The sequence below is a fragment of the Centroberyx gerrardi genome, chromosome 13, assembly GCF_048128805.1.
Source record: "Centroberyx gerrardi isolate f3 chromosome 13, fCenGer3.hap1.cur.20231027, whole genome shotgun sequence".
Taxonomy (NCBI): domain Eukaryota; kingdom Metazoa; phylum Chordata; class Actinopteri; order Beryciformes; family Berycidae; genus Centroberyx; species Centroberyx gerrardi.
The window spans coordinates 3,952,588-4,024,492 of NC_136009.1; the positions used below are offsets into that span (position 1 = coordinate 3,952,588).

Consider the following 71,905-nt stretch of genomic DNA (forward strand, 5'->3'; position numbering starts at 1 on the left):
GAACAGGACGTTTTGACGTTTACAGATTCTTACAGTACCCTCTGGCGGTCCTCAGCTCTTGGCAACAATGGCTGAGAATAGCTGATTGTATTTAAAAATTTCCTATGTAAGGTAGGTAAATAACTAAAGTAACTAATTACTATTAATAACTATTACATACTTTAACAAAAGCCTGATTCAACTAAATACATCTTTATTCAATAAAAAATAAGGCTATTTAAACACTGTCAAGTAAATTCAAGTCATTAGGGCAAGTGGGTAAAATTGGTTTTGAAACTTGTGTGTACTAATTATTAGCACAAAGAGAAATAATAAAAGTAAGGGCAGGAATTAATCAAAACAAGGGAATGATATGGATCTTGTGCATTCCAATTGATCAAAATAAGGATACGAGGTAAATGTCATAAATTGTGGCATCAACATAGCCTGCTTTTGACTCCTGCGGTCACTCCTGTGCTTTGTACGCCTTTATTAAAAAAACATTGCAACAAGTTGCAGGGTTTTATTTTGAAAATCTAAACCGGAAGTACAGTTTTGTTTCATCGTGGCTGACTTGGCTGGTAAGGCAGAGATGGGAGTGGGAGAGTCTGCCAACACACATCAGTGGAGCGACTCTGGCAGCCGTGGCGGCCGCCTCTCACCCTCCCACGTTCCGCTTTTTTAACCGACAGCCCACCGCCGATGCGACCAGCGGCCATCACTCATCACCCTGTCGGTCCGTTAAGCCTGCGCCGAGGGCTTCCCCTATAACGTTACTTCCCCGCTTCTGAAAACATTTCGTTCACTCTGGACTTCAAAACAAACCACCGAGTAGTACTTTTTACCCTCCGTTTCTGAATGACGGGCGGCCGGTTCGACTTTGACGATGGCGGCACGTACTGCGGAGGCTGGGAGGACGGCAAAGCCCACGGCCACGGCCTCTGCACCGGACCCAAGGGCCAGGGCGAGTACGCGGGGTCGTGGTCCAACGGCTTCGAGGTGGTCGGCGTCTACACCTGGCCCAGCGGGAACGTCTACCAGGGCTACTGGGCGCAGGGGAAACGTCACGGGCTCGGCGTGGAAACCAAGGGGAGGTGGATTTACCGGGGAGAGTGGACTCACGGGTTTAAGGGCCGGTACGGAGTGCGACAGAGCCTGAACACACCGGCCAGGTACGAGGGCACCTGGAGCAACGGTCTGCAGGACGGATACGGCGTCGAGACGTATGGGGATGGAGGTGAGAGAGACGTAAAGAAAGAGAGAGGGAGAGAGACTGATGTAATGGGTGTTGAATGTTTTTTTTTTATATATATAACTAAATGTTCTCAATTTTGTGAGTTATCATAGATACAACAAATATTATCTAGTATTGAATCATATACCATAAACACTGCACATTGAATTAACATGCATTTAATTTATATTGGTGATTATGTACTATAATAGTTCATGTTTTCAGACCAAATATTTATCATCTCAGTATAGTTTAATATAAACTGTTGTTTTGACAGTTTGTATACTGCTTTGGCAATATAGTTTCTGATAAACAGTAGGGATGGGATGATACGATTTGATACACGATATGAGGTTCACGATTCGATACAACCACAATACAATGTAACAATTAAAACTTCAATGACAACAAAGTATGACTGTGCAGAATTATGTTTATTTCTGAGCCACACATTTTTTAGCAATGGCATTACTGACTTGACACCAGGCACCAGCTCTGATTCTATCATCTTTAGGAGCAACTATGTCACTGAAATTGGTTAAGTTAGACTTTTATAAGGTAGCAGACACCCTTTCAAGTTGTCTGGTAGAAGTTTAGGGTTGGAGAATTTGTTTGTGAATGTGTGGCAGCCAGGGGCGGAGCTAGACTCTCAGCACAGAGGGGGCGGAGCATTCTCGAGGGGCCCTTCTGATAAAGTCATTTTAAAATTCACAACTGTAAAATAGCTGATCTATCCTATCCTATCCTATCCATAAACACAAATTGTCACTAATTGAGCCAAGCAAGCCAATGTCTAAGAAAACATACAGTGAAGCCAGAGCCACTTTGTCAGACAAGCTTGTTCTGAAGAACAAAAAAAGAAAACAGGTTGCCAGTCGCGTTCAAATGTTTCAGCACCGAGGCAGTTCAGCACCACAGCGACACCACCACACACACAGCTGTCTATCGGCGGTGGTGCTGAACGCCGACAGGCCAGGTGCACTGCCTCAGTACCATGTCTTTCTTACACGGGAATAACATAAACATAAAATAGACACAGCGGTCTACAACACTATACTAGGGCTGCACGATTCTGGATAAAATGACAATCTTGATTTTCTTGCTTAGAATTGAGATCACGATTGTCTCTCACGGTTCTTAAGCAAAACCATTTTTATTATACATTTTTACTGCACTCTTTTTGCCTGATACAGACAGAAACAACAAAAAATATAATATTGACTGTAATGGGACTGTCACATCAACTTTGTGAGTCAAATGGGCTTCACACAGAGTACACACACAATGTATAGATTAAATTCCAATGAAATTTAAATTGAATTAACGGTATTAAACTTCTCCAATCTCCAGCTGGTTTATCCTGCCGTCCATAGGCTACATTACATTCTGCGCACACTGACTGCACAGTACAGCATTAAGTAGGCTATAGCCTTAATTACGAGTCTTTGGAAATTTACCTGGCTTCCTGAATCTTTTTTTCGGGTTGCGGATCGGTTTCGGGTCGTTGTTTTATGTGTATGAAAATGGGTCGGGCGGATACATGTGTCAGATCGGGTGGTCGCGGGTTGAAAAAAACCTGACCCGCGCATCACTAACAGTACATAACTTGTAATCTGCTGCCCTACAAACGTTAACGGTAGGTAGCATCATTACCTTGTGGTATTTAAGTAACGTTAGTGGAATTAGGTAGTTTAATTGATAACCGTATGACAATGCATTGAATTGAGTTCAAAACACGCGCTGTCGGCCTGTCAAAGATATGCGCTTGTTTTTTAACAGACATTTAGGAATGAGGTTGCATAGAGGTATGAATTGAGCCGCTCAGTAGGGGGGCCCGACTGAGTGTGGGCCCTGGGGCGGTCGCCCCCTCTGCCCCCGCGGTCGCTCCGCTTATGGTGGCAGCCCAACAAAAATGACAAGCAAAGGAAATTTCAGTAGTGTCTTACACTGACTGACCTGATCCCAGGCACTGGTGTTCTCATTCTGCAGCTTTGAGGAATCATTTTGTCACAGCTATAAATGGGCATTTCATTTTTGCAATTTTTTTTGTTGGTGTTGTTTCATCAGGAAACACCACACACTATAATCCTTCTAGTATCTATTAAACAGCTGGTTTCACTCCATATTTAATGTAATGATATCACTATTTTGATACAATTTTATTGTCCTCTACACTACACCTTTTGTACTTCTTATTTTGTACTTCTCGTATTAATCTAGCGAACTCTTGCTGGCTTTGCACAGTTCAAGCACAGCCATGTGATGAATGAAAACTTCAGGGACATGTTCATCAAGTTTGAAAATGAAATCTTCCTCTTGTTCTTTCTCTCTCCTCCTTCTTCTTGTTTGTGTCTTCTTTTTGATCCTCCTTCTCCCACAATCATCTTCTTCTTCCTCATTCTTGTTCTTCTAGTAGTACTAGTAGTAGTAGTAGTCATAGCAGTAACAGTAGCTGTAGTTGTAGTGGCAGTAGTAGTAGTATTTGTAGTGATAGAAGTAGAAGAAGCAGTAATCATGACTGAAAATAGAAACTGTGGCCAGCAGTAGTAGTAGTAGTAGTAGTAGTGTTGGTAGTAGTAGAAGTACTAGTAGTAGTGGTAGTAGTAGATGAAGTAGAAGAGGTAGAAGTCCACCTAAAGCTTGGTATAAAAATCAAAATGGCACAAGACTTATGACTGCTGCATTGATCACTGTTAACACTGTAGCCTTCTGTCCTTTGTTTCTTCAATATGATTACAGTATTTTTACAGTAACAGAACAGTAATAGTACAGTAATCAGATTACTGTAATCCCATTACGTCTGATTTACTACTCCTCAATCCTGCCTGTTAGTCTTTTGCAAAAACCTAGTATGGAAATAATTTTTCAGTAGTAGTAGGGGGTTCTTAAATATTTTCACTAGGGGACCCAAATGTGTAGTCTCATACCGTAGTCTCATACCCAACAGAAGCTGTGCATAAACATAATATTTAACTAGAGGACAATGTGAAAGCAGAAAGTCCATATTTTGATTTTCAAAATTCCCCTCAAATAAAAGAATTGCATTTTACATGCAATTCACGTAGTTTTCAAAAGTAAATGTATAATATGTTCCGTAACATCGTGGCAGTTCAGTTCTTAGTTCAGTGCATTAACCTCTAAATTAAGGTTGTTAGTGGTTTATTTATACAGCTGTGATGGTGTCTTCTCAAACATGGCTGAACTCAGTTGATTTTATGAACGAATACATGTTTTGTGTGTAAATCATTTGACTTAAAATTTTAAGTAGTCACTGCAGAAGTCAGATCAATGTAGTTGGGGTAGAGTAAGTCGAATATTTTATTAGTAAAAGTGCCTCAAAAGCACTTTTACTTTGCATCCAATAATGCATCTTCAATATATATGATTGGTAATTATGGTATATTTAACACCTTTGTGAGCATATTATATATATATATATATAACAACAGAGCCCACTACTGTGATTTTCAATTGACTGTGGGTCCAACGTTTTAGAACATAATTTCGCCATAAAGTCATATCGTGAAAAGTTTGCGTTCGTTTGGGTTGATGTTGAACTTGGCCACCACTTGCATGTCACTGGTCGTTAAATACTAACTGGGATGCTTTTACTCCCGTGCATTTCAGAGCAAATATCTTCCTTTTTATTTCACTACATATGACAACTGTAGCTATTAGGGAAATAGTTGCATAAAAAACGTATAATATATAGTTATAAATTCATGAGAATGCAGCAATTTCTGAGCTAGCTAACCCTCACTGCATGGACAGGGGGCCTCTCTCTCTCTCTCTCTCTCTCTCTCTCTCTCTCTCTCTCCCGTCTTTAGCCCTGTTCCTTGATAATGCAAGGAGTAATTGAAGTATTGAAATTACTTTGTCATGTTATTGCTTAACTAATGCCACGGTATGTGAAAACTTAAAATCTATTTTAGACTTTTACGTTTTTTTGAAAATTTTCTTGGACCTCAATGGGCTACGTTCCATGAACTTATTGCCCATGAAACCAAGTCCAAATTCATTAAACCTGCAATAAGCGATAAGATATCAGACCTTATAACCAATCCTGAAACTAATGTGTGCTATGTGGAGATTTCATTGAGACATAATGATATAAACCAATATCCATACGTGGGGGCCAGCTGTGTTGCTGTTTTACCTCTTTTCTAAAGCTTGTTGTCAAATTCCCGGGCCATTCAGTAGCTTTCCACCAGCTTGTCTCCTCCCTCGCTGTTTAAAAGCGGTGCTCTCTCCCTCCCATTCCTGAAAATGTTCTCATAATAGTGGAATTGATGAAGCGAGGGAGTAAACTTGTTAAACTAGCAAACTTGCTACCTACCTCTTCACTTGTTATTGTGACACACGTAACCTTCAGCGGGAGAAAGTTCTGGCAAAGCGAGACTAACCGGCGACTTCTCCGTCGGTACGGTCAGCTTAGCTATTTGCCTTTATGCACTGTGATTTGCAGTGTTTGTACTTCATAGGCAAATTTGGGTTTGGGGTTTAATTACTCTTTAATAATCAGTGTCCTGGACAAGTCAGCTGAGCTGAGTGTGATATAGCAATGTGGTAAAGAGAAAGTGACAATTTGGGCGACAGTTTATTTGGAGCCTTAATATTTTCAGCACGTCACAGTGGCCCACAGTGGTTTCATATTGTCACCAAATCGCACAGTAATGTGGAAACAAGAAGAACACATATCGGATCATAAATTAGACTTATTTGTGTGATCAATCAATGGGCTATAGACCTTTTTCACAGCAGCCATTTTGACGTGTCATGCAGGTAAACACAGGTGTATCTAATAACATTAATGATGGTCCCATTCCATTTAGGTGTTCCAGTGCCAGGGCCTGGTATTGTGCATGCTGGCTCATTGGAATGGCACTGGAACACCTAAATGGAATGGAACCATCATTGATGTTATTAGTTACACCTGTGTTTACCTGCTATGACATGTCAAAATGGTGGCGCATTTCTATCCTTCTTCATTCTCTGTTTTCATATTTTGACTCTCTGGCCTAGATTAACTATAGGTTTGCACAGGGAAGAGCGAGCTATATCACCAAAATGGCCAAATCAGAATGTCATGGGCTTCACTAACCATATGTAATGACTGGAAAGCTGGTAATAGCACTGATCAGATACTAAAGCCTCTTTGTGCTTGTCGTGGTCATGCATATGTAAATTATTTAGGCTATAAATCGCATTGTTTTGCCGTATTTATTTTATATGGAAATTATTGTAATCCATATAAGATCCTTTGAAAGGTCGTGTAAAGATTATCTATCATTGCTCTCAGACTGATCTTATTTAGGTTTGGCATCATGTAGTTCCTAGGGCGCTGCAATTATTAAAGGGGCTTTAGGGCCAAGGGTACCAGCTTTGGTGGATTATTTCGAGACTTTTTTGTGCCACAACTTGATTAGCATAACTTTCTTAATGAATAAGATGAATACTCTGCACTGTTAGCTCAAGCAACTGAGGCACAAAACTGCACAGTTCGCAATCTCCCAGTGCAATCTTTATGAATCTGGACCTCCGTCTGTATTTGTTTGTAAAATGTTGAATAAAAAAGATACTGACTATATTCATGGTACATTTCCAACTAGGTTCTGTTTCGATTCTTCAACAAATTCACAAATAATTTAAGGAACCACTAGAATAAAAGCTACTGAACTCATTTCGGAGAGAGTCCTTTTCTCTTCTTTTTTCCCCCTGCCATTTTTTCCAGTGTTTAGTCCAGGGTCTTCTCTGGAGAGGGCTTATTTCACATAGCAAGATAGCTGTTGGAGTTATGTTTGGCCGGCCAGCAGACTTCCCAGTGTCTCAAGTTACTTCCATCTTTTAAAATAGCACATTCTCCCTCCAGCTGAAGCTGTCAGGGCCACTGCCTGTGCTCTCCTAACCAGGGCATGGAGCTAACTGTTTTATCACCTAACAACGCTGGCTATTGCTTTCAGAATCACAACGGATTCATTTCCTAGCTGTCAAAATACCTTTTTAGAATTGAATTGACTGAACAAGGTGTGGTTAGGGTTAGGGTGAGCTCCTAAGATCATCAAGCTCTAGAGTTCGATGCCTTGCTCCTAAACCTGATGGAACCCGATGGGCTAAAGTTCTCACTTTTGGGTTCAGGCGGACAAAACGCTAAGCTCTGTTTGGGTTCATATGGAGTTTTTGGGGGCCTAGGTTCGTTAGGGCTCAAATTTTCTGAGAGCACAGTCTATAAAATGCTTGGACTTTGAAACCATTATGAAAGCATAGGGGCCTTATGTGGGGAGACCAGTGATCCATCTTTGGTCACGACCCAAAGCTTTAGTAGCACTGCTCTAGAGTGTCTGTTATTTCTCAACTCACCAAGCACTGACAATAAACTGCTGCTAATAGTTGAAAACCATATTGCATGAAACGCAACTTTTCAGAAATTGAGACATTTTTATTTCCAGACTGACAACCATGCATTTTTACAGTGAGTTTGTTAATAGGTTTCATGCGCCTTGAAACTTGCCCGGCACATAAATCACAATGCATCAAGTTCAAGTCAAAGATAAATGGATTTACTTGGTTTTCACACAAAAGGAGTGACATGTAGACTTTTATTACATATATACAGTTAAATAAATGTGACTATGGCTACCTCCCAACTCTTTTCTAGTTTTGGCTGACCCCACTCTCTTACAGATTAAATGCAAAGGCTTTTACAATTTCTCCAATCAAGTTGGAGAATCCTTCAGTCATAGCCATACAGTATAAAACTGAAAAAGTCTATAGATAGAGTACTTGGTGCTTTCTCTAGATTTTGTTTTTTGTAGGGTGGGGGATAGGATAAGGCTAATTTTAGTTCTGGACCCATGGTTTACTCCTTGTCCTATATACCTAGTATCAGTTTCAGAATCTGTTGCAGTTTAAAAATCACTTCTATTTGGATACAGTACTTCATAATATAGGTAGGCTATAACACAGTAGGCAATTCTACTGTAGTTGCCCTATATTTGTTTTTTGTGGAGTTAACAATATGCCCAGAGGGCAAATTTTTGTACTGACTACCCAGATAAAACTATTTACTTTTAAGTATAGCAGGGCAGTCCATTGTCCTGTTGTACCCATGACATCACGGGTTCCTTGTAATTAATCCATGAAAGCAGAACAACAGTCTGACATATGTTTTGGTTATAGCTGTGCTCACTGCGATCCAACATACCACTTCTTTTTTCCAGAATCCAATGTTTACATATACTGACTAGGCTAACTGTTCTGTTCCTGCAGCTCATCGGAGCTATTCAGAACCCAAAGAATAATTTCAAAAATGTGTGGCTGTCAATCTAAAAAAAACAAAAAAACTAGGCTGTTTTTCCTGAAGAGTTTACTTTTTGGAGACACAAGTATTCTCCCTCCAACATCATCAAGACGACTGTTGCACATAGATGACCTAAACTTCTTCTAGTAACTCATTTGAATAAGGTGGAGGGAAATTGAAGCCGTGTGAGGAGCTATCGCATATGACATATGCTTTTTCTGTCATTTATTTATTTATTTGGGAATAAATGTGCAGTATATTTGAGAGAACTGAAACATAGTACCTCTTCTTTCAGCAGCCACCCCAGGTGTAGAATTAAAGACAAGATTAAAAAACACATTTTAAAGGAAAAGTTCCAAAAATTTTAGTTGTAGTTTTCTTCTCAAGCACAGAAATTGCTGTTTTGCATATGGTGCTCTGTTCTGATTAAAACTTAAATCTTGTTGCCTTTTGTCATCCATCCAGTTTATCAGTCTACCAATCATGCATCAGTGCATCAACCATGCATCATACATACTGCACATATCTTCCATCTATTCTTCTATCCAATGACTTGTTCGCTCAATCATTCAGTAACTCTATTATAGCATCCTGCGTCCTCATCTCCATATCCTTCTTCTCCTCTCCCACTTTTAATTCCTTAATTTATTCCTCTCTTAACTCACTGCCTCTCTTCTCTTTCCTTCCCTCTGTTCTCGCTGTAGGTACGTACCAGGGCCAGTGGACTGGTGGGATGCGCCACGGCTACGGCGTCCGTCAGAGCGTCCCGTACGGTATGGCTACCGTCATCCGCTCGCCGCTCCGAACCTCCCTGGCCTCCCTCCGCAGTGAGCAGAGCAACGGCACGGTGCTGCACGACAGCCTGTCCGACAGCCCCGCCGGCACCCGCGGCGGCTTCGTGCTCAACTTCCACTCGGACGGCGAAGGTTCCGAGAAGAAGAAGGGCCTTTTCCGCCGCGGCTCCCTCTTCGGCAGCCTCCAGCGGCTGCGTAAGTCCGACTCGCGCTCGTCGATCTCCAGCAAGCGCAGCTCGGCGCGCAGCGACACCACCATGAGCCGCATCAGTTCCAGCGACGCCAACTCCACTATCAGCTTCGGAGACGGCGACGCGGCCGACGACTACCTGCCGCTGGAGGACAACGTGGACGCCACCACCACCGAGTCCTACATGGGCGAGTGGAAGAACGACAAGCGAAGCGGCTTCGGCGTCTCGGAGCGCTCCAACGGCATGAAGTACGAAGGCGAGTGGCTGAACAACAAGCGCCACGGTTACGGCTGCACCATCTTCCCCGACGGCACCAAGGAGGAAGGGAAGTACAAGAACAACGTGCTGGCCCGGGGCATCAAGAAGCAGCTGATCCCGCTGAAGAACACCAAGACCAAACAGAAGGTGGATCGCGCTGTGGAGGGAGCCATCAGGGCGGCAGCCATCGCCAGAACGAAAGTTGAGATTGCCACCTCCAGGTAAAATGGCTCGGTATAAGATGACTTCAGAAACCCACAACTAAATTCACTGTTTTTCCTTTTAACCCGTAACACCTGTCCTTTCCCTACCCCTGAGATAGATACAGCACATTGAAGGTCCAGTTGTTTTTCTCAGCGCAACTAAAAACTGAGGAAGAGTGAATGTGGCTGTAACTTTAAATTGATATTCGATTCCTAAAGACGCCAAGAGTATGACTTCTAAACTCAGATGTAGTTGTCTTTGCAGCACATCTCTTCATATTGCTTCATGCAGCTGAAAGCTGTATGTCAAAGTGTATGTTTACATGAACACAATACTCTGGTTACACCGAACAGTATTTACATGGTTCGAAATGATGTGATTTCCCCAAATCACCTGGATTGACTTAGTTTATTCCATAGTTGGGTTACCCAAAAAAGAATGTGGCACTTTGATGTCAGAACATTTCATCAGATTGCATTGATGATTGTACAGAACACCATAATGCAAGCAGGATTATTCTCAGTGTTGTCATGTTGTCATTTGCATTCAGGCCAACTTCCTCTGTGTGCTTTTTGACACTTTTAAAAAACTGGACACATTTAAAAAACTGAATGGAATCATGATTTTGGCACACCATTCAACGTGCCTTTATTGGATAGTTTGAAGTAGAGAACGACAGGAAAGATTGGGACGGGGGGTGGCATGAGACAAAGGTCCCAGGCCGGATTCGAACCCAGGACGTCGTAGCTACATGGTACGCACCTTAGGCCACAGGATCCACCGGGACGCCCAGTATTGCAGTTTGTAATTATGCAGTTATTAAAATGCAAGCAGTAAATGTGTGTTAAATCGTGAACTTCCCCAGGCGAGATTTAAGGGTTTCAGAGCTGACAGACTGCTTACTCTTTCATAGTATTCCACTTTATTAGAGAGAACCAGGACGGCATGTGACATGTTCTGCATTTGATGCTATAGCATTACAAGAACATGGTGTGAGCGTCAGTTGATGAGTGGCTAACTGGCTTTAATGTAGCCTAAATCATGATTCTCAAATGGTGATGAAGTAACGACATCCTTTAGGCCTTTTTTAAGATTTATTTTACAGCTGCTGGATTAGACAGCACACAGTGGAGAGAAACAGAAAACATGGGAGAGATGAAGGGAATGTCATGCTGTAACACACTGTAGATAGGGCTGAGCCATATGGTTGAAATTAATGTTCATCCCATTGAACCGAATGGTAGCTATATCTACCATGCTTTCTGTTTTGATGTCGAGTGAAAAGCAGAGGTGCATAAAGACAGCAGCCTCCTGGTCTAACATCATCATTCTTTCCTCCGGACCCATCATTTCCAAACTCTTTTAAAATCTTTGCAGACGTTGATGTTCAGACAGTTCACACTGTGGGACAGACAATGAAGACACTATATAAAAACAAAAAAAAATCACCAGAAACTATGCATGATCAAGACTACATTTTATGAAGTTGATACTTTATCCTGGCAAGTATTTTCCAGTTCGCCAACGGTTGTGAAACACTCCTGCCATAACTCTTTCACACTCAGATTCTTCAGTACAACCTTTCCTTTTTTAACGTTATTGTGTAAAAGATGAGTCATGGCATTTGTGAGGACATACAAGAGCAAGCAAACAAAAGCAAAGAAAACATAACTCTGACAGGTTGTGATTAGATAAGATGATTAATTTGAACCAGGTAATAAGTATGGACAAGTCGATGTTTGGCAGAGTCAGGGCAGGCAGCAAATCTGACCTCATCATGAACTGATGGGTTGCAACAGACATCAGATTGCATGTCATGAAACGTATTAAGCATAAAAATGATTCAATTAAAGGACAAGTTTGGCGATTTTGGACCTATATATAATTTGTCTCTTACATACTTGTAGTACTTGGACCCACAGACATTATTGACTCCAGAGTCAGCTGTCGGTAGAAATGGCGAGTTCTGTTGCCTCTTGCTGCTAACAATGAGTCCAAGTGGGGTTTGTCAAAATATCTCCAAAAAAGCCAGTTTGTGAAAACTATATGGTGACCAACTGACGTATTTATATTCACAACCCAGAAAGCAGCAGCACCAGTTCCACTCAGTGGATCGTCTTCTACCAAACTCTACTGTTTACAATCTGACCTGACCGTCCAAAACTAGATCACGCCACCAATAACGCACTTTCACCTCACAGCAGTCTGTGCTGCAGCAGAGAAAAATAGTTCTGTAATTTCCTGATTAGTGAAAGTGTGTATAATGGCAGAACTGTGTCATGTTTACTCTCAACTCCCCCGTGGAGCCGACAAATGGCTTTTTTGGAGATATTTTGACAAACCCCATTTGGACTTATTGTTAGCAGCAAGAGGCCTAGCAACAGGAGCTCACAGTTTCAACTGACAGCTGATTCAGGAGTCAATATTGTCTGCAGGTCCAGGTTCTACAGGTATGTAAGAGACAAATTATACACAGGTCTAAAATCAACAAACGTATCCTTTAAAGACATGAAAATGGACATGGAACATGGAGTAATGAGGTTTTCCCATGGGAGCAGCAATATGACACGAGTACCTACCTTACACAACTCACAATAGCTCTCAGTGTCCGAAATTAACTTTTTGGCTCACCTGTCAAGGGCTGGCAAACTGAAGAGTTTACCTGCCAACAATCATTTTTACCGGCCAAAATAATGAATATGCATTTTTCATAGAAATATGTCACCCCTATCTGTTTTCAGTGCTATTTCATCTATAGAATCAGGTACTATATGTGAAGCATTTAATAAAGAGACAAGACCAGATTTAGAGTTTGAATTTAAAACTTCTATAATGGATCAAGTTGGTAATTCATCAAATTCTGTACCCTGATAGCTCCTTTATTATTATAATGCATCCCTATTCATTACCCTCATTATCTATTATGCAATGAGGAACCACTAATTAGCATGCTCTTTACCCCAGCTTCTACTGGTTGATGAATTTTAACAATGCCGTCTTTGGTTTTTTGATGAGTGGGGGTTTAATGAAAAATACACTAGCGGGGATGACACATTCACACACACACACACACACACACACACACACACAGTATGCATGAGCACAAACAGACAGTGATCACAACACACAGAGGTGCACATGCAGATCGACACACACGCACTCAAATATACACAGAGCACATGGAGATACACAGACATGTATGAATGCACACACACACACTAATCCATGCCAGAGTGGGCTGGTGGTAGAATGTAGGAAATGGGAGCTGGAGTCTTTGAAGGTTGCAGTGTGGCCATAGCTGACAAGCGCTGGTAAGAGCTCAGGAACGTGTGGAAGGGTTTCGGCTTGCGTCACTTTTCCCGTCATCTGGGTGAAGCCGGCGAGGGAGGGAAGAGGAGAAGGGAGAGGGAGCGAAGTGAGAAAACAGAAAGAGAGAGGGCAAGAGAAGGAGGATGAGAGTGAGTGAGTGGGTTGGAGAGAGAAAACAAACCGAGCAGATTCTTGGCCGGATTGCAGGTTTGTGTGTGCGCGTGTGTGTGTGTGCGAGTGTGTGGGTGTGTGCCTGTGTGCGTGCACATGAGTACATGCGTTGGCTTACCTGTGTGTGTATGTGCGTGTGCATGTGTGCGTGTGTCAGAAGTAGGCCCTGCCTAAATAAGGCCAGGCAAGAGGAGGCTTATCAACAGCTGACAAGAATACTGTCTCACACAGTCCCTCTAGCTCCAGCCACACACACACACGCACACACACACTCACAAGGGTGCTTCATCTGGTATTCCACTCGGTCAGTCTGGCAGAACGGTCTGAACTTTATGACAAAGCTGTCCTTTTAACTAGCGAGTTCTCAGGCTTTTTTTTTTTAAATTTCTGTCGGTGTTCTTGCTTGATGGCTGATTGATTTCACTTTTACTTTGAGCAAACATAAGTATACATGTCAAATATCCATGCACATGCACATCTGAACCCAGAGGATAACACATGAAAGTATGAGAAACGGTTATTTCCACTGAGGGCTTTGTGACAATTTGGCTCGGGTAACAAAACCACAAACCCGACGTTTAGATCTGGTGAAGTGACTGAAAGTGGTAATCCTCGAGATTCTCACTGTTTTTATTTTGTCTCCATCTTTGGTGCTAAGCGGTCATTGCTGTGGTGTTTTTACAGAACTAGGGATTATTACTATTGGTGAGCTAGCTGAAAGCCATCACACCTATGTTGTATTTCTTGATTTCTTGATTTATTTATTCTTCCACCCAAAACCTTGGACTCGCACAATTTGAATATACTTTAAGATATTGTTGGACGCAATTGTTGATCCTGGAGACATGAAACTTTGCACACACATCCAGCTGTTCTTGTTCTACAAATTTGCCTATTGGACCATCAAGGTCTGCCATATTACATGTTCTAACATGTTTAATTTTTTGAAAAACAGTTTTTTATAGTAGGCTTCTTCAATTTTTGACCTATTGACACCAATAAGGGTACGCAGTTTCAGAGGACCGAGATAGACAAATTGACGAAACGGATGACTTGGCTGTATTTAACAAATGAAGTTGCTAGCATTTGTGGCCCATGTGTCCAGTTGGTCAACTTAGCTGTTAGTTAGTTAGTTAGTTAGTTAGTTAGTTAGCTGTTGTTGAGTGATAGTTGGCTTCATGCTAACACTTTAGCATACACTATGTTGAATGTTAGTAGCAAGTGGGCAACACTAGGGGTGAGTTTTGAAGCCAATGCAGAAATGGCAGCAGTGGCAGTTTTTCTAATGGCTCCAAAACCCGGCCCAACTCCATGCAAGTCAATGGACCACAACCCAACTTCTCGCTAAAAATATAAAGTCAATACATTTTTTCCACAAGAGGTTATGGTCTCGATAAGCCACCGCAGTAATGATACCTCTTATTGATCATTAAGACTATTTAACAGCTGGGTGCTTCTGGAGTACTTGTGCAACAACCTTTTTAACCTTTTTGGTGTGCTGTCAGTCACAAATAATGATGTGATTTGATTTGAAATTATTAATTATTATTAATTACAGATGAATGATTTTGGTGTCTGTGTTCTCATCACTTAGCAGCTCAGGTGCCCAATGGGACAATCTACCAAAAACTCACTGTATTTCTTTAAGTGGGGTTTGTGGTGTGTTTTTGCAGGACGTCCCATGCCCGGGCCAAAGGAGAGGCTGCAGACCAGGCTGCCCAGTCAGCTAGTCAGGATTCAGACATTGCCAGAGCCGTGGCCAGAGAGCTCTCCCCAGGCTTCCACCAGCCAGGTACAGTAACACCAGGAGCAATACAACACAATAGAATAGAGTTCAATACAATGCAATAGAAAAGAGATAGAAAAATCCACCAGCTAGATATGAATAGAACAGAGAAAAAGACGTATAGAAAAAAACAGTAGTAAAGATAGTAGTAAAGTATTTAACACATAAACATACACATTGATACACATTTACATACATACATGCATGCACAAGCCTACATACATACTTACATACATATATGCAGTGATGTAGTGGTAAATAAAAAGGTCACTGAACTATGACCTCCAGTTGGTGATCATTATAAGACAAACAACCACCCAGAGAAACAAAAATAAAAGTATTAGTTTATGTTAAATTTGCTTTCCTTAAATTCTCACATAACTTACATCAGTTTGATATTACTTTGATATTACTTACTTTGTATGCTATTACTTTACCTCATAAAGTTTTATATCAACCTCAAAAGGAGGTAAACTCTATTCCACAAGTAAAAAGGTGGGCAAACTGGGTTTAGGTGGGTTTATGCTCCACTACAAACCATATAGTCGCATGCAGGTGATCCAGGGTTATACAACATGACCAAAACAAGATACTAGGACAGCAGCCAGGTCCATGTTTCTCTGGATAATACAAACTTGGTATATCAGCAATAGACACTGCAACCAGACCTCTGGCAGCACCAGGGAAGGAGTCAGGGTGCTGGCCTGAGATACCACTTACGAAGGTGGGATGAGGTGGGAGAACTTTGCTCTGGGGAAATATGCAGAAATCAAAGCATCTCTTCAAGGAATAGTTCACTCAAAAATGTATTCTGTGATTATCTACTCTCTCATGTCAGTTGAAAGACAGGTGAAGTTTGTTTGTCCACATAACACACAGGGAGGTTGCCAGCACAACTCTGTAGCAGCCTTCTCCAAAACAACTGAAGTCGTTGGGGACTGGTTCTTTAGAGTTTCAACAACGGCAAAAAAATGACCAGAAAGTTACTCCATACACATACACCTATGCGGAGGAGTGTAAACACGAAAGGGGGGAAGGTTGCACATTCTTGTCAAGCAGAGCATGAACACGCAAGGTCTGAATGTAGCGTGAAGCGTGAATGTTTTTGAAAACAATGTTTGTAGTGAAGATTTGCACTAAATAATGGTGTAATATCTTTTCCACTCACAGTGTGATCATTTAGCTTCAGAAGACTTGGATAATGCTGCATGAGCTGTATGGAGTCATTTAATGGTAATTTTTGCCCTTTTTGGAACTCTAAAGAACCGGTCCCCACTGACTTCAGTTGTTTTGGAGAAGGCTGCTACGGAGTTGTGCTGGCAACCTCCCTGTGTGTTATGTGGACAAACAAACCTCACCTTCACATTCAAATGGCAGCTTCTTCTTCAAGTGGTATTGCCAGAATATTTTATGAGCAAGTTATCTCAAAATAACTCATTGCATATAATTAAGTTCCATCAAATCTAAATCAAATACTAAATAATTTCCATACACTGGAAAGCTTTGGAGAGCTATTTTGTAGAGGTACAAATCTGGAACGCAAGTCCCACTTTCAGGCTGCCCTGATTTAGAGTGTAGAGCCGCTACCTGTGTAGACACCTAATCAGGATGAGGTCGTTTTCTCAGAGGGAGGTAGCAGAGTGGTGGGCTTGAGGTGCTGGTGCTGGTGTCAGTAGTGGGATAGCCTTGCTGTGGAGCCTCATCAGTGACCCTGGGCATGCTGGGCATGCCTGGAAGCCTTTAACAGGTATCATAAACCGAGCGAGGGGCTGACGCGTGGCTTTGAAACTCCACTGAGGTCGGACAAATGCCTCCACTGTGAAATCACGGAGGCAGATACAGGCATCCCAATCATGAGCTAACTGACAGTGAATAAAATCTTAAATTATGGCCGAGGCCAAAAGTGACAGGTAGCCAAAGATGATATCAGGTATTCGGGTCAGGTTTAATCATGCTTACTTTAAGTTAATGTCTTATGCCTTAAGGGGCCAGCACAAGCTAAAAATGGATGTGTGTTGAACAACGTTTTTGCCAGGTGGCCACAGAAGCAGGTGGATTCAGAATTTTGCCAACCAATTTAATACCTTGCCATCATAGTTTTTAGAAACTAAAAATAATAAAATGACATTTGAGGAAATTGTCTACAAATTTCTGTCTACATATAAATTGAATCAGTTCAAATTACTTCAACTCCTGTAGGAATAGCAAATTCATTGATGATGATGATGGTGATTGATTGATTAGAATTGCAATTTTAGACTTTGTCGTCTTTAGATTTTGAATGAATAAGTAAAATTTTCAATTCTTGGTGCGAATCCAGTCCAGCTGAACCTGCTTTCAGTGTTCAGTGAGTCAATGCACCACAATATCACAAGCCCCTTTCACACATAGTATAGGCGAGGCCGGATTTTGTGTTTAAGGTACGTCACAGAAGACATCACAAAAATGGAGGAGCTCCTGTGGCCGGGTGCCATTTTTCCCCTACTATTTTTACTGTGCATATCTCGTCCTTTGCCGGTTTTCAAACTTTAAACTCTCCTGCTCCAAACGCTTGCCGTGAGCAAGTCGTAGAATGAAATATGCCACCCCCGAGTCTCCTGTGAGCGTGCTTAAACCGGGAATTTTACGGCTTTTCACATTAGCATCGCAAAGGATGATTCCTGGGAATTTCACTAGGTCTTGAGGGGGGAAATTGCCGGATCAACTGTCTGGAATATCGACTCAAATAGCGACTGACTTTTGGTCATTTCGTGGCCCGGAGGTGTGTGGCGCAACTACGGTGCAGCTGCAAACGAGGTGGCACCTTAAATTAAATTAGCTTGGGAGTAGATGACACATTTGGTTACCGTGTTGCTGGTAGTAGGAGAACCGTTGCCTAATGTAGGAAACGGCTCAATGATATCAGACAAAGAGCCAAACAGAAGTTGGCGTCGAACTGCAAGCACAGTTTGGCTGTGGGAAGGGGGCCATCCACCAGCCAGCCCCTGACATCAGATCATGCAGCCACCTCCACAATCCCCACTCTGTGCGTCACGGCGCATACTGTCAGTCGGATGTTCACACCACAGCCACATGTACAGTATATAGTTAGAATGAAAGATGTATCTGATTTTTTCCAGCTTGAGGGATTTATATGAAAGCCGAATTGGCTAACATAGCCACAAAATGGATTGGTAAGCTTTTGAATAGGATCTGTTCATGCGCACAGAACATGACTGCACCTTGCGGCATGTGATTTTGTTGTCCTTGACAACTACATTGCGCTGCAGTGCTTAAACGTTACTGACACACCCCCTGCTGCGCCTCTCCTCCCACTTGGGCACAGTCAAGTTCATGGTAAGTCACCAAAATACCAAAGGCAAGAAAAAAAACCTGTGTGCTCTTGACACAAATACCACTTCTCCAGCACAGTGCTTAAACTGGGAATCTTACGGCTTTTCACATTAGCATCGCAAAGGATGATTCCCGGGAATTGGCTGGCGAAATTCTGAATCCACCTGCTTCTGTGGCCATCCATGTGCCATCATGAAAATAGAGCCCTCTGTGATGGAGGCAGAATTGTAAATAAAGCAAACGTACTACGGCAAATACAGTGAATTTTTTAGTTTGACCAAAACATGTGAACGGGTCCAGAAGTAGTGTTGGTTTTATATTCTTATGTTATATTACATTACTTGCACTTCCAGTTGGTCACATTTTGTTTGACCCACATGTGTGTACTCTTTTAAATTAATATAGAACAGGGTTAATACAGTATGTCAAACATGTTGGACATCATGACCTAAAAACATTTAATTTCCTGGTGTCCTTTTTCTTTTCCTGCCCATTTATAGTTTCAGAACTCTCATTAGCTATGTTCAATTGGAAATAGTCTGTTTTGTTGCTAGCTTTTTGTTGCTATATTTTGGTTGTTAAATTGCCCTGAAATTCAATTCCAAAGTCATAAATTTGGCTTTCTCAACCCTGCAGATACATTTTAGTAAAATATTGGTGTTCTCTGGATAACGTAATTGATGTATCAGAACAGTTTTTGTATAGTGCTAAGAATAGTAAGAATAGCTGGTGATGGAGCCCAAGTCATGACTAAGGCCCGTGATAGACACAAAAGGGTACAAAGCATGCTCAATTTTTAATCCCTTCAGAACCTGAGAAAGCCTGCGCTTCCATGTTATTCCAGGCCCTGACTACATACGGCAGAAGTATAATGAGCCAGTGGAGGTGAAGGAGGTTCCCGAGGAAGAGAAGAAGGAGAAATCTCCATCGGGGAGCCCTCACTTCTACCGCAAGGGCACAACGCCAAGCCAGTCTCCATCCCAGAGCCCGGCTCCCAGCCCCACTCCCTCTCCCCCCGCAGTGAAGAAGGGCTTTTTCAGCAGTAAGGCCCCCGCCGCAGCCGCTGCCGCCGCCCCAAAGCCCACTGGGGTGAACAAAACCCCCACTCCTGAGAGTTTAACCACAGGTAAGCAACCTGGCTGATTGATGACCTGATGATGAACAAGTATCTCCTAAAACAATCTTTCTGAGGAATAAAAAAAAATGTAGTTTATCATTTTATTATCTGTGGCACAGGCTCATGGTGCATACCAGTATATTGTCCTGCTGTTTTGTCCTTTGCCAATTACATCCTTGAAATAGTGTTTTGAATGTCTTTTCCGACAGCATTCCATCTCAAACAGACAGATTTAAAAGTTAACTAGGGGACTTCTATCTGTCACATGCACGCTTTTCTAAAATGGAGGATTCAAGATTGTTTGGCTGTTTTGTTTCATGTGATTTTACTGCAGTGTAAATGCCTGTATCATCTGCATATGTGTGAATAAGAATGTCATATTTCCAAGTTATATTATTATCAAGGGGAAACATGTATGATGACGATAAAAGACGACCTATTGAGATGTACAGGATCTCTTTCATCTCAGTACTTTCATGCTTCATTCTGACACATCTGTGTTGAGAAGGTTTGGACATGCAATTTTCACGTTATTGTTAAAGACCCCATGAACCAAATGGCTTCCTTACTTCCTTGATTTGAAAAATCTGTGATGGTTTTATTGGTTGGAATTTTAATTTTGCAGCATTTGGTGCAGCATGAGGTCACCATTAAAGATACTCTGTTTTCCAGGAAGTAAAAGTAATGGGAGTTCATTTCATGGGGAGAAGAGAGACCTAAAACTGAACATATGGTTTTGTGGCTTATGATTATTTTTGTTTTCCTCATTTTAGAAAGGTATGCAGACCTAGCCTTCCCTTCTCTTCTTTTTTCTTCTCTTCTCTTCTCCACTGATCTCTCCAATGATCGATTCTTCTATACTGCAGGTATAACAAAGGCAGCATCAAAGCTATCTCTCAGACAGGAAGTGAGGCAGCAGGAGGCTCCTCCAGCTCCCAAACCAGCTGTTGCCCCGACAACCAGCAGTAACTCCAGCAACGGGCAGATCCACTCCCAGTACCACGGTTACTACGTCAAGGCCGAAGTCAAGATCCCGCCGCCGGACGACCCGATCGGCCTGGAGGACGACTTTCACCCGTCAAGCCTCGCGCGCTTGCCGGCACCCGCCAAACAGTTCCACGCACCCACACCTAAAGCCCTGCCGGCCCCCGCCCCTGCACCAGCCCCACCCAAAGAGAGCGCCAAAGCACCAGAGCCTCCCAGGCCAAAGAGGCAGGAATCAAACAAACCAAAGAGCCTCGCAGAAACCAAGAAAGCCAGTATGGAAATCACCACTGATACTGTAGAGGAGGAGTCGGTGAGTATCATCCAGTTAATATATTTATGCTTCTCGGTTGATGCTGCCTTGCATTTCTGTGAGTGCATAGATGTTTCGTTTGTTCAGGTTTTCATTCTAACCAAAGGCTACACCAGGTTTTTTTCACTGATTAACACACCTTTAACCAGAGACGAGGAACTTAACAGTGAAATCACCTGCGGTAGTCTTTGGATGGAATGAAAACCTGCATATTCTCTGCCCTCCTTGGCACATGATTGGAGACCCCTGGTTAACACCAAGCTCTACCCATTGAGCTACACAGGATTAGGAACCTTAACCCTGGCAGTGTTAGTGCTTTGCTCTACCCATTAAACTACATGGGGAATGGAACAGTAATAGTATATTTTCCAAAAATTTTAACAGTTTTGGATATGCTACTACAGAAATCATAAAAAACGTACTTTTAAAGACTGTTGGGAGTAAAAATAATAATGGTATTATATAAATCCACATCCTTCTCTCTATTTTTGCTGTGGAATTAATCAATAAACATAATCATTTCAGCATAATTAAATCCTGTAGCATTGCAATAGTACTAAGTTCTTGTTTCAGCCATAAAATACGAGAACTTTAGTCCCTACCCCTGAGAGTCTTTCTCTGACTACTTATCTATAGGCTTTAGTGCTTCTGACATGAAGAAAAGCTACTTCATACTGTCCCACTACCATGTGAAAATGCATCAGCATAAATCCAACTGCTCCAAGGCTTCTTATTGCCAAACAGTAGGTTGATCAAAGAGCTTTATGTCATATAGTTGATTTATTCCTTCTGTCCACATCTTGGAAATGATGACAATATTTTATCATTGGTGATATAACATTTATACATTCACCTAACATCATCTTTTCTCCTGCTTTCACAGGGCCCTAACTCTATCTTGGTGGCTCTTGTCATGCTGTTGAATGTTGGTCTAGCAATCATTTTTGTTCATTTCCTCACCTGACCAAATCTGAACTCAGGTAAGAATTTACGAAAACTCTGTAGCTCCAAAAAGTGTCTGCTTTTCAGGACTAAAACGGTATTTGCATGCAATTTTTCAGGATATAAATTTTGTTCCACCTCAGGCACCTTCACGAGTACCAGGAACCTTTGGGTGGAGCTAGTAGTGCTTTACAGCGCTGATCGACCAAACAAAAGTTCTCACAGGACAAGCAGATCGACCACCTTTGCTAGTCGGCAACAATCACCATTTTGAAAAAACTACTTGCATACATATCTAATATTCACATAACACTAAAAAACAATGCAAAACAAGATGATGGCTGTTGTCTATTGTTTACAGCGTTGCTTTGCTAGTGACGTGCCCAGCGTTACCGCAGCTTTTTTTGTCACTTCCGGATTCTTGAAGTGTAATGGAAACAGAAATAGGGAACCCATCCTTGGAGCCCCCTATGTCCTGGTTGGTTCTCGCCACAGAAGGTTGCTGTGAAAAGGGTCATTAGTGAATCTGGACCTCTATTACCTGCTCAGGACAAAGACTGTTGCCATAGTTTTAGAGAACTAAGACTCCAGTTGTAAAATCAAGAAAGACATGTACACTTTCGACAAGGAGAGGCTGAATTTGTGGATTCAGAGAAAGCATTTTTGAGCTTTTACACCTAAATGAGCTGTATTTTTGTTACAGTGCTACTAGTTTTAAATAGGAAAATAGACCCATATACCAAGAGAATCACTCTGGATACTGTCTACAAAATCTTTGCTTAATTGTTATTGAACAGCTCCAGAACGTTTCGCCCCATAATATTGTAGATTCTGATCTTTGTAGGCTTATAGGAATAAAATGTGTGCTTCTGTTTTCAGTGTGGCGTTTTCGCTTTAAGATATGAGCATGGTTACAATATGGTCTTTACAAACATAAACCCTGAATGTCATTCAACAGAATTACGGCATTCTGCACCTAACCTCCTAACTGTTTTGACCCTGCAGTGGACTCATCCAAGCTAGTCGCCCGAGCTGCTAATTCTCCGCCAGCCAACCGGCGCCTTTAAAAATGGCGCCAGTCAGAACGGCAGACACAGGCAAAAAGGAGGACTGAAAATAGATGAGTGAAGGAGGAGGAGGAGGAGGAGAAGGAGGAGAAGAACTGGAGGAAAAAACACATATGGGGAGAGAGAGAGAGAGAGAGAGAGAGAGAGAGAGAGAGCAGGGAGAGAAAGATGAGACCTCCGCCACGCCCCCTCCCCGGATGGACTGACTGACTGACTTTGGTGCCTGAGGCCGGCCTGATTGGACTGGCAGTGATTTGTGACTCCACTCAAGAGTGCTGTGAAAGCTGAAGCAAGCAGTCGCTGGTTGGGAACGGGGCGAGCCAAAAAAAAAAAAGAAAAAAAAGAAACATAAATATATGCTGATCCAAGCAGCACCCAGTCAACAGCATTGCTTCTCCAAGTGCCCCTGAGCCCTGACTATGGATACACTATCAGGGGTAGAAGGAAAGGAAGGAGGGCGGAGAGTAGAGAGAGAGAGAGTGTGTGTGTGTGCTTGTATGTGTGTGTGCAAGCTGGCTGGCATCTATATGATAGCGTGTGCTTGTCTGTGTGTGTAGCTATGTTTCCATCCAACTGTCAAGCTAATTTTACTAAAGTCTTTCAAGAATTGATTGGTATTGATTAGTCTTGGAGAAGTTACTGCTTTTTAGTTTCAGCTACTGTAATGTTGGTCATATTCCATACTTTCATCCAAAGACAAAAGAATTTTGTTTGTTTCTAATGTACCAGCTAATGGTCATACAACCACGATGGAAACTTAATACATTGGAGAGACAGAATTTATAGAATTTCTGGAGGTTTTGTTGAAATCTGCTGTTTCTATTCAACTTCTCTAATTCGATACATCATAACTCATAAAAATACTTGGATGGAAACCCAGCTTGTGCGTGCGTTTGTATATCTCGGTGTTTTTACGCTTGTATTTAGGCGTCTGTGTGTGTCTGCTTCTGCTGTGTGTGTGTGTGTGTGTGTGTGTGCGTGTGTGTGGGCGGTGGACTGGATATGTTCAGAGATGCACTTTGAGCTGATGGAAGCCAACAGCTGCCTTACTATTTTACAGAGTGACGTGGTGGTGGGTGAGAAAGGCCTGGGCAGGAATGCGAGGCGGTCGGCCGGTTCTTTCTCCGCCGGGCCCTGGGAGAGTGGCTCTATTTCTATCAGTCTGCCTATCGATCTGTCCATCCAAATCTGTTTTTACCTGTCGCTGTGGGTCTCAGCTCTTGTTGGATGCAGTTTTATACAACACCAGTTGCAGGTTAGACAATCAATATCAGAAGGGGTTTTATTCCAAAATGCAAATATAAAGTTACTTGATGCTCATCGCTCATCGCTCCTCTTTTTATGAATGAATGTAAGATTCTCCTGGACTTGATCGCTGCTTGTATCTGTCTTCATGGACATGAACTATGAACTGTAGGGTTAGGGTTAGCTCTGTTCTGCATTTTTGTTTTAATTTTTTTGTTTTTTTTCTATTTTTAACGTAGGTTTCTAGGTATTTTAAACATCCCTCACTCAGCCTGCTATTATTTCATTATAATTAAGCGTTCTGTTTTTGAGTTTGCTCATGCATCTGGTTGGATTATCTCATTGGATAACCTCTTATACCAATTATGATAGCTGGTATATAGCATTATACCACCATATCCCTTTCACTGTTTTTTTTTTTTTTCCAGTTTACATTAATGTTAGCATTAATAGTTTCTGTGGTAATACTCACAGTATTTTGTTTCTTCATATATAAAGGGATGTTTTTGATTGGTATATGAAGACGTATATACACAGTTTATCCCAAATTAGATCTTAACCAGGATCTCAGTTCTTATTGGGAATATTGTGAGGATGTAAATGCAGTCAGTGACTATTATGAAGGTATTGCAAGGCCAGTACAATATGGATACACACAGCTCATCCCAGAATAGAGCTAAATGGCGATCGGTGCCGCCAGGCAGTTTGTACCATTGCACAGTTTGTTAACGGCACACAGAGGCATATTTGAAAATCAACAAAACTAGCATCATGACTGGTTAATAAAAATATAAAACATGTTAAAAATGCGTGGATTGGGTTAGAATCTACAAGTGGGGGAACGTACCTCCTTGGTCTGGCTTGCCTCACTGTGTGTATCTATAGCTTTGGTCGACCACCGACTGCTCTACTGGTTCCTTTGTGCTGTTACCACTGAACAAAAAGGGCAAAAATTAGAGCATTTTCAAACCTATAGCCTGTTTGCTATAGTTGGTTCCTTTCCAGCATTTACTCCGTGGTTCATTTAACAATTCACATGGCACAATTTAAAGCAAAGCATAATTTATCAACAAAAGTCTTGTGGGAGCAGTTATTTCCATCATTGGTCACAAATTTGGTGTGGGAAAGGAGTTTTCTTCCAGGGTAAGCCAGAAATAACAGCATGTTTAACCCATGATGCATAGAGCGTCCTGTAGTTGGGTGGGATTACAGTCTGATCACGTTCTTGTTCCAAATGAAACTCCAGGGTTGGTTTGGAAACATCCCTCTCAACAAGGTCTCGGTCGGGTTGGCTTGGTCCAAACCCAAGTGTGATTGATATTGTCATATGTCCAAATGAAGCACTGAACTATGGGAGAAACCACTTGTTTCATGTCAAGTGTGGACAGTGCTTGAGACTAAGGAAGCTGTAATGTTCAACACAACCACCTTTGAAATCTTCAGCCAAATAACGCTGTTACCATGTCAACTTAAAGCAGTCTTGACCACCATGCATTCGTGAGTTTATCAAATGAATTGTGGAAAGGTTTCATAAAACCCTTTCTACCCCAAGGGTGGTAGAAATTTCTCAACCCACGGAGAAGCACATAAACCTTCAGGTCAAGTTAAAACATGAAAATCCTCAAAATTGGAGGAATTATGAGGTTTTCACTTGACGGTGCACGCTAAGATGTCAGGTTCCTCAGTCTCCTTCTTCACACCAAAGCTTATCTCCATGACAACATTATCAAACATACCGTGGAAACCATCTCAAGTAGCTACACTCGCCAATGAACATTCAAGAGTGTTGAGTGGAATGGGACATCCAGTCTGTCCTAGGTTCTGTGGTTTATACTGTACAATGACAGAGACACTCTCCCACTGTTGTCTGTCAAATGTGCTCCTATACAACAAGACATGATACAGCAAGTTACAGCACAATACTTACCTTTGATACTTACTTACCTTGATACAAATCTATATTTTGGAATATGCAATATAGGCCTACTAAGGTACAATTATGTCATTGCTCTAATATTTTCACCAGTATATGCAACATTTAGTGCTAACTTATAGAGAACACCCAATGAAAACACAGTGTGTTTAGCTACTGCCTGGACTTGATGTGTGCATCTATTTTTGCTGCGGGTGGGCAATTCACTCGATGCTATTGTGCCAATCAGACTCAATCACAGAAGATTTTTGAACAAATTTCAAATAGTGATTCGACCCAGGTTGTACTCCTCCCAAAGGCAACGCACTCTTTAAGCCTTGTTGGCCATCCTGGGAAAGGTGGGGCTATTCAGAAATAAGGCACATTTCAGTTGTACCATTTTGCTTTGTATATTTTTGTATTTTGCTGTTAATTTAAGCACCGATAAATTATCTGTGAATTACTGCTACGTCAAGGAAGCACTATTTATTTATTGAAGTCTAGCTGGTGGTTTCTCTTATGTTCTCAGTCTCGACACAGTTTCAAAGGAATTCATGTTAGAGCCTTTGTTACACAAAGCTATTATCATGCAGCATAAAGAATTGATAGCCACAGCCGGCTCACCACCGGCCACGCCCATACAATATGCCCACAGCAAATGGTAAACGCCCCAAAACGTCCTCATCATCATTGAAAGACTGCCAATTTCAGGCAAATGGGGGATTTAGGCCGGAACAAACGGACTGATACTGTAGAATATATCCTATTTATATTAATGTCAAAAGTTGCATATTGCAGCTTTAACCAATTAAAGAAATTATTTTGCTTGTAAAGTTTGCTAATTAGATTACTTTATTTTGCACTAAATTAGTTGCAGTTTGTTATATTATGTTATTTAAGACTGGGTGTATTATTTAAAGTGCATCTTGTCAGATATGATTGGTATTTTAATAGATGCTCAACATGATGGCATGATAATTGTTCTGTGTAACAATGGCCTAATGGTTAATTTCCCATCATTGTCCAAGATATGTTACGACAACAAGCCAAAACCTCTATGTATATGTTATTTTGATTTGATTTGATTTTGTATTTTTTTTGAATATCTGTATTCATAGACATTTACAATCAAGTACCTTCACTGCAATTTTAAGAAATCGGTATCTTTGGGTTATCAATTGCAAAGAATTGCTCATTGTTGAGAATGGATATGGGATTCTATTCTGTAGCATATATTTGGTCATTAGGTGTTTTTGAGTTTGTCACATATTTTACACCTAGATTTAATTTGTGCATGGGTTGGATGATGTTAACTGTCACCTTGTTCTGTTGTATTTGATATCCAGTTTTGAAGTCTTTGACTTGGCCAGACAAACCTGTTTTAACTCCCAACGCCAGGAAGGCAAAATCCTTACCTGTCAATGGTAATTTCACTACATTATATAATGTGGAATGCATACTTGAATGAGATGTATCATGATTTAAGGTACTATGAATGTATTTGTAAAAGCCCTCTGCAACTCCCACTGAACTAGGCATATTGCGCTAATCTCTCTTGACAGACTGAATATTATAAACTATTATCATACTGTAAATGGTATCACAAAGGAATTGGGGCTTTGACATCAGTGATTTTATTCTGTGCCTCCAAGCTATAGATTACAGTGTGAGAACGATGATTTAGATTCAGAGAAGCATTTTCCAGATATTACTCAAACAAAACAAAGCAGCCGGTGTCTGAAAGGTGGTTTTAAATGAAGGATTTGGCCTTTTGAAATTGACCACTACTAGCATGCATGATCCCACATTGAATACATTCAGGTATTTGGATGAATGTTTTTAGGAATATGTGAAGATTTAAGTTTACTTCAGAGGAAGGAAAAGGCATTGTCTTAAATATGTTTCAACCCTGATTGCTGGATTTAGCATAATTTATCTTTCATGTATTATTTTGGTGCCTAGTTTATAGCATGCAGATATTGGCTGGTTTTGTGAGTTGTTTAAATTAAATAAGTTTGGATGTCAGAGTAAAGTATATATTGTATAGAGTGTATTCAGACACATTAGTTGGGAGTAACTGTTGACAGTTTGACATGGATTTTCTAGTTTGTGAGAGTTTATTTGCTCATTTCTTTCAGACCCAACAAGGCTGTTCAATGCTTACAGTGCATCATTAGGTTTGTAACTTAAAGGAATAGTTCACCCAAAAATGAAGATTCTGTCATCATCTACTCACCCTCATGCCAGTTTAAACACAGGTGAAGTTTGTCCATATAACACACAGGGAGGTTGCCAGCACAACTCCATAGCAGCCTTCTCCAAAACAACTGAAGTCAGTGGGGACCAGTTCTTCAGAGTTCCAAAAAGACCTATATTTACACCATAATTTAGTGCAAATCTTAACTACAGCTGATTTGCAACAAATAATGGTGTATAGGTCTTTCTATTCACAGTGTGATTGTTTGGCTGTTTTTGTTTTGGAACTCTAAAGAACCGGTCCCCATTGACTTCAGTTGTTTTGGAGAAGGCTGCTACGAAGTTGTGCTGGCAACCTCCCTGTGTGTTATATGGACTAACAAATTTCACCTGTGTTTCATTTGGCATGAGGGTGAGTAGATGATGACAGAATTTTCATTTTTGGGTGAACTATTCCTTTAATTCAAAGCTCCATTTCCTTCTGCTGTTTATAGGGTCCCACTGAAACTCCATCCAAAACCCCACTGACAGACATCTTCTTCATTCCATCATCAGGAATTTAGCGGTATCCAATTTTTGCAGGGAAATAGCTCCCTCTTTCTTCTTAGATAATAACTTGGGTGACTGGCAGTTCTCAGACAAGTAGCATTGGAATCAAAATTTCCAGCAGAAAAAAGTTGGAATGCAGAAGTTTCTGACTAATGAGCTTGGAACTTTGACCCTCATTGTGTTCATGATGTAACTGACATGCAACCTGCAGTTATGTGGCTAGGCTGTACATCTGTAACACCATATTCTGTCTAGATTTCCTACAATAGTGGAAATAGCTCAAAGTATATAACAAACTCAAAACATAGCGTTGTGACTACAACTGCCACCATGTATTTTTTTTAACATGACGTCATCAAAAGATAAGCCAGAGATGTTAAATTTGATCATTTTCATTCCAAAAAAAAGTATTCAGTGTCTTGTCAGATATCAATCAATATTTCAATCAATAGTTAGACCATCATGGGACACTAAAACTCTCCATTGAAACCCAGACTAATGACAAGATTTTTTTTTTTTGTACTTTTTTTTTTTCTTTTACCACTTCCGACTAACAATGTTTTCTACTGACTTAACAATATCACCAGGAAGTGACCTTTAAATGAAAACCGCCCTGCCACAAATGACAGCAAAAAGCCATAGAATGGGAAATGGCCTATAGAGAATGTAAATCAGAGGTGCTTTTTTTTGTTGTTTTTTTTGTTTAGTTTTTTCCCATTGGGAATACTGGAAGTTTTGAGATAAGACGTGGATGTGATGAACAGAGGCTGGGCTTTTGAGCCGACCTAGGGTGGATTATTTGTTGAAATCCTTCTTACTTTAATTCGCTCACATTGTTTGGAGTGGAAGATGAGCAGGGTTTAGGGTTGATAAACCAATAAAAAAACAAAACAAAACAAAACCAATAAACCAATATATCGCTATCAGAATACTTCCCATTGATCATGCACTGGTACAATTTTTGGCACAGCCACTTCTGATTTCATTTGAAGTCATATTTACATGAGAAGTTTTTTGTTTTGTGAAAAGCTAGTGAAATTTTCGAATTAAATTTGGGTTCAGAGAAGACCAACATAATGATTTATGCTAAATAATGGCACAATATAATGTCCGTTAGCCTCTTTGTCACAGTATTCTTTGAAAGTCAGATTTGAAGGATACTTTCCAAGGAAATGTTCACCGTTCATAGTCATGAAAGAAAATCTTCATTGGCAGAAATATCAAACATTGTCAGAATACCACCCACCCGAGCTCATCCCACCCCACCCAACACAATTTGTAGACATTGGTATTGGACCTAAGAAGTCCCATCTTTGTCCACTATAGTGTTCAGTGGAGCAGAGAGAATCTTAACATCAAGCTTTGAAGCTAAGATGCAGGTCTGATCTTGGAGAGGAAACACAGAAAGCGGTCAGAAAAACATAAGAACGTGAGAAGGAGGAAAGAGCAGGAAGAGGGGAAGGATGAGGAGAACAGCAATGGGATGGCTATTTCTTTTTATAAATATTGACATTTTGAGGTGCTTTGAGGAGAACTGTAGGGAAAAAGGTTAAGAGCATCATGAAAATCTAAAAAGGCTAAATTATAATGAGCAGAAATGTACGAATGTTGATCAGTTTTACAGACACAGATGATGCCTGACTATAAGCCTAAAACACAACTTAAAGTCAAATTTTCACTGAAATTTCTCAGTCAACACCATCTCATAAAAATCAGTGAAATGAGAACGAAATCGGAAATGCAAATGATGTGACGATTATGTTCCTCTGCCACAAACCGAAATAGCACGAACTGGACACGCCAATTTCACCTGTTCGTCACGTGAAAAGATTAGCTAATGGTTATGTTTAGGCTAGTAAAACAGCTTCGGTTAACGTAAGGGTTAAGGTTTTGGTCATGGCTAGAGTTATAATGTGAAGATTACGTTCCTCTGCCACAAAACGGAATAGCACGAACTGGACACACTGTTTTTACGTGTTCGTCACGTGAAAAGATTAGCTAACGGTTACGTTTAGGCTAGTAAAACCACTTCGGTTAAGGTTAAGAAACTAAAACAATGTGGTTAAGGTAAAGGTTAAGGTTTAGGTAAGGGTACTTGCTGAAAATAGAAAACTTTACTCCCAGTAGGAAACTTGTCATGAGTGGGGAATTGAACCCGGGTTGTCGGAGTTGAGGGTAAATGTATCCACCCCCCACCCCCACCCTTACTTTCCACCACGCTACTTCAATGTCAAACTACTGCCTGTTTCTAGCCTTGTCTCCTCCATGTAACCTTCTCCTAGCGGGGAAACATATTTCTCTCATATTTCGTGCACAGAGCACGTTATTTGGATTTTATTTCATGGAATTTCATGAGACCAGGCTGTCTCGGTGTAGGACCAGGTTTAAGCAAAGTCTGTGAAACGAGCGTTGACATTTCTTTTTGCTGCAAGTCAAGGTGGAGGCCTTAATCTATGCCTAAGGAACCAGCTCCCATATTTATATTTTTCTTGTCTAAACTGTATTTGTACAGCAATGTAAAAGGCTATTTTCTACTAATAATACCTAATGTGCCATCGATGTTTTTGCCCCCAAAAGGACGAGCTGTTACGGCTGACAGAAAGAATAGTGACAATCTTTTTTTTCTTTTTTTTCTCTCTGTATAGGATTTCTATGTCATTGTACATTGTGTACGGTCTTTAAGGCCTTTTCACAGAGGAAAAGTCTTTTGAAGAGCCTATTTTTCTAAAAATGTTCACCAGTAGAAAGTTGGCTTGTTTGCTAAATGTAACTTTTATCATTTAATAGAATTTGGTAACTTTAATACCAATTCAATGTTCCTTGACTGTTGCTGGTACTAACAATGCACAAATTGTTTTCATAATTCTTTTATGTTCAGACCACAATGGCTGTTGTATTTTTTTTGTTGTTTTTTTTGGCAGTTGTTTCCATGGAGATCAATAAAAAGTGGGTTTACATTTTATCTCCTCTGTTTGTGTCTCCTTTGTCCTCTGCCTCTGTTAGTTTCTCACTGCTTTCTTTTTTTAAATGAGACACTCATTAACAAAAAGCACCGGCTAAACCGCTATCCCTGTGCTAATCGCTACGCTAAAATGTGATTTCCAACTCAATACGTGTATCATTTGCACTGGAAACCACATGTAACCCTTTGAGATCATCGTATTAAAGATTGATTCCTATGCGTGGTGCAGTGAGCCAATGGCAGAGAGGAAAAGAGGGGAATTCCCTGTTGCTTAAGTTGATCTGCCCCACAGCGGCGGCGGCCGTACTATTCCATTAGAGATGCTCTAACTCTGAAGTGTGAAAGTTGGCTGTGGTCTCTGGGATAGCTGCAGTTATCCTACGACCAAAATAGTACCAATGACCGACAGCTGCCGGCCTGCCTGGAGACTGCAGCACAGGACTGAACACTGAAGTTTGGGGGGGGGGGGTGTCTTCAGCACAGAAAGTTCACCTAAATTTATTTTGACGAGGGCCATCGTTTGAAGGAAGCTAGCCTTATGTCTTTCTCATCCCTCACATCAACTTTTTGGGAGTTCCTTCTTCCTCATTAGTGAAGTCCTTTATGAATCACCAGCACTGAAACTTTAGCTGTCTGGCTAACTTTGCTCACTTCCCGTGTAAACAAAACAAGTTCCAAGTCTCACAGAAAGAGAGATCTTCTGCCATTGAAAGTGCGTTCTTTTCGTTTAATTTTGCCAGTCCCCTAAACAAGCCAAGCAGTAGACGTCATTAAAATTAACGAACCATCCAGCCTTAGAGCTGCTACAAGGTCCCATTTTCTCACATTTAGGATAATGGTAATCGCCAGCGATTGCTTCACATATTGGGTGAGGTGACCAATGGGCCAAAAAGTCGGAGTAGTCCTATAAGTGATGATGAGCCTTTAACAACTCAGCTGTAGTTTGTGCACTTTGCAGGGTAAAAAATGCAACAGCAGCCCAGTAGATTTATACCTAATAGCGGGAGTAACCCTGCATTCAAGTGGTGTCGGATTTACGGTCTGAACGAGTTTCCGACAAAGAAGTGGCACATCAACACCTTAATATGTCGGATGATCAAGTCGGAGAAAGCGGGATTGTAGATGCAGCACGATCGGCCGAGTTGTGATGTAATCGGTCTTTCCAACATGGTTGAACAGAGCACAGAGTCGTACATGAATGTAAGAAATTTCATACAGTAAAGCTGAAAATGAAACACAAGTACAAATGTAAAACACATTCTTTGATAACTAGTGTTACGGTGTTCAATTTCCTGTGGTATTTACATTCATAATCCCCTGAAATAGCCGAAGATTGCTTGCTAGCTAGGCTATCGCTAGCTCGATTGCTAATGTTAGCCTAGAAGGCTGGCAATGTGTGTAAACAGTTGAGGAAGCGTTCTCCAATTTTCTGACCATAAAGCATGTGAATGCGAAACTACTAGGAAGGCTGAGTTGTGAGATATTCCTGACTCTGAGAAAAGTACGACCCGACATCACTTGAATGCAAGAGCAGGGCTGGGAGGGACACTTTTCAGGGGTGTTGTGGAGGATAAACCCACCTAAACTCAGTCTGGCCACCATTTTTTGTAGAATATTTATGAAGATAGGGTCTTTTAAGGGGGAAAAACATAATTTCAAACTTTATGAACTACTTTATAAATTGAGTTAGCTCTTAGATTTTTTGAGCCACCAGATGGCCTGAAAATCATACAGTTCTTTATCTGTTTTTTTCTGTAAGCTGCATGCCTTTGTGGTCATTTTATTGAGGTAGACCTTTGTAAGATGCAAAGTACAAATTTGGAAAACTATGAATAAGCAGCATGGGGCCTAACATAACAAGAGTTTCCCTCTGTAATAAACTGTACTCTGTACTGTTTATATTGTTTGGTCTGCTTTGTGACTGGGCTGGAAAATGTCCTTGTCGGTAGGTATGCTGTCAACTGATTCACACTGGCTGAAAGGAAATTAACTGGGTTGAAAGATACTTACAGAAAATAACAATTCAAATAGCAATGAGTTGAGCAATGGGACAATCCACCAAAAAAACTCACTGTATCCCTTAAAGATGCTAAGTGGATGACAGAAAGTTAAAGTACCTGATACTAGCATTAAAACCCAATCAATCAATCATGCTCTATTGGTTACAGTGCGCACTAGTTGCACTGATGCAATTTGGGATTAAGTGCCTTGCTCAATGGCACCTAGACATTTGAGGGGAGAGCGTTACTCGTTCACTTCCCACACCCAGACTTTCCTTGCTCCCCCCCCCCCCCCATAGCATGATTCTGCCGGTTAGTCTGTCATGTCAGGAGGGGATTAGGGTAAACTTAGTCCACACTACACAGTTTGGGAGGTATTTCAGTGTGAGAATCACCAAGGTCAAACGGCGTCAGTTTCAGGCTACCGCCGGCATGCGAACGAGAGACAGTGTCAAACCTCAAACATCTCCCGATGCACACACACTCTCCTATTTCACAGGTCATCACTTCTCCGCCGTGGGATACCACACACGTTTATGTTTGATTTGCTTTTCGCCGGGCAAAGTGCAAGTCGTCCAGTCTGCCAGAGGACACTGGCTCGTCAGCAGAGGAAGCATGCAAAAGGAAGTGAATGCGTGTTGCAAACCAGTGTTCAGCAGGTAGTGGAGGCTCTGCACTTAATGTTTAAAAAATTATGTTGGTGACTATTTGACTGAATTGTATGTGTATGTGTCTTAGATCTCTATTGAAAAAGTGATTTAAATCTAAATGAGAGTAACTGATTAAAGTAACAATCTGCCACATTTTCATATAAATACATTTTTTCATTTTTTTTTCATTGATGGAATCTATAGCAAGTTCATGAAAGCTTTTACATTTGCTGTTCTAAACACCTATGTGGGGGTCCCTGTTTCCTGGTAAAAATCCTTAGCTGCACAGGAAGTGATGCATTTCATGTTTACAGAAGCAACAACAGTTTGGAATCGATAGAAGAAATATAAGAAGCTGTAGTCAACACTGAGTGTCTTTATAATTACAGTATGTTTGGCCGAGAGCAACGAGAGCAAGACACCAAAGCAGTGACTCCAAAGGTGTCGCCAAAATCAAGAAAAACAAGAATCTCGCAGATTATCACTTTTAAGAGTAACTAAACCCCAAACCCAACATCTAATGGTAAAAAGTACTGCCCAGCCATCTGCTATTGGCTGATCTTTGGTGCCAGGTGATGTCACCATGGCACCAAAGACCAAAGATGGCCAGTTCAGTTTTACCATTAGATGTCAGGCTTCACCACAGATTTGGGCTTGGGGTTTAGTTACTATTCAAAAAAAAGGATGGACAATGGACAATGGATTGGTGCTCCTTAAAAAAGCCTACTATCACTCAACATAGTATAAAGTGTTAGCATGGAGCCTACTATCCATAGACTGTAAAAAAATAAATAAAAAAAAGATGGATGTAGTGAGTGACATAATCCATTATCTTCTGAAGGGCCGTTTTGAAGCCTGGAGATTGTGTTTACGGTCGCTGCCATGTTGACAGTTTTTGGAGCCGGAGCAGCCAAAGCGAGGCAAAGGGTGGAGCCAAGCTGGATTAGGCCTATATGCTAATTTGTGTTAGTAGGACAACTATTAAAAAAGTAGAATTACCAAAAAATTAATGGAAAACAGAATCCTTGGAAGACGTGAAATTAGCTACTGAGACCTAGCCTCTTGTGGAAAAAATGTATTGACTTTATATTTTTAGCAAGAAATTGGGGTTGTGGTCCCATTGACTTGCATGGAGTTGGGCCGGGTTTGGAGTCTTTTTGGAGCCGGCCTCTAGCGGACATTTGAAGAAATGCCACCACTTCTGCATTGGCTTCAAAACTCACCTATAGTGTTGCCCGCTTGCAACTAACATTTAACAAAGTGTGCGCTAAAGTGCTAGCATGGAGCCTACTATCACTCAACAGTGTATGATAAAGTGTTAACATGGAGCCTACTATCACTCAACATAGTGTATGCTAAAGTGTTAGCATGGAGCTAGTATCACCCAACATAGTGTATGCTAAAGTGTTAGCATTGAGCCTACGATCACTCAACATAGTGTATGCTAAAGTGTTAGCATGGAGCCTACGATCACTCAACACAGTGTATGCTAAAGTGTTAGCATGGAGCCTACTATCACTCAACACAGTGTATGCTAAAGCACCATAGCTCCTGCTTCACATCGCTAGCTTGTCTGGGAAGCTAAGCAGGTCTGGCTGTGGTTAGTCCTTGGATGGGAGACCAGCTGGTGCTGGAAGTGGTGTTGGAGGACCAGTAGGAGGTGCTCTTCCCTCTGGTCTCATGAATAATATCCCCAATGCCCCAGGGCAGAGACAGGGACTCTGTCCTGTGAGTTTGCACCGTCCATCGGATGAGACGTTAAACCGAGGTCCTGACTCTGTCGTCAATGAAGATCCCATCGGCACTTATCGCAAGAGTAGGGGTGTAACCCCGGTGCCCTAGCAAAATTTCCCCCAAAAAAACAGGCCTTCCTTCCATCATGGCCACCTAATCATCCCTCGTTACCTAATTGGCTCTTTCAGTCCTCTACTCTCCACTGAGATAGCTGATGTGTGGTGAGCGTTCTGGCGCAAAAACTGGCTGCCGTGCATCACCCAGGTGGGTGCTACACACTGGTGGTGGATGAGTTGAGTCCCCCCCCCCCCCCCCGATATGTGAAGCGCTTTGAGTGCCTTGAAAAGCGCTATATAAATGTAATCAATTATTATTATTATTTATTATTAAAGTGTTAGCATGGAGCCTACGATCACTCAACACAGTGTATGCTAAAGTGTTAGCATGGAGCCTGGTGTCACTCAACATAGTTTATGCTTAAGTGTTAGCATGAAGCCTACTATCACTCAACATGTTTGCTAAAGTGTTAGCATGGAGCCTGCTATCATTCAACATAGTGTATGCTAAAGTGTTAGCATGCAGCCTACTATCACTCAACATAGTCTATGCTAAAGTGTTAGCATGCAGCCTACTATCACTCAACATAGTGTATACTAAAGTGCCAATTATCTACCGGGAACACATGGATGTTTTTGTTGTCAAGGTTCTCATCATTTAAGTTGACTAAATTTAAAGATATTGGATATTGTAGAAATACTGTATTAGCTGTTAGCAACTTCAATTAGTCAAACTCTAGTTAATAAAGGCATAAAAAGGTACCTGTGAAATTAGTTGATGACTCATTCTAATGCTAGAAATAAACACTAAAGCTGCAGGTTAAAAGTTGACTTCCTCTGGGTGGAAGTATTCCAACTACTTTGATTTTATCCAGAAAAAAAGGATGAGAAGTTTATGTGGAACTGTATGGATTTTAAACAGGGCTGGAAAAGAGAATTGAGCTCTGTCAATGTTCCCTGGATAAATAAAGGTTAGAAAAAAGCACAAATATACAAAAAGCGCGCACACACACATACAAACCCTGACGCACACTCTTGCCATTAGATCTAGATGGATAGTTCCTCTGGGTCAGGGCTCTGAGGTCAATGCAACCCGAGGCACCTGCTGCCCTGCGTCACCAACGGCAGCACACACACACACACACACATACATATACACACAGCAGACCAAACAATATAAACATAAATGTGGTAGAATTGAAGGGGGAAATTCAGATATGTATGAAATTAGTTTGTGGCAGCAGCAAATATGATGTATATTATATTAATATTAATATGAGGGCGTGCAAAATAACAGCAGCTGATGAAATTAAAATTATTTATAATATTAAAACAAAAAAAAGAAATATATAGTGTTAAAAAAATGTTTTTTTTAAATGTATATATATGCAAACGAGACAAATGAGAGAAATATGAGAATATTAAATAAATTTGAATTTACAGCATATATAAATCTGCAAAATTTATGTATGGTACCAAAGCCAACACAAGCTCTAAACATGTGTGACTTTGCACACACACACACACACACATGCATGAAGGTCATAAAAAATATTGGATGCTGCGTACTACCTTCGAAACACACATACACACATGTAAAGGTTGAAAAAAAAAGTCTAATTTTATTTCTAGCTACCTACAAACTTCAACACACACATACACACACACACCTCGTCTTGCTCCCTCTGAGAAGGGGAGTAATCAGATCTTGAGCTCAAACGGCCCTTAATGAATGACAGCACTGAGCAGCTGATTATGTACCTCCGCCATCCATAATAACTTTATTTATATAGCACTTTTCAAACAGAGAACACAAAGTGCTTCACCAAAATAGATTAACCACCATCCATCCATCCATTTATTCATCTATGTATTTATCCAGCCATTCATCATCCACCTATCCTGTCATCGATCCATCAATCCATCCATCGCCACAAGTCAGGTGCACAAAACGACTTTGTGTGTGTGTGTGTGTGTGTGTGTGTTGGCCTGGGTTTTCCTCCCCTGGCAGATCCTCCCAATCTGAAAATACGCCCCACGTGTCGCCGCTCGCCCAATCACAACACTGCATGAGAGGGATGTTTTGGTTTTTCATAGCCAAGTCTCAGATGATTTAAGATTAAAGGAGCATGACACCCAAAAAACAAAGTTGATTTATCTGTTTTACAGGCAAACTCCTTCGTTTTGAGAGTTTGTTCCTAAGATACCATGAAAAAAGAATATATTTTGCGGACTCAACCGCTGCTAGAAAAGTGATTTTAAAAAGTTGGTTTCAACCTAATTTTGCATTATTTAAAGCTGCACTTGACAAGATTTTTATGTAAAAATACACATAAGAGACAAATTGAAACTTAGGAGTGAAATAGTTTCTTTATTTCTTTATGAATGTAGCCTAATCTTAATCTATTCCCCTCTTTATCTTTTCTTTTCCATTGGAGATATCCCATGCAATAAATCAGTCTATGTCTGTAAAATGGAGCAAGTGGTTTGGCTTGGCTCAGAGTGCACTCTAGTGGCAAAGAGCTTTCCAGACATCCAGCAGTTTCACAGTCCTCATCAGTCAATAGGTTTGGTAGTTTTGATGTTAAATGATATCAGATGAATTGATGCTCCTGGATCACCTACATCAGTGGTTCTCAGCTTGGGGTCCGGGGACCACCAGGGGTCCTTGAGGGGGTTCCAGGGGGTCCCCAGCAATCTGATGAATTGTTCAACTTCACCATTATTTAATTTACAAGACATTAACACAATTACAAGAATGTAGAAAGAATTTTATCATAGTTTCATCAAGCATCATCAAGCGTCATCTCTCTACCTACAATACAGATAGTCATGGAATACTGGACAAAATCATATCTAAAAATAAAAATATTCTCAGATTTGGGTCCAAGAGACAAAATCTCATCAAATGGGGGTCAGTACTAGTGGGATCTGAAAGTTGCAAGATTTTCCATCAGCAAGTACTACCTTTAAAAAAAAACAATACACATATTGGGGTTCCAAAGAAAAAAAAAATATGGCAGGCAAATACAAATCATTTGTTCCTTATAGCCAAGCTAACAGTGCAAAGATGAAGCTTTCTTTTCTATCTTATTACAGCTGTGATGTTCAGCTGAGCCTTTTCCTCCATGATGCTGTCCAAATTGATCACTTCAATGAAGACATCATAAATCCCCTGAAATGAAATAAACACATAATCTGAAAGAAAAAAAAAAAAAGTAAAACATGGAAAAATATAAATATACACTGCCAGTCAAAAGTTTGGACACACCTGATTGAATGTACTCTGTTTTTCATTCTCTTAAAACCATTTTCTATCTAAAGGCTTCTGCTTAAATGCTTGAAATTTGTTTCTACAAATAGTGAAGTTGATCCTATGTATGAATTTCTTTCCAAAGCCTTTGCCTTTCCATCAAGGCAAAGGGCGGCTACTTTAAAAATTCTAAAATAGAAGATAGTTTTGATTTAACACTTTTTTGGTCACTGCATAATTCCATTTGTGTTATTTCATAGTTTTGATGTCTTAACTGTTATTCTAAAATGTGGAAAATAGTAAAAATAAAGAAAAATATGGTGTGTCCAAACTTTTGACAGGCAGTGTAAATATTGTATATTCACCTTCTCAACTACAACTAAACCAATAATGTTATCTATTGCACAGATACAATGCAGGTAAGTCTCAACTGTGTATAGATATAAGTTAGCTGTGCATACAAATATTAGCGCTACACTCACTTTAGGAATCATGTATGGGGTGAGGTTGTGTGTGATGGTGTCATGTAGAGTTTCTGAAACAAAACATAAAGGATGTGCTGTTATCACCACTGGACTGGGAACAAAATTTGATTGACAGGTGATCTGTGGGAAGTGCAGTGCAGAAACAGCACAGCAATGAGCGCTGAGCAACAAAGATGGAGACGAAATTCAAAAAAATCACAGACCTACTGCTCACACAAACCTCCTTTGAGGACGTTACACAGTTTGATATCAGGACAGTAGAAGTTATTCATGATCTTTTCAAACCACTGCCTCTTGTTGTGCCAGAAGGAGGCCTTGAAAGAAATGCGTCTGAACTGGAACGCTGGGACAAAGACAACAAAAGGGACAAAATACAAAGACTAAGAAATGACAACAGATCTCCTGCTACAGCCTACAGAAAGCAACTCATGCAGTATCAGTACCAAGAAACTAAACACTGTGTCATTAGACTTTACATTATCTTAGATAAACAAAATCAAACTGAACCATTCCTTTCCTTAGGTCGAGGATCATGGATTCATTTTTGTTCCACAGCCCCAGAATATTCGGTTTACTGTTATAAACAGGGATAGGCCTCTTTGTGATCAGTTATGAATCTATAAACAGCTCATCACCAAAAAAAATCCTAAAAAAGATATGAACTGGTATATGAAATGCATGCAAGTAAACTAACTCGGTATATAACACAATTGCAGGGTTTCTTCAACAACAAATACAGCATGTATTGTAATTCTCACATGGAATGATGGTGTAGGTGACGGTAAGCATCTTCAACCCATTGAAACAGGTAGTAGAACAAGCTGAGAAATAATAAATTCCACCTGTGAAAGAAATTCAAAAACATTTAATGTGATTGTGAGATGGAAAAATCTAAAAGTAAATCTTAATAGACTTACGATTAATTGCTGTTTTTAGTAGAGGAAAATGATGTAGACCATACGGAATAGAAAATAGCTAGTAAAATCCACTACATATTTTCATCTTGTCCTGGTGAACATTTATTATTGTTTATTTATCAGAGGTGTGACCAAGTCAACTTCACCCAAGTCAGTGTCAAGTCTTGAGTCCCAAGTCTAAATGTAGATTACCAAGCCAAGTCCATGTCATTAATGTCAAGTCTCAAGTCTAAATGTAGAACAGCAAGTCAAGTCAGAACAAATTCAAGTCATCAAAGTACAAGTCCCGAGTCACCAGAACCCAAGTCAAGTCAAGTCTCAAGTCTTCTCTTCATGCATCAAGTCAAGTCTCAAGCAATTAAAACTGACTTGAGTCTGAAGTCCAAGTCATGTGACTCGACTCCCCACCTCTGTTATTTAATAAACCTTCCTTCCTTTCCTATACTCACTGTAGCTGTACCATATTTCCATATTTTCTGAGGAGCATAGAAGCTTTTTCTGTCCAAAAGCAAACACTGGAGTCAGAAGTATATCGGCAAACAGGAGCATTTTTAGAAACATCCTGGGTTACTGAGATGAAGTCTGGTTTTTAAAAAGTAATTTTACACATATTACACTGTGACACCGTACTTCTTCTGAAGCAGTTGAAGTTGGACTACCTCCATTCACACATTAGGAACCACATCTTTCAGGCCAAAACTTCCTCAAAATGTCCATTACTTCTCATTTTGCCCTGTGAACTTCAGTGAGATGTACAGTATGTCAAAATAACAAATGGGAAGTCACATAAAGCACAACTTCTTCTGTAAAGTCAAACTGGGATGTATCTATTTTAGTTAATTTACTGTATGCACAACTGATTTCTTTTAACCTTTGGGTTGTAGATGCCCTGTGAACAGCAGTAGTCTTCTAAAGTGCCAGTCAGAGCATAAGCATCTTGCTCAAGGGCCATGGTAGTTGTGGAGGGAGAGTGAGTGTTTCTCATTCACATCAACTAACCAAATCCAAACTAATATAGTTATCAGTGTTTGTTTAAAAGATATCGAATGATTTGGTTAAAAATAGGCCTGGGCGATACCCAAAATTTAATATCGCGATGCTGTCCGGCCAAAATATGGGGGGGCTTTTTTTTTAATTTTATTTTTTATTCCCTCTAAATGACATCAAATTTCTAGGCTATTAATAATAATAATTCGATACTGCGGAAAATATCGATTTGATATTGATATTATCAAATATCATCCCAAGCCTAGTCAAGAAACGACACAAGATCTTCTCAGGAAACACGACTTTCGGCAGAAAAATAAGTAAACCAGGTTTAATCAATACACAATTTTGTGGGTACAAGCGAAGCACAAATCTGGGCTGAAGGTTGGAGACTCATCAAGTGTAGATAGTTAACGGCATATACAAGAAAGAAGATAAGTCCCAATGTGTGTCTGTCTTAACATTCAAACTGCATACTAATTGTAAGAAAAGTACATTAGATAATACAGATACCACAGAAAATATAGCGATATTTGTGAAATATCACAATATTTTACGTTGTATCGTCTGAGCAACCCCCCGATAATACGGTATATTGCGATATTTTGGCGGGACAGCATCGCGATATTAAATTTTGCTTATCGCCTAAACCCATGGGCATTAGCATTAGCAAACCACAGCTCTCAGGATATCAGTATCGCCGGAACTGAGGAGGCAGGAATTAAAGCTGTACTGGGAAACTTTGCACGTCTGCAGTTTTCAAATGGCAGCGAGGGATAACTGAATATTTGAATATATCTGAATTTGTCTACCGATAATATACTTCCTTGACTTCAACACCAAGAAATCATGAAGGTGGGTCAGTAAACTGCATGCAGACCGCTCAGGTTTACCATCCCGGCCGGTCTGTGATGTTTTATACCAAAGGGACAAGAGAGGAAAAAGATCTAACGTTGGTGAATCCAGCTTTCTCTGGACGGAGTGCTCACTTTTGGATTTCACTCTTAAATTTTGATTTAAGAATAGTGTGGAAATTTCCCACAGATTTCCTACAGACACCGGAATTTAATTTAGGCAGATAGGGTGATCTATAGTCTCTCACTTAGTGGTAATGGGTCATTCTTCTGTTGTAACCCCACTTTATTTGATTTCGGCTGATAAGACGGGTGGATTTTTATATAAAAAATCTTGCCTTGTGCAGCTTCAACACTGAAATACAGGGTGTGGAGATCAGAGAGTCAGGCAGCCCAGGAAGGAAAAGATCTGTGGGCAGAAAGCTTGAGTGAAATGGCCTAGGGCTAGTGAAAGAAGGGAACGGGAATCTGTTAACGCTGATTTGAAAATAGCACTAGAGAGAATAAAAGGTACAGCTGAGAATGAACTAGATAAAATGGAGGATATTATATATGACTACAGAGTAGAAAGGTCTGCAGTCTGCGAAAGGAGGGGGAAGGAAACAAAGCAACTGAACAACTAGTGCAGGAGAGAAGGCTGCTCAAAAATCGATGGAGAAAGACATCTGAGGGCATGTAGAGGATAGAATACCAGCAATCTTCCATTCTACAAAGACCTCTTTAAAATTGTCATATCACTCCTTGCTATGGGGAATGAGTGGCAGTCAGAAATAAACAGAGCAGAAGGTAGAACATCACCCAGAGAAGTTCACAAATAGGGAGAGGTATATGGAGGTTAGGCTTCTTCCAGATATCCCCACCAGTTGAAGAGCCAGAAAACTGTGGATCTTCTGAGTTGGTGTGGTCAGGGAGGCCAGAACCTCCCGTTGGTCCCTCTGGTGGTGTTGTGGGTCTAATTCAACCAAACATCTAGAATGGGAGGAACTAGGAACTAGACATTTGCTGTAATTTAGAAGCAATAAAATAAAATTTAAAAAAAAACAACAACAACTGCCCCCTCCCCCGCGATAATATAGTATATCGCGATATTTTGGCGGGACAGCATCGCGATATTACATCTTGGATATCGCCCAAGCCTAGGAGGAACCCACTTGACTCGGTGACAAATCTACATAGGTGCTCACCCAAAACAGCACAAGGTATAGTTACATCAGATCCTGTATATTGGTAGATGTTACAAGGTTTTAAGTTATGCTTTATAACCTTAACTACTCACAACTTCCAGCAAAATCCAAACTTGATCATTTATGAAAAAGTACTTGTCAATCGGATTTATTTTCCTAGGAATTAATGTTACCAGCTAGTTGTCACTTTTCCTCTCTATAGACAAATTCATACAGTAAATTCACATTTGCTCCTTAAAAAATATTTTCAGAACTGTTGGGGTTCATTCAAATGAGTCAAATCCATACTTCCAGGGAATAGAAAAATATTTTACTTTGAGTCAACTAGGTTTTGGGGTAACCATTTGAAAACCATTGAAGAATTCTCTGAGAGAATAAATTGTTCTATGAAATCACTCTGCTATATTTCAAAATGCATTACACTTTCAGTTTATTGAGCAGTGAGGAAAGATTCATATCAATAGCAACTCATGTTCATGTCTGTTGATAACGTTGCTACAGCTGCTTAGTCAACGCCAATACTGATGATGAGAATTGAATGGTTTGCACACTGTATTCACTTTCTTAAATAAAAAAAATCTAACAAAAATTCGCTTTTTGGTCTATTTTTAGGGTTAGGAATTGGCATAAGGCCTCTGGTGAGGTTAAAGTCAGATTTATAATGAACTTTGGGGAAAATTAGGCTGAGTTCCAGTTTCCAGCCTTTTTGCACCTTGTGTACAGTCATGGGAAAGTTGCAAAAACCAAGTTTGTTGGCTGGTTGCATTTGGTCTTGTTTTATGGGAAAACATGTTGAAAATTGTATCTTACAGTCATAGCAGTTTATTTGCTGTGGTGCGGCCAAATAAATATTGATGGACTATCATTCCATAAACAGCAGAGAGATACAAAAACACAAAGAAAACACACAGAAAACAACTTACATCGACATTTGGATGGAGGACCATAGAGTGTTTCAGGACTAGGGCTGACTTCAGGATTAGGGCTATGAAAATACTTCATCTACATTTTTTCAGATAACCGGTAACCTGCTCCACAGACAAAGATGGGGGTGGGGTAAACCAAGCCTACACAGAAAACTATTTCCAGGCAGTTTTTCAGCTTTTATCGGGTCTCTCCAAGTCGCCCGTATCGAATCTGAACGGCTGATCGTAGCCCATGAGGTGGTTGTAGTCGTGGGGGAACGGGAAAAGCTCCGGGTTCACCAGCAGCCCCGTCTTGCCTGCGTAAAACGTCGTGAACATCTTGCTGACCTCCGGGATCCGCACCTGCTTCTGGTGGAAGACGGTCTTCTTCTCCGTCAGGAGGACGCTGTAGGTGACGGCGGTGTAGGTGTCCCCGTCGGCGTCGTGGTAGAGGCGGACCACGTAGCCCTTGGTGATGAGGTGGAGGAGGACGGGGGTGAGGAAGGTGAAGACGCCGATGATGCCGCAGAAGGCGACCTGCATGGCCGGGCTCTGGATGCCCAGGCCCGTCTGGAAGAGGAGGTAGGGCATCAGACACAGGCTGAAGCCGCTGCTGGTGTAGGAAAACATCTTCACCCCTGAGAGATGAAGGGAGAACAGAAAGTGGTAAAGAAAAACAAACCCAAACTCATTGTTTCTACATACACTGCCCGTTAAAAGTTTGGACCTCAACCCATACATGATTCCTAAAGTGAGTATAGCGCTAATATTTGTATGCACAGCTAACTTATATCTATACACAGTTGAGACTTACCTGCATTGTATCTGTGCAATAGATAACATTATTGGTTTAGTTGTAGTTGAGAAGGTGAATATACAATATACAATATTTACACTGCCTGTCAAAAGTTTGGACACACCACATTTTTCTTTATTTTTACTATTTTCCACATTTTAGAATAACAGTTAAGACATCAAAACTAGGAAATAACACAAATGGAATTATGCAGTGACCAAAAAAGTGTTAAACAAATCAAAACTATCTTCTATTTTAGATTCTTTAAAGTAGCCGCCCTTTGCCTTGATGGAAAGGCAAAGGCTTTGGAAAGAAATTCATACATAGGATCAACTTCACTATTTATATTTGTCTAAGAAACATATTTCAAGCATTAAAACATAAGCCTTTAGATCAAAATGGCTTTAAGATCATGAAAAACATAGTACATTGAATCAAGTGTCCCCAAACTTTTGACTGGCAGGGTACATTGCATTGGTATGCATTAATTAGCCAATATTTCCATGTCAACATACTTGTCTTCACATAGCACATGGATGTTATTAATATGAACTCTATTTCTTAAAGTATTATGGAGCTATCGTTTTTCCTCATTAATATGCAAATGTATGCAGCAAGGTGCTCCAAAATCTAATCAGATCATCTACTCTATAGGAGGAACCTGTGGTGTAAGTGTGAAGTTTCTATGTATTGTTCTGATGTTATAGACACCATGACGACATCATATCCTGTATACCATGTACCATGATGGAGGGACATAAAACAGTTTAGGAAATATACTGTTAACTTTGTTTCTTTAGGCATTTTGTTTCATATAGGCTGTCTACTTCCCTTTATTTTATTTAAATGACAATAAAAAAACATAAATCATCTTTCTCAGTTTACTGAACTGCACCTATATGCTTATAATCTGTATCAGAAGAAAATGAAAGAAAGAAAGAAAGAAAGAGAAAAAGATTCCTTTCAGATCTAGCAAGGGAGTTGGTGGGGAGGTGAAGGTTTTCCTTAAAGTGACGCACCGCGGACAGCGTTGCCGAGGTTGCCGGAGTAAACGAGGTTCCCCTCCTCGGCGTGGAGAGACGTGGAGAGACAGCGGGAGGACGGACACCGGGACTCCGCCTGATCAGACAAATGACACAAAATCACATGACAAAAGCCAGCTTTAGCATGGTTTACCTCACATAAAGTCTTAGTGGGACCACAAATTCAACTATCAAGTGTGGTATGTGTTCTTAGAGAAATAGATTTTATTATTTTTTGTGTGTGTGTGTCCTCAAGGTCTCCATTTCAGAGGCTTTTCCACTGTGACAATAAAATTCTGAGGGAAACACTGAAAACTTGTAATTTTGGGGAATTTTCGGGCAAGAAAACTTAAACAGATTTAAAGATGAGTGACTGAACATGAACACAAAATTTCAGCCACCAGCAGTTTCAATCCAAAAACATTGGTATTGGCCTTCAAAATCCCATCAGTCAAACTTTAGTTGAATATCATTTTGCAAATATGGATGGGATGATCTACTTATCTCATAATACGATTCAATATGCGATATGAGGTTCACGATTCAATACAAATCTGATACAATGTAATACATTTTATTAGAAAAATACAATATATAAAACAGCCTTTGCAAAAGCTACTTCAACAGCTTGGTGCTGTGATAGTAAGTAGATGATATTATAGAGTATATTAGTCTCAAATCAAATCCCAAATCTAAATGTAGATTTCCAAGTCAAGTCCATGTCATTAATGTCAAGTCTCAAGTCTAAATGTAGAACAGCAAGTCAAGTCAAAACAAATCAAGAGTCCAGTATGATTTTAATATCTTAAAGAAAACTAAATATCTAGGACTTTTCAATGCAATATGGTTTTAATAGGATAAAAACTTGGTAAGAGCATCATGAGTTTGATTTCTAGAATCAGTTTCAACTTCAATAAATTCAATCATTCCATACAAATTCAGAAAACAGAATTTAAATTCAGTCGTCTGCTGGAACAAATCTCATCACTTTCAATCTGAGTCATTTACACAAACACAAGATCTTAAGTCAAGACTTTAGAAACCTTTTCAAGTCATCAAAGTACAAGTCAAGTCCCAAGTCACCAGAACCCAAGTCAAGTCAAGTCTTCTCTTCATGCATCAAGTCAAGTCTCGTGCTATTACAATTGTGACTCCAGTCTGACTCGAGTCCAAGTCATGTGACTCAATTATATGCGAGTCTATCTGAAAAAAACAATGTCGTTTCTTCAAAATATGAGGTTTGCATTGAACAGCTTTGCTGTTTTGGTAGATAGATTATTCTACCAGACCTGACAGACCAGCAGGCAATACAGTCGATCCCAGAGAAAGAGAACTTACCGGCTAAAACTAGATTACCCTTACACTACACGTTTACAGTCATTTAGCTAAATATTCTTGTAAACCGTTAACTGCTGGTTTGCCGGCCACTGACACCGAGCTATCATGAAACATACTGCCGTTTTAGGAGTTAAGGAAAAAGAAAATGTCGGTTCAGAGTTAAATACCTTGCTAGTCAGGCTGAGAAACGACCTTCTGACAACATGCAGCCTCTGTTGGTTCACTGTCGCTCCCCTGAAACAAGCCACAGAAAACGGCTTTCGATGCCGCGCGGCTGTAATGTGGATGTTATTAAACGACTGGGAGACAATGCAAGGACGTATTCTGCGTATAATAGTTAGAGGAAACATTGTGAATGAGGGGGCGACCCTAACAACCCAACAAACTCATGGACAAACTGGAAAACAATCACTTCCGCGTCCTCTTCTTCGTTACGTGAATTTACTGCAGGGGAGATATTTATCAGGCGCTCTGCTGCCCTCTGCAGGTAAGGAATAGCTAAAGCAACTCATATAATAAGCTACTAACTTCAATTTTATATTTTTTTCAGCTATATTAGGCTTAACATTACATTACCATGCGGATTACCACCTACTTCTGAATCTTATAGTATAGTACTAGTGACTAATGCATCAGTGGAATTATGCTTATGCTGCTGTTTTGAGTGAAGATGATGGGACACAAAAAATTATGCAAAATACACTCAAATTAAAATGTCGTAAGAGGATACTCTCACTGTGCCAGGGCAAAAGAGCGGGGACCCCACCCCCCCACCCCCATCCCCCTTTGGTCCCTGTCTGTGCACCTTATATAGACTTAGCCTATATTTAGACTGGCCCTAAACAGGTTGCTGTTCCTAATAACAGCCCTTCACACACAATCAGACGTGTCAATTCACTAAACTGGCAAAGCCATTGCATCTTATATCATTTACCAGCAAAACCTCCAAAAATGGCTATATAAATAGACAGAATCTCTAGTGACAAAGTGGAGGAATGACGGAATGATGAGGAATGATAAAAACTACAAGAACGAATTTGTACTCACTTGGGCCAAGGCATGGCAAGTGATGGCCATGCACACAATAGCAGGGTCTCCACTTATCCAGCAGATGGCAGCACACTACTACAGAACAGGTGAATTAGAGTTCTTACCACTGATGCAGCTTGACCCAAACAATAAATTGGTGTTGTATTTGTTAGACGGTCAAAACTAAGAGCAACTAAACTTACTGCAACTATTGTGTGAACTTGTCTCACATCTCTGGTGGGTTCACACACACAGATGTACACACATAATATGAGATGACACTTTATTGATGGGGGATTTGGCAATATGGACTGGTTTACATGGTGATTCGTCGAGAAGCATTGAGATAATAACAATACGAAGAAGAGGAGGAGGAAGAAGAATACACTTTGTATCGTGCTTTTTTAAAACAGAGTTTACAAAGGGCTGTAACACCCAATTCAAGGCAAACAACATACTTGGAAAATAAATGAAAGCAAGTAATAACAAGAAGACAGCACCAGATAGAAAAGAATAGAGGGTAAGAACAAACAATAGGATAAAAAGCATTTCATAAAAGCAAGCCTATAAAAAGAAGTTTAAGAAGTGATTTCAAAAATGATAGTGGTTTTGATCGATCCAAAAACAAAAGCCCGCTCATCTTTAGCCTTAATGGGCTAAAAGGTGTAGAGCCAGACATAACCATGCTTTAATAATGATTAGCAAAATCTTAAAATCAATTGTAAATCTAACAGGTAACCAGTGATGAGATGAGAGAATTGGACTGATGTGGTTTGATTACTACAAAATAAAAGCGGGTTAATTTTTGGAAATGGTTCTCAAGTGAAGGAAGCAAGACTGCACCACTCTCTTTACTTGTTCAGTTTTGTTGTTTGTTGTTTGAGTTGCTGGATTTCAGCGGTAGGTAGGGGAGGGCGGGGTAAGACGAGCTAGTGGGTAAGTTGAGGCACTCATTTGACATAGCAATAGTATATTTGTATTTTATCCAGAGTCCAACATGAAGAATTCAGTGGCTCAGTTTGCCCCCATGCAGCTCAATTTACTCCCTTGCTAGGATCAACTTACCCCCGCCCTGGGGCAAATTGAGCCAAGGGACCACGTTTTTTTTAAGAAGGTGTATTTTCATTCTTCTTTTGTGTAGCTGCATTCTTACCAGTTCATTTGAAAGTCAACATCCTGAAATATGGGTGGAAGCATTTGTTTTAGTTCTGTCTCATTTTTCCTTGCCAAGATCATTTTGAGTAAAAACTGTCTCATCTTACCCCGCTCTCCCCTAATATATATCTGTGTATCATTGTAATGGATGGAAACATTGTGTCTACAGATGATGGCCAAGTTGGAGCATACAAATGGAAAACAGGATGCGAACCTTGAAGAACTCCACAGGTAATTTGTGCTGAAGAGGAATAACTACATTTGCATTGTGCTTCAGCCAAATGCAACATCTATTTTTACATGGCTTTAACAGCATCAGTCATCTTTTGAGTTTCTGTCATGCAAGCATAACAATTAAAAGACTGACTATGAAGCCTACTGTAGGATGATTGACCATGGTCTGTAATCTGTACAAGAGCTGAGTCTTGGTTTCTATTTGACCCCTAATGCCATCGTTATAGTTTTGTGAAGTTGTTGCTTCCTTTTTTAACTCAATAGTCCAAAAATCAGAAACCACAATAGTGCATATTAGTTTCAGAACCAGAGGTGGGGACTTGAGTCACATGACTTGAACTGGGGGCAGACTGGAGTCACAGTTGTATTTGCTTGAGACTTGACTTGATGCATGAAGAGAAGACTTGAGACTTGACTTGACTTGGGTTCTGGTGACTTGGGACTTGACTTGGGACTTGACTGGTACTTTGATGACTTGAAAAGGTTTCTAAAGTCTTGACTTGAGATCTTGTGTTTGTGTAAATGACTCAGATTGAAAGTGATGAGATTTGTTCCAGCAGACGACTGAATTTAAATTCTGTTTTCTGAATTTGTATGGAATGATTGAATTTATTGAAGTTGAAACTGATTATAGAAATCAAACTCATGACGCTCTTACCAAGTTCTACCAAGGCCTAGCTGTGAAATCAAAGTTCTTAAAATTTAAGATAAAGTTTTTTTTGAGTTTGATAACACGATTCAGCAACTGATTCTTTGCCTACATGAAGCGATGGAACAGGTTTTTCATAAATTGATTGATTTGATCTGTTGTGGTGTATTATTATTGAACTTTATTAACTTTGCTCTTCATGGTTCAAAACATAGTGAGAATTAGTCAGTGTTCTGTGGTGAACCAGAGCTGTTTCTGTTTAACCCTTAGTAACCTCTCTGCAACATTAGTTCAGCTCAGGTCACTGCCTGTGTTGCTTTATCTCTGTTTGTCAGCAGTGAGTTAGGGTCAGTGTCCTATAGAAACCTTGTCTGTCCTAAAAGTCACCCTGTCACCTTTTTCAATTGAGAAAAACTATTTCCATAGCGTGGCTTTAGTGTGATACGATGTAATGTTACTACTTTTATAATATTACTCACATGCTACTGGAACTGAGGTGAGTCCTGATTGAAGTCATGTCATCTTGGATATTAGTGACACCTGTTCTTACTGAATTATTGCTGACAAGAATCTGTTCACCAACGTGTTAAATGTCAGTTTTCAGTCTATTTTCGTGACCTCATTCAAATGAATGGGAAGTAAAAATCGGAATGCTACAAACTCGTCCAGCTGCATCTGATCTTGGTGATTACCGTAAATCCTCTAATAGTGGCCTGTAGTCAATTAAAAGCCGGGTCTCCGATAATGGCCGGGTGCGTGGTCGACACAAACAAATAAAGGCCGGCCCCAAATACAGGCCGGGGGAAAAAACAAAGGAAACAAGACTAGGTCAAAACCTAGTGTATGGCTGGACCGTGTCCATCTCCTCTCTCCGCCGCTGCCTCTCCACCGCGCCCACGGCCCGCATTGATCCTCCCGATCCAAGCCTGGGACGCCCGGTGATGCATCGGCATCGGGACCCCGCCGAAATCTCGGCCGGATCACCGGGAACACATCGGCGCCCAGCTTCAGTTAGTTTCAGCTTACATGCAAACAACGGTGGTTACCGGTAAACTCCTGGTGCCTGTTTGTAACAGTAGTTTGTAGTAACGTACAAGTGCCACAAGATGGCTCGGCCGGCGGAAGACTCTGGAGCATGCCGTCGTCGATTGCCATAATTATCGTAATGCATTGCAGTTGTAGTGGAAATTATATTATACCATTCTATTTCTCTATGCATTAAGCACTGTCTTATTTCTATGTTGTCTGCTCTCAGTACATTTCCACTGGCTTGAGACAATCTAAATACAATGTGTCACCACCAGTGAAAACGCCCACTATGTAGTATTAGTATATCCAAAGTGGTCAATGGTTGTGACTAACAGACCTGAGTTGAAGTCATGTGGTGGTGGTTGTGGCATTAGGTCAGGCTCAGTTCAGGGCGCATATTGCTTTTATCTTCCTCTTTCTTCCTTTTCTAACCTCTAAACTACTTTAGGACAAGATCACATTTAGAGGCTTTATTCGTTTATCTCACTATTTCTCAATATCAAAAAACATGTTTGCACTCCCCCACTGTTTGTATATATCTCCCCTGTAAGGAGGGGCAGTGATAGCAACAGCAACAATGTCTGGCCGTCACACACACACACACATGTATGCACACACACACGCAGACAGTGGTAGGAGGCAAAGGTTATATTAAACGTGTGGACCTGTTCCTTCCTATCCCTCCATCACCTTGACCCTGACACCTTCCTTTTACAAACATGTTTTCATTACATTGGCTTATATATATCAAGTACAGATGTTTTGATTTGGTCTCCTGACAAAAAAATAAATAAATACGTAAAAAAAAAAATAGGTAGTTTGGAAGAGAATCTGAATGGGAGATGAGTGTATATCTCATTAGCATATTTTTTCCTTATCTAACTATCTATGTATTTATTTGTTTGTTTGCTGTCTGGTTGTTTATTTATTTATCTATGTATTGATTTGGATATTTTGTCATTTGTCTACCTGTTTGTTTGCTTGCTTGCTTGTTTTTTGCTTATTTGTGCCTATTTATTTATTCATTCATAGTCTGTTAGCAGGATATCTAAAAAAGTTGGCGACAGATTTGCACAAAACTTGGTATGAAGGATGGTTATGGGCCAAGGAAGAACTGATTAATTTTTCATGTCGATTGGCCAAAAGAGGACGTGGTGCTGAGCGTGGCATATCACCAAAAGGTGGTTGTCATACATGGCAGAGGTCTGCTGTCTACTGAGCACATTTTCTAGTTCGGTCATTCATTAATTTATTCAGTTCCTTCCTTATTCCCTTTGTTGTGTGTGTATGGCTACAGTAGAGTCATGTTGTCATGGTTTCTCTTCAATTTTAGTAACTTCTCAGTTCTAGTCATAGTCCAAAGAAGGATAATGACGCACATATGTAATATTAAAATATGTCACCGGATATAACTGTGGAGTCTGTAGTGAAACTGTCATTACTGAAGTCACATTGTCACAGCTTCTGTTTTAACCCTTAGTAACCTCCACAGTTTTAGGTAATCTCAGGTCAGGCTCTGCATGTCATCAGTCTTCATGCCTGCAAGTCATTACAGTCTGTTGACAGCAGAGACAGACAAATATCTAAAGTTCAGCATGCTGAACATACATACAAGCTATATACACATTTTCTGTCAATCCAGAAATTAAATGGCTTGGATGGGAAATTAGGAGTTTGTAGTCTATTAGCATGCTATTTCTAGTTTGTTTTTTTTTCAACCTCTGGGTATGCTGTCCAGGCTTACTATCTACTTTAGACAGAAATCAATATATACAATGAAAACTCTCAAACAATAATTCATAAACATTTACATATTATCAATTGTTATTGATTTGACATAAAATAAAACTGGGATCAACAGAACACTTCTATTTGGTATACCTTAGTACGCAGTCGAAGACATTACACCTTCTCCAATACACATCATATGTTACTTGCCTCAAGCATTATTCAAGGTAACAGTATGCAGTATTCAAGATATACAGAAATGAAACACAAGAGAAAACAAAACGTTAGTGAGGCAAGACTGAAGGAAAAGGCAAACACATGAGAAAAGCTAATGTCAAACAAAAGGGAGTGTTTCTAGCTGACTGATTGTCTTGATGATTATGTGCCTCTTGGGAGTCTGCTGTATATACATGGTGTCATTTCATGTGTCACCTGTTCTGACAAAGGTCTTCTATTAAAAACGTAACCAATAAACTGGTGTTTTTTTGGCATTGTGGTGTGAGCTTTTGTTCTGACATTTTGAGATTTTTTTGGTGTGCAGATTCTCTCTTTTTGCTATACTTTACTACATTTTAAATCACGTCCATTTCAGAGAACAAATTTTGTAGGCTCTCCATGAGCACTGCATCAGAAACTGGCCAATCGTCTAAAGCTGGGTACACATTAAAAGATTTTTCTAATCATAAACGACAGTGAAAAGATTGATGTCAAAAATGACCCGCTCTCGCTGTCCCTCCTGGTATAAAGCCTTTTCATAAAATTTTTAACCCAAAATCATTTTTTCTGCTTTATTTCTCCTGAGAAAAAGAGTGCTTCATAGTTACTACAAATAATTTATAAATACTTGAATTAGTCTGTAATTGATTTAATCTTTGTACGCTGATGGTGTGCTTTTATAAAAATATAAAAAAGGTAAATGTTTCACTTTTTCTAATTGTAAGATCACTCCAGGAGAAGTCATCAAATTTCATGCAGAAAAAAATAAATTTAGGAGGTTTTCACTGCTGTTAAAGGCATACTGAGTAGGATTTTGCTGCTTGTGGTTTGTAAACACAGCTTTCAAAGTTGACCCCTCCTCCCTGCGGTTGCCAGATTGGTAAAAACCAGTAAAAAGGTACAGCGAGGCGAAACGCCAAGCAGAGAAGGCTCGTTCCAAAACGGCTTTCACCTGTTGGAGAGTACTGAAGGAGAGGATGCGGATGAAGAGCGACGTGGAGTTGCCTGTTTTCTGTTGGAAAGGAAGGTGCCGGTTAGCTTAGCTATCAGCTTTTCTACTACAATGAAGCTACGCTAACGGTAGCTAGCCGCCAGCTCACGATGCACACTAGCTCTGACTAGTTCTGTATTAGAGTTCAGGACCACTACCGTAGCCAGCGAGGCTTTTAAATATAAAAGGATTTAGCAGTGGTTTTGGTTGCAGCCGCACACACCTGCTGCCAAAAGGTTGACGCCCAGAAACGTCCCGAACATTAAGAAATAAGAAAATCCAGGCAGAAGGCAGGCTCTCTGCAGACACACACACTGTCACAGACTACCAATGGGCCATAAGTAATGATTGAGTAGGCTCATTTTTGGATGAGTTTATGCTATTTCAAGGGGGAAAATCCTGCTCAGTATGCCTTTAAACTCAGAAATGGGTAATTTTTGACCCGAGGACAACAGCAGGGTTAAATGAGCTGGACATAGACGGACAGAGAACACAACTTGTGCTATGTTACTTTTGTATCTCCCGTGTGGGACGAAAGTAACACAACTGTGGTGCGAAAGTAACAGCTGTAAGATGCGTCTTATGATTATGGTTTTGTGATCTGATACTGTTTTACTTTTAACAACCAATCTTGCAGGCCCAGTTTCACATTAGCAATGAAAATATATCATTGTTACTTTCACCCCTCCACTGTCTGCTCTCCATTCAGCCTGGACAGCATGCTAAATGTGGTAGCCTGTCTCTTGAAAACTATTCTGAAATTGAGACAGTAAATGTGTTAAGAAATACATAAATACATAAAACATAATTCATAATTATTTCATATTCATAAAGATTCATAATGTACAGTGACTTCTGAAAGCATGCATTCAGTATTGAGCACCTGACTATTTTCATGTCTAGGCACAATTAGTACAAGTTAACAAGAGTCTGGGTTGTCAAACCAGCTTGGACACATTTTTAAACATGATGAATAAGTCATTGTCAAATTAATTGCGCTACCTTGGTATAATTATCGTTAAAAAAAAATTAGACCATGGTGGAGACAAGTAGTGTTTCTCAACATTCAGACCACATTTCCCATAAACCCCGCTGCTTCCTGTCTCCCTCTGAAGAGGATCAACATGTTGGAAGTGATTTTTCCACCAGCCTTTCACTCCTTCCACCATCTGCTATTACTAGAAACTCTGGTGGAAACTCTCGCCTTTCTGCGAGTCAGCACGTCTGCAGACTTTTCTAACAAACTTAATATCATGCATCCCATGCATCCCAATACAAAAAAAACCAAGAAAAACAACACAATTCAGGAAAAATAAACACAAAAAAAAAACAATCCAAAAGAACTTAGAGAGAAACAGGCATAAAAGGGTAAAACTACATGCAAGATACAGAAAATCTGATTAATTTCTTTTAACCATACTTACTTTCCAATGTACTTAAACTTTATATGCTTATACTTTCAACCATTTTACATCTCTTCTTTGATATTCTTTGGCTCTTTGAGTTGCATCATTGTATGAAACATGCTCTAGAAATGAATTTGATTTGATTTTGAGAATGAATGTGAATGAGAGAGAATTCTGCTACAAATCCACTAAACAGATCCAATAATTTAATTAAATTGCATTAGGCAATAAATGCGCTATAGTTTCAGTGAATGATCATCCATGTGCTTCTGAACATACAAAGGTCTCAGCTCAGTGCTGGTGAGACTGAGGTTACATTGTGTCAGTGCGCCTCACACACACACTCACTCACACACATTGGGGCAGACATCAGCTGAGTTGGCCTTGACAGCTTGTGGACTGTGTACTTGTTGCCTTCTTGCCTATCATTGTCACAGCCAGTCAATATCCACACACACACACACACACACACACACACACTCACACACACACACACACACACACACACACTCTCTTACTATCTCCGTACTTCCTATTCCATATGTGTTATGAGTCACAAATATCACCTCTGTCTTACTCCACAGTCTGAATTAGAAGAATAAATTTAGTTTTGTCCAGTATCCCTTCCTATGCAATCCAATCCAGGATCAGCTGCCTCTGTCTGGACTGTGGAGGTTACTGGAGGGCACTGGGGGTTATTGCTGGTCACTGAGCTCAGTTCAAATCCAATTGCCTAAAACTAGTTCAATATTGCGAGATTAGCCTTCATAATATCTACAGTTCTAGGTGGTGAGAGAAATGAAAAATGGGATACCATACACAAGTGCTGAGGAGCCACATTTAGGACAAGCATGTTTGATTAAGTGATAATAACATGTTAAATTTTAGTTGGTTATTTTTAACACTGCTGTGTGTTCCTGTGAAAATTCAAACTATCAAACTCAGCTGCGATTTTAATATCCTATGATCCCCTTTCTATGCAAATGAGTTTCGACAACGTGACACAGCAGGAGAACATCTGGGTTCTTTATCTGTTAGTGTGCATAACTGCTGCCATACAGTGATGCATAACAATGCATTTCTAACAATATGTATAGCTAAATATTTTTACTATAGGACTTGCACTTACTGCATTTTACAATAAATTGCATTGTTGTATAAGCAGTGATCCTATTTACTGTTATAGCCTATGGTATAAGCTGTTCGCTAACGGTCCACTAGCAGGCCAGCTAGCTTAAGAGCTACTTATATGCTCTCCATAGAAGAAATGAAGGCAGCTATAATCAACTAGGGATCCAGAGAGCTGACGTCACATTCAATGAGACAACACATATTTTAGCCTTTTATAATAAATCACATGGTTGTATAAGCATCTACGGTATGTATGTATGTCTGTGCTTCTATGTATGTATGTAGCATGCGCTAAGCTATGTTTGCTAATGTCGCCGTAGGCTATTTGAAGGCAGCTAATCAACCTGAGAGCCAGACAGCTGAAATCACCTTCAAACTGATTAATAATTTGGTCTTTAGTGGTGTACAGAATCTCTAGGCTATTTGTTCTTCAACAGACATTCCCCACAGTGTGTGGCATCGCGAGCTACAAATTAGTCACTATAATGCCCTTTGGGTACAGAGAGGAATGCTAACAAACCATGAGGTTTCAGGGGCACTCAAGGACAAATTCATGAACGTAAGGCACACCGAGTTCAGTTCACTCCGGGTGAGTTGGCTTTACTTCCCCTCTCTCCTTTCCTCTTTCTTGCTGTCTCCCAATCTCTCCATCTCTCTGTCTCTCTCCACCCCCTTAAAACAGCAAACACATGCACCTACTTTCAAGTTTATTTTCAACCAAATACTCCGAATACAAAACCATGTGGCCTCAAGTAAATATCTGTGCTGGGCTTCACACAACTGTGACTGTCAATACAATATAACAGTGTTATCGGATTCAATATATCTGTGGGTTTACTACATGTTCAGATACTGTATGTCTTAAATATGGTATCATATAGCAAACTGTATAGTAGCCTACACTGTTGCATGCAATAACAAGGAGGGCTTTTATATCATAAAAGTGTCTGCATCTGTATATTTGTGAAAAGAATGCTAGTTTTGACACATGCTAGCTTCAGGAACATATAAATATTGCTAAAGCTATGAGCTTCAGATGCCTCTTAACCTTCAAAAACAGCAATATTCATATCATTTTTATAAAGTGCACTGAAGTTCTTATTGACCATCATCTGGGGCGTAATTTCCACTGGGGACGGGGGGGACATGTCCCCCCCTCTTTTCAAAATCCTGTTTGTGTCCCCCCCACTTTTTTAACCGCAAAAATCGTGCTTAATACGCGACTGTTTGGCCAGCCGTCAGATTCTGGCTGAGAATGTGAATTGAGCTGCTGACTGTAAGGCTGATATACTCCAAAAAACTGCCACGGACGAGTAGCGGCCACAGACAGCCTGCCTGCGCGGTTCTATAGTACATTTTGGCGTCTGTGGACCAGCGTTGCCAACTTGGCAACTTTGTCGCTAGACTTAGCGACTTTTCAGACCCCCTGGGGACTTTATTTCTCAAAAGCGACTAGCGACAAATCTGGCGACTTTTTCTGACCATGGGAAGCAATGTTAATGTGTTGAATCCCAAAGCATTTGGCAATAAATTGGTTCGGCTGATGCCGGTTTTCTCTACTTGCTTGTCTAATCCAGAGAGGTCTGATGATCACAGCGCTTGCCACACACAGTGTAGCTCCCTCCCTCCGCTGAGAGCAGGGACTGTAGGATAGGGTCCACTTGTAATTGTTACCGGCGTACACCGAAACTGGCCCGGGTGGGCGGAGTCAGCGCTTATATTAAAACGGGCTACGCCGCGGCGTGCATAACAAGTGCAGCATTATATATTGATATGCAAATTATTGCATGACATCATCCGGTGACTTCTAGCGACTTTCTGAGCAGTATAGTATAGTATTGACAGTGTGTGACTTCTAAAAAACTTCTAAAAAAAGTTTCATATTCTTTGATACATTTTGTATGTTTGTTGCAAATGACACATTATCTATCAATAGTGCCACAATAATGTACCATAGATCTGTCAGTCCTATTCTTCAAAATATAGATATATCCATAATTGAATAACTCAACATGTGAAGTTCAGTAAAGTTGTGGGTTAAACAATACAGAAAGTAAGACAGTTTTTCTTATGCATATTTAGTACTATTCTGGCAGAATTTAGCATGATGACCAACTTAATTATTTCCCGGATTTTGTATTGGTTACCGTAGTCCCTAAATGTATGTAGAAATGCAGGAAATGGGATTCAAATCGCTATTTTTTTTCTGGGGGAGTACCCCCAGACTCCCCGTTTTATTGTGTCCCCCCCACTTCTCAAACCAAAATTACGCCCTTGACTATCATTAACCTTGGCCCTCTGTATATTTGTGCATGTGTGGGTGTTTGTGTGTCTGTGAACACTTTGCACCTGTAGAGCAAGGGATTGCGTCAGATCACACAGACAGAGTGTACAAATGAATTGATTTATTATCTATTTGTGGATATAACATGTGCACGTCAACACATTAAAATCACATTGAAAAACACACAGAGCATGATTTTCTTTGCTGCTAGGAGTGAGAGAAACTTCAATCTGTCATGTCATTTTTTACTATCATTCTGTAACTTCTGTTAAAAGTGCTGTTTCGCGTGCTGTCTTTCTTCAGGAGACTCAGGTATTTGGCCGTGGTACTTCTGCTTTTCAAATAACTTCATAATAGGAAATTCTTCCAGAACCAGCAGTGAAAATGAGTAGTTTACTCAGCAGAAATCTCACACTGACTTGTGCAAATGATGTCAAATGTTGCCAGTCTCTATCCCTGCTAAATTGCTTCAGAAATATGCCAATGTACAGTCTTCCCATTTAGGGAGATAACACTTATCTCAGTGGCAGCAATAATAGATAGTGAGGGGAGTTGTTCACTGATATTTGAAGGTCAGTACTGGCCAATAATCAGGCACTTCACTCAGATGTTTAGGGACTTTCACAGTTCAATGACAACGACCTGTTTCAGATACAGGCAGTCAGAGAGAGAGCAAACTACAAGGCCAATGTCTGTAGATTAAGCTAGAAGGAAGCTGTATCTTCTACTACAAGGTGAAGTCAATAAAATCGTACTGATTACAGTCATACATCCACAACAATTGATAAAAAGAGTTTCACCGGCCTGCACTACGGCCTCCACACTTCTGCCTCACAAAATAATCACCCGGCATGAAATTACCAGGTACGAAACAAACAGCCATAGAACACAATGGTGGAGCTGATGTGGTTATGGTATATGTAGAGTTTTTGTTAGATTGTCCCACATACATGTAGTCCATTATGTGACGAGAACATAAACATCAAAGTCATCCATGTGTCCCCGGTAGATCGTTGTTGAACACCTTTAGCATTATCACAAAAGTGGGAAAATGACAACTTGTCTCAGCTCTAAAGCTAATGTTGAATTAGGACTAGGACTTGGATCCAGAGGAGAGCCTGGAGATTAATTTCAGATGTTTATGCTTCATCAGACACAGTCGCGACAAAATGTTAGGGTTTGTTGCACCTTTTAATAAAGCATCTGAAATTAATTGCATTTATTGCTCCAAGCTCTCCTTTGGGTCAAGTCCTATAGTGAAGTTACCCAGGGATCAATCTCGGAACCCATCGTCTATCGGTCTGACGACGATTAGACTCTGGGGGCGACGGCCAATATTTCGGGGTTTCCAGTGTAGCCAGCGGACATCCGGGCCAAGACTTCTCATATGCAGATATCTGTTTATAGAGATTAGCCGAAATGTTGTCTAGACCTAAAAAACTTGTGAAACAATCCGGCCGTAGATGTCGTCTCTCAACTCCAACTCCATTCTCGGGTCTCAAGTTGCTAATCGGAAATATGATATAAATCATTCATTTATTATCATTAATTTTAAAAAAAAAGACAGAATCTTAAGGCCATTTAATAAAAAAACAAACAACTTCATATTACTTAAAGGTCAGTACTTAATACCTTGGGTAATGCTTGTGGCCTACTATCACTCAACATAGTCTCATCACTTGACCAATGGGACAGTCTGCCAAAAACATAGGACACTGCAAGTGCAACAAAAATATACAGCTCAGTCTATTTACATATGCAAGTGCAACAAAAATATACAGCTCAGTCTATTTACATATTGTATACAGCAAGACATCATCATCATGGCATTTTGTGTGTTAAATATACACTATGTACAAGCAGGGACCACTGTAAAGAAACCAGCTCAGGTCAAGATCCTTCGGAGAAGAACGGTCGAGGTCCTTTGCTCCACAAAGAGCCAAAAGGACTTACATCTAAACACGTACTGCGCAGAGTAAACCTCTGCTTTTGGAAAGGTCTACTGAGTTCTATTTTAAAGGGTCAGTTCACCCAAACAAGATGGGCATCAGATTGCTCTCTTCTCTCTAGAACAACTCGCCCTTTGCTTGACAGAAGAGGAAAAGCTCAGAATCACCTTCCACCGCTCAGGTTGGTCAATTCTAAGGTCTAGAACCGTGTCCATCTTAAAGCACTCCGCCTTTCCCAGTCCAGATGAAACCCAGTACACTGCTCTCCTATTGGCTCGATTTCAGCTTGTACCTGAAATCCACATCGTAGGTCGGCTGGAGGATTCCCAGGCCGGCGCGGGATTGGTCAAGGGGCGGGACTTTGGCGGCAGGGTCCAACAGCTCCATGTCAAAGTACGACAGCACCAGAGACAGAAACTGCTTGATCTCGTGAATGGCGAAAAATCGGCCGGGGCATTTTGTGACGCCGGAACCGAAGGGCATGTAGAAGTACCGCAGCCGACGGCCGCCGCGGTAAAAGGTGGTTTTCTCCTGACCCTTTTCATCCAGGAATCGGTCAAACTTGTACTCCTGTAGGATGGGAGGGACAGAGAGAGGGAAGAGAAAGAGAAAAAATGTTATGTCTCTTTCTTTCATTTTTATTAACTAGGTTTCTGTGACAATTTACTTCATTGTTGCTACTGTAATAGTGATTTATGAAGGGATCGTTCTTCTTACATAGGGGTCTTCATAGATTTCAGGATCGTAGTGCAGCATGGGTGGATACAGGGCGATGACATCATCCTTCCTTATACGGTAAGCCTCCTGGTTGTCAAGGTGAAGCAGGAAGTCCTCCTTGGCAACGCGCACGTTCATGGAGGCACTGGAGAGACGCATGGCTTCCTTTATGATGCTGTCTGTAATGGGAGCGGAAAGAAAGAAATATATTAGGCTCACCATGTTTCTTTGCTGCATTGGCAATCTCAGGACTATGAAACATGAACGTGTTATACATTGCATATATTGCGATATGTTTTTAATTTTCACTTATCTCATACTGCATATATTTCACATCCTTGGTATATTTCAGATTGTATATATTTTTCCATAAGTGAGTCTGTCCTAACAAAGGAAAGCCACAACTTCACATACAGTATACTTCATGTGGCAGTATCTGGTTATCTTATGATTATCTGGTAATCATACCCAGAATAGGCATATTGTCCAGCTCTCCCCTGGTCAGGGTCAGTCTAGGGTTGCTGGGGTCGGCCGTCTGACCCGAACTCTCCATAACTTTCTGTACTTCTTCACGGGCTGCTTTCATAGCATCTGGACTCCTACACACAGATACAGTACACTGTTAGTATGACTTGCATCTATATACTGTATACACATATGCACTTTGATTCATGTACCATGTCCATTTTGCTGCTCTCTATTTTTGATTGATACAACACAATAGTGATTCAACCTATATCCAGTGCATGAAATCTTTTACATTTGCTGTTCTAAACACCCGGTGGCTGGTAGGTCTTTCCTGGGAAAAATCCTTGGGTACACAGCACTTCATTTATTTTTTCGTAATAAGATAATATCGGGAATCCAGCAGGAGCTCATTGTTACATCCTTGTATGCTCTACCCAGTCACACCGAGGGGAAGTAGCTTAGATTCCTACTTGTGTTCAGAGGTGTTATAAAACCATGATACAAGACTGCTTATCTGCTCCACCCTGAGCCCAACACAGCTCTCTATCTCAATAGTATCTACTCTGTATCAGCACAGTACCTGCAATCAGCTGTTTGAGTGCTCATTCATGTGATGTAACAAATCAAATCAAAACCAGCACAGAAATTAAATTTTGTTGTGAGGCCTTAGTAGCACGTTTAGAAATGCAATCAACTGTTCACAGCCACTGTTGCCAAAAGATCAGTGGACCTCCAATATGGCTGCCAGAGGGTGTGTTAGATCCCCTGGAAAACCCCCAACCATAGAGAAGAAACATAAATATTGCAGTACCTGATCATGTAGAACAGACTCCAGAAGGTAGCAGGTAGGGTGTTGGCCTGGGAAGCCCAGAGCAGGGCGACGTGGGTCCTGGCCTTGCTTAGGTCGTTGAAGGTAGATAAGGAATCGTTCAGTAGCATTCTCATAGAGATCAGGTCAGAGACGTTCTCCCTCTTGGACAGGTTCTCAGCATGCATGGTCTTAGCTAGGTTCTGAAAGATAATATTGGGGGTTGGGGGTTCAGCTCCCTGGCATCTTGACAGTGGTTGTTTCATTTGTTTCACTGAGACCGATTTGTTTTGTAATTTTAGTCCCTGATACATGCGTCAGTAGGAAAAGTCTACTAACCTCTCTGGCGCTGTAGGCGCTCTTGAAGACGTGGATGGGTAGACCGGCCACCAGTGCCGGGAAGATCTTGTCAAACTCCTTGAAGTTCTCCAGAGCGTTGAGCACCAAGGCCTTCTCGGCCGCCTGCCGAGCCTGGGACTTATCTTCTCCAAGCTCCTTACCAAACAGAGTCAGGTAGCCAGACTCAAACATCACCTAGAGGACGGCATAAGAAATGTCCTGTTAGGAGGGTTGGGAACATTACTTTTGATCTCTCATCAAACTGCAGGGGGTTTAGGCCATGCAATCACACCCGAGCCCCTTATCCAGTTTACACATCAAATGACTGCAGAAGAATAATACCCAGTTAAGTCAGACTGTTCTCGCTGTGCATTGCAGAGCCCTGGGCCCAGTGGTGAACTAGCTTCTCCCATGTCTCAAATTCCATGGCATGCTTCCAGCCACCATCCACTATTAACTAACCTTGTAGCAGAAGGCGAAGATGCCATCCACTTCCCAGCGGTCAGTGCTGAGTGTGTCCGACCTCAACATGATTTCCTGGAGATGGCCCATCATGGTTTTTATCAGGGAGGGAAGAGCCTCGCCCTGCAGCGTCTTCAGAAACGTCTGGTGGAGGTTCTCCGTGGTGTGGCCGTGGCGTGGGTCAAAACTGTCATGGCCAAACGCCTGGTGAGGGAAAGAAAGAGAGAGTTTAGAACAATCCTTTTGTAGGATTTTCTGATCATATGAAAAGGTTCAAACATGGTCCTCGAGGGAATACAAAATAGCAGTAACTTAAAAAACAAAATCACACACGCTCACCTTGACAGACGTAGCGAAGTGGAATTTCCTCCAGTCCAGGTGTCTGCCCTGTCGGATGACAGAGTGGTAGGAGAACGGGTCACACAGGAAGTGGATGTACTGGCCGGCGATCTTGCAGGTGAAAATATGGCCGAACATCTTCTGGCGGCTACGGAGGAACTGGAGAGGGTTGGCCCCGAACTGCAGGGCGCAACCCAGGTAGGGGATGAAGCCATTTTCAACTGCAGGCTCACCAGGTTGTCTATGGAAATGAATAGTATTAGGGTTAGGGTTAATATTTGGTATACTGACAAAACACATCACCAATGTTTTGTGGTTGCCAATCCCTAATATAACTAGGGATGCACCAATGCCACTTTTTCAATGCCGATAACGATTACGAGTATGAAAGTTTAAGTATCGGCCGATCCATTACTTTTACTGAACAGTGCAGGCTTACTTCCTTAGTTTGGGGTCAATGGACAAAATTATTGAAGAGAAATACAGGCTTCTATGTGCCACAAATGCATAAAATCAAGACAGTTTGCTTTTATTTCTTACATGTTACTCATGGCTTTCGGTATCAGATTTTAGTCTTGGGTAAAATCTCCGATACCGATATTCCATTTTAGCCTGGTATCGGTGCATCCCTAAATATAACACAGCGGTGATCCAACCTGTAGCCTCCAATGGTGGATAGACACTTACATACTGAGGTAAGGCCAGTTGGGTACTAACTGATTAAATAAACCTACCTATTTAATGTACATTTTCTATGCCTTCATAGGGCTGTATTTTTAAATATCAGTGTACAGTGTTGCAACACTGAAAGATGCCAAAATTCCAAGCTAAATTTTCATTGATTTCAATGATTGATGCTTGGCAACTGACCCAATAAATCTTATTTTCAGCTGAAATGCTTTATTGCATGTATTAATAATACTATGTTAATCCATGTTTTTAATGAGCTAGACACTTAAGTTGGGTTATTGCTTGACATGTTGATAAATATTATAAATATGCATAAAATATAAATAAGGCTGGTCAGTCTTATAGAAGAAAACAGATACAACCATGCTCAGGGCTGAAAAGCCAGCAACAAAAATTTTCCATTGAATGAGGTTAACAACAGGGAATTCAAAATGCAAATATCCAATTTAAAATACCAGCAGCTACCTCATACTGACAACCAAATTAAAATGCATTCAGACATTGTCAAGGAGCCGTGTTGTTCTGACATTATGAAGTTAACATCACCCTCCCAACAACCATAACATCATCCAAACAATACAGCCCAGATACCAATGTTGTTCTAGTTCCATAGCAACCACCATGTCAAACCTCCAATGTAATCTGATTATTATTGTCATATTATTATAATAGAAAACAGAGAATGTATTTTAACATAATATATAATTCACTTATTATCCTTACTGCAAGTAGCCAAACATCCAACACATAGCCAACTACATCTTCATCCTAAGTATACATGGCCAATCCTGACAACTTGTAACAATCTGCTAAAAACAGTACAGTCTAGGACAGTGGTTCTCAATCATTTTCATGCCCCAGACCCCCAGATAGACCCAAATTAGACCCATGGACCCTGCAAAGACATCTGGAACTCCTTCAAAGACCACCGGAACCCCCTCAAGCACCCCAAGGTGTCCCAGGACCCCACTTTGAGATCCACTGGTCTTGTAAAAGCCTTAACCTGCAGCGTAAGGAATACTACACACAGTGCTGTTTCTAGATGATTGCTCCATCCATGCATGTTAGATTCCTCACCTCTTGCATATATAACTGTCAAGCAACATGCTCTCTGTCCATCAACCTTGTGGAAACCCGCCCAATGAAGTCAATTTGTCTTACCTGTGTCGTATTCCCACAGCGAGCCACAGAAGACAGCAGCATCCCACCACTACTGCCCAGATCAGAGCGATGCTTATTATCATGGTGATGATGAGAATAGGAGGATCCAGCACAGCAGGGGATCCAACACAGCTGCTTCACACAGATCAGGTAACTGATAGACCTGTGCACTAACTGACTGGATAACTCACTGACCTACCTGATGTCTGAGGACCTAGACACAGTGAAATTTATCTAAAAGATTGTAGCTTGGATGCCTAGAGTGTGTCTCTGTGTGGATTCCAGTAGCCGAGGCTGTCTGTCTAAAAGCTGCAGTTTTCCAACCCACACAAGCGGTTAGACAATGCTCATTCCAGCCAGGAATGAATGTAAAGTGTCTCTGCAAAGAAACACACAGCTAACCAACCGATTGTGTAAGCCACAGTGTGTGAGTGAGTGTGTGTTCAAGTTAGTATGTGTGACTGTGTGTGTCAGGTTTTTATACTTTGGTGCATCAGGCTGGGTTCTAAGGCAGAGAGCCGGGAACGGTTGATGATGTCATCTCTGGAGGAGTGATTGATTTCTGGCTTAGAGCCTGCCCCTCCCTCCCATCTATCTCCTGTTGTGATATCTGATGTGTAACCTGTTGGTGGTAGCCTGGTATCTCACTGGGATTTCTCTAGGAAATTGGATTCCATGCATGTGTGTGCGTGTGTGTGTGTGTGTGTGTGTGTGTGTGTGTGTGTGTGTGTGTGTGTGTGTGTGTGTGTGATGGCCTTGACTGTAGTCCATGGACAACTTTACCTGAAGGACAGGAGACTGTACCTTGATAGCACTGCTAGGTTGGCAAATAGATTCAAGGTCCCTGCTTTGCTGTGTGTGTGTGTGTGTGTGTGTGTGTGTGGGTGTGCATGTGTGTGCGCGTGCGCGAGCGTGCGTGTGTGTGTGTGTAGGTGGAAGACTCGTTGAGACTTGCTATGCTGGTGAAAAGAGAAGAGCCATTGGGTTTCTACTATTTATTCTTCCAGGACCATCTCAATATCACAAATAGGCATTAACATCATTTTGATTTATCAGACTAACCCTAGTTGGGACAAAGAAAACGTTGGGAGACCCATAGTGGTAATATGTATGAGAGATTAAAGAGGTAATCGTAGAATTCCTCATTTTGTTAATGTTTGTCTCCATCTTTGGGCTGAATCACTATTGTGTTATAGCAATCAGCAATAGAGAGGATCACAACAGGCATTTTTTTTGTGTGAAAGTTTTATGTGTAGTGTGTACATTAATAATGTCTACATTATGACTGCCCCTTTGATTTTTTTCCAATCGCATGGCGCCAAATGATCGGACGTAAAAAACATGTGCGTCTTGTTTACATTGGAGTGAAGCTGTGAGAGATCGCTGAACTACAAGCGTGGAGGGGAATCTGCAAACAAACGAGTAAATGTAGTTTTCACATGAACCCGGGCATGTCGAGCTATTTCTAATATTCAAATTGACCGGTGCATGTGTACACGTACCACAATGTCGGGAAATAGATTGACCAGGTAAATTTGACACTTGTTTTACATGATCAGGTATTTCTGTGGTAGGCTTTCAGGAGATCTGGCAGCCATATTGGAGGTTTCAGCTCTTGGGCAACAGTGACTGTGAACAGCTGGTCGTGTTTCTAAACTTATGACTTGGCCGTCTCTACAGAATTCAATATACATAGTTATTTTCTGTGCTATTTTTACTGGGAATTTAAATTAGCCTGCTAAGTTTCTCTGCTGGTTAGCTAGCTGGTTGCTGGTTAGCTAGTTAGCTAGCTAAAAGTTTGCTCAGGATAACTGAGCTGACTCTTCTCATGCTACAACTCAGAGTCTTTTGGAGTAGAGACTAGGTCTAAAGACAAGACAGTTTCATAGTGTCACAGTGTCACAAGTGTCACAGTAACTTATGGAACCTTTGGAAACCATTATACATTATCATTCACCTTTACTTACAACCCACAACACAACAATCCTTTTCAGGTAGCTCTCTTTTTCTAGCTCTATAAAAACTTTTAAACATTTCAATTCACTTTCAAATGTTCTACTTATGTAACGTTTTTTGTTCATTGTGAGTTTCGTTACATTTTAAAGTTGAGAAACATTCCCTTCAAGTTGTGTCTTGCCCATTGAAATAGTTCTCTACTGGGTCTGTTGTGTTGAAATGCATGAATGGGTCGGCACTGTGACAAAAAAAACTATAAAAGTCAGCCAAAACCAAACAAAAAAACACTGAATGATTCAGTGCAGTCATACTCCTGTCAAGGTTTTTGTTGTTCAGATTCATTGGCCTCTGACTGTTTCCTTCCTGCTGAGTACATTATTTAGCAACAGAAACAACCAGTAGGCTCCTATTAGCTCAGACGGATGACACTTACCAGTAATGAGTTCAAATACTATTTTACTCTGTTCACTGACAAAATGATTTCTCCCTCTCACCATGTGGATTTGAAAGAGTGATATGTCAGCTATATTTACAGGCCCAGTAGTGGAAACAAGCCTTGGAATAATGCATACAAGTGACTGTGCCGGAAATAGACAGACCAGGTGAATCTACATGAACGATATGATCCCTTTTTCATTTCCTCTGTTAAATCCATCTCAGTCATTAAGGGGAGATGGAGATGAAGGGGAAGAGACAGGTTAGAGGAGGATTACAAAGCCTAGATATTTAGCAATAAAGAGCAATCTTTTTCAAGAAACATAATCCATGGCTTGCAGGGAAAAATGGGAAGCTTGGCTGCATAACATGCAGCAGTGTGGGTAGGCTTGGGCTTCACAGCCATATGGAAGGCTTGAGGTTGGTTTAATAGATTAATAGATTAATAGATTTAATAGATTTTCAGATAGGAAGCAGTGGACAAGAGAGAAAGGCTCAGCTATCATCTGTGAGGAAAAAGATCTGGGAGCATAAAGGGAGCCAAGGGCACAAAATGGCAGAAGGAATAACAAAAAAAAATGGAGAGGGCTAGTTGGAGACCAGGGTGGTCATTACAGAATCTTCTTAACTATGAAATCCTATCTCAGTTTAGGAGTATATTCAAGATTTTTGCCATTACAGAATAAGGTTTCCTAACTGCAATGAGGAGGCTGATCCTATCTTTTCTCCAAATAGGCATTTAGTTATTACAGAAGCATCCTAACTTAAGAAAATCCTAATTTAGGAATCCTAATTTAGGACAGCACAGAACCTGTCTTAAATTCAAAATATTCCATTATAACGGAGCTCTCCCTGTCGTTATGCAAGTAACGACAGCCTTGTGTTTTTTTGCCAAAGGAGATTTTCAAACAGAGCTGGGGGATCTCTCTTTGACTTCGCAGCCAAGTGTCTCCAGAAATTTAACGCAAGTCACCAAAGCCATATGTGCATTGGCTCCATCATACATACTGTCACGCCCTGTCAACTCTTTCTCCACCTAGCCTGCAGTCTCTCTCTCCCCCCTCCTTGTGTTTCTGTGTGCTTAATTGCAGGAGTGGAGACAAGTGTGCGGGAGTCAGGCTACCAGCTGCTCTTCATCATCTCACCCACAGTATATCTTCCCTGGTTTGCCATCCACTCATCGGCAGTTCGTAAACTCTGCTGCCAGTCAGTGTTCTACGCTTCGAGCCACTTCTAGTTACAGCATTTTGCTATCAGTTTTCAGTCCTTTGCCTTACCCGTCTCTCTGTGTCCCTGCAGTTCCGCCTGCCAGCCTGACTCCAGCACCTGTCTCCAGCCCTCTCGCCTCGTCTGACTTCCTCATCGGCTCGGCTCCTCTCCCCGCTCTCTGGAGCCCGCTCTGCCTGGCTTGCCTCCGCCCTTGACCTGCCTGACTCAGCTCTGAGCCCTAAAATAAATGATCTTTGACTTTTACTTACCGCCTCCTGTATCTGTGTTCTGCACTTCACTAGGTTCACTAGCCTAGCCTTAACACATACAGTTTCCACAGGATCCTGTTGAAGTGCGTCGGATAAAGGAGGACTTCCTACTCCAGAGCGGGATGCCAGGGGTTACTGGGCTTGTTGATGGTTCTCTGTTCCCCATCAAAGCACCCAGCGGTCCGGACGAGCCTGCCTATGTCAGTCGGAAAGGCTATCATGCCATCAACGTTCAGGCCATTGGAGTGTTATTACTATGAAGTTACTAACACCATTGTAATGCCATGTTAGAACCAATATACTATTCAGCCAATGCTGGATCGATGAAAGGATGCGCCTACCCAGTATTTTTGTTGAATGGCCAAAATAAATTGGTGAAATTGAGATTAGTGAACTTTGTCCTGAAGATCTGTGTGTGTGCTACCTATTTACCTTTCGGTATTTGATGTTGGAACTATTCAGCCAATATTGTACTGTTTACACTAACATCAATGCCTACTTGGAAGAGGGCAGAGGGCAGAGGACCAAGCAGCTGGCTATTGGGTGATTCAGGATACCCTTTGAAACCCTACCTGATGAGCCCTGTCACCAATGAGCAATCAGAGGCAGAGAGGTGGTACAACATTGCTCACAAGAAGTGCCACAGCAGACAGGAAAGGCTATATGGTATCTGGAAAGGACAGTAGGAATAAAACTACTTCCCTGCTACTATTTTGATGTATCAGCCTTTCCATCTATTGACTGTCTTCTTTATTAAATCAATTTAAGGTGGAGATGCCATGACATGACTGGGGGTTACCTCCTATACACCCCTGAAAAGGTGGTGTTATTCATCAAAGCCACAGCTGTACTACATAATATTTGCAGAATGGCGAACGTACCTGACCCAGATGTCAATGATGTGGAAGAAGAGGACAACATTATTGCCCAACAACATGATGGTTCACCGACATTCTTCAATATCATCATCTACCATCCTCGGGATGCTGCAAACAGCTGTAACTGCCTCAGCAACCTCCATCCACTTCTTCTCCTTCTCCTGTACCTTTAATTGGAAAGAAAACTTCCTGAAAAGAATGGCCTTCCTCTCCTCCGCTGCAGCCACCAAAGTCTGTCTCGTCTGTTTTAAAATTATAAGCCCATCTCTTTTTTTTTGTGGTTTACATTAACGTTTACTGTCACCATAACGGTAATGTCAGTTATGAATTTGAAAAAGCAAATAAACCA

General features: G+C 40.8%; 4 protein-coding genes and 1 long non-coding RNA gene across 5 annotated transcripts; 2 read left to right on the forward strand and 3 right to left on the reverse strand.

Moving 5' to 3' along the window:
* Positions 1 to 837: 837 nt before the first annotated feature.
* jph1b (junctophilin 1b) lies at positions 838 to 23,477 on the forward strand. The gene is made up of 7 exons (XM_071927433.2): positions 838 to 1,216; positions 9,215 to 9,974; positions 15,111 to 15,229; positions 19,401 to 19,682; positions 20,540 to 20,970; positions 21,854 to 21,950; positions 22,918 to 23,477. The coding sequence occupies exons 1-6, from the start codon at positions 838 to 840 to the stop codon at positions 21,932 to 21,934; spliced, it is 2,052 nt and encodes a 683-aa protein (XP_071783534.1). The 3' UTR covers positions 21,935 to 21,950; positions 22,918 to 23,477.
* A 6,530-nt stretch (positions 23,478 to 30,007) lies between these two features.
* On the forward strand, positions 30,008 to 31,843 carry LOC139933370 (uncharacterized). The gene is made up of 2 exons (XR_011785594.2): positions 30,008 to 30,641; positions 30,786 to 31,843. It is a non-coding gene; the product is annotated as an uncharacterized LOC139933370 (long non-coding RNA).
* A 7,421-nt stretch (positions 31,844 to 39,264) lies between these two features.
* On the reverse strand, positions 39,265 to 40,854 carry ly96 (lymphocyte antigen 96). The gene is made up of 4 exons (XM_071927429.1): positions 40,780 to 40,854; positions 40,242 to 40,364; positions 40,019 to 40,071; positions 39,265 to 39,458 (listed from the first exon to the last, which is right to left on the reverse strand). Exons 1-4 carry the CDS (start codon positions 40,808 to 40,810, stop codon positions 39,369 to 39,371), a joined length of 297 nt encoding a protein of 98 aa, XP_071783530.1. The 5' UTR covers positions 40,811 to 40,854; the 3' UTR covers positions 39,265 to 39,368.
* A 3,377-nt stretch (positions 40,855 to 44,231) lies between these two features.
* Positions 44,232 to 48,406, reverse strand: tmem70 (transmembrane protein 70). The gene is made up of 3 exons (XM_071927435.2): positions 48,192 to 48,406; positions 46,684 to 46,783; positions 44,232 to 45,506 (listed from the first exon to the last, which is right to left on the reverse strand). Exons 1-3 carry the CDS (start codon positions 48,372 to 48,374, stop codon positions 45,061 to 45,063), a joined length of 729 nt encoding a protein of 242 aa, XP_071783536.1. The 5' UTR covers positions 48,375 to 48,406; the 3' UTR covers positions 44,232 to 45,060.
* A 13,562-nt stretch (positions 48,407 to 61,968) lies between these two features.
* cyp7a1 (cytochrome P450, family 7, subfamily A, polypeptide 1) lies at positions 61,969 to 66,892 on the reverse strand. The gene is made up of 8 exons (XM_071927431.2): positions 66,810 to 66,892; positions 64,959 to 65,199; positions 64,620 to 64,823; positions 64,158 to 64,352; positions 63,822 to 64,021; positions 63,011 to 63,141; positions 62,543 to 62,721; positions 61,969 to 62,395 (listed from the first exon to the last, which is right to left on the reverse strand). Exons 1-8 carry the CDS (start codon positions 66,890 to 66,892, stop codon positions 62,093 to 62,095), a joined length of 1,536 nt encoding a protein of 511 aa, XP_071783532.1. The 3' UTR covers positions 61,969 to 62,092.
* Between the last annotated feature and the right edge of the window lie 5,013 nt (positions 66,893 to 71,905).

Coding starts and splice junctions, on each gene's coding strand:
- jph1b (XM_071927433.2), top strand. CDS start 838: ATGACGGGCGGCCGGTTCGACTTTGACGATGGCGGCACGTACTGCGGA. Junction 1,217..9,214: donor CGAGACGTATGGGGATGGAG/GTGAGAGAGACG, acceptor TTCTCGCTGTAG/GTACGTACCAGGGCCAGTGG. Junction 15,230..19,400: donor CCCAGGCTTCCACCAGCCAG/GTACAGTAACAC, acceptor ATGTTATTCCAG/GCCCTGACTACATACGGCAG.
- ly96 (XM_071927429.1), bottom strand. CDS start 40,810: ATGCTTACCGTCACCTACACCATCATTCCAT. Junction 40,365..40,779: donor CACCTACACCATCATTCCAT/GTGAGAATTACA, acceptor TCTTTGTCCCAG/CGTTCCAGTTCAGACGCATT. Junction 40,072..40,241: donor GTGTAACGTCCTCAAAGGAG/GTTTGTGTGAGC, acceptor GTTTTGTTTCAG/AAACTCTACATGACACCATC.
- tmem70 (XM_071927435.2), bottom strand. CDS start 48,374: ATGTTTCCTCTAACTATTATACGCAGAATACGTCCTTGCATTGTCTCC. Junction 46,784..48,191: donor TTCTCAGCCTGACTAGCAAG/GTATTTAACTCT, acceptor TTGTCTGATCAG/GCGGAGTCCCGGTGTCCGTC. Junction 45,507..46,683: donor CCTCGGCAACGCTGTCCGCG/GTGCGTCACTTT, acceptor TTCATCTCTCAG/GGGTGAAGATGTTTTCCTAC.
- cyp7a1 (XM_071927431.2), bottom strand. CDS start 66,892: ATGATAATAAGCATCGCTCTGATCTGGGCAGTAGTGGTGGGATGCTGC. Junction 64,353..64,619: donor TCTTCGCCTTCTGCTACAAG/GTTAGTTAATAG, acceptor GCCGTCCTCTAG/GTGATGTTTGAGTCTGGCTA. Junction 62,396..62,542: donor AAATCTATGAAGACCCCTAT/GTAAGAAGAACG, acceptor CCCATCCTACAG/GAGTACAAGTTTGACCGATT.